The following is a 72,089-nucleotide window of genomic DNA, read 5'->3' as shown; positions in this document are numbered from 1 at the left end:
TATTATTTTCTTGAGCCATTTTTAATTGTTTAAAAAGCATTGTAACTTCTTCTAATTTTTCTTCAATATTCATAATTTTAATGGTGGTTTTACTTTTAGATCTGTTATGTTGATTATATTTTGAAGTTTTTCTTCTTTGGGATTCTCTTTTTCCTTATCCCTTTGAAATTTTATACATACTAATATTTCTTCCAGCATATCTACTATAGAATTTAATTGTGGGTTAAAGGTATGATAAATATGTGGAGAATCATTTCCATGGTAACATTTTTTAGAAATTCCATGTGAAAAATAAGTTTTTTCAGGTTTTTGAAGTCCTTCAATAAAACTTATAGTAAAATAAAGATTTTGAGAAAAATCATTTTGTATTGATTTTAAGAATTCGGTGTCATTACAATTAACATTAGTTAAAATTATTAATTTTTGATCTATTAATTTTGATAACTTAATTATTTCTTCTCTTAAATCTTCTAATTTATTTTTTTCCATTAGGTGACGCTTTTCTTTGTGAAGAGTTATGGTTTTGAGTAAAAAATGTAGTTTTAAGATGTATGGTTTAGATCATTAAATCTGTAAATCTATACAGATTTAGATCTATACCATATAATTTTCTAATTAAAAATGGGCAAGGGGATTCATCAATATTCACACGTCACACATTTCTAGTTTATAATATATAAATAAGTTGGAGTTCTATTTTTTTATGTTTAGGCATGTGTTTGTGAGCTGTGTAAACACTTCTTTTTTTTCTTTTAACCCAACAAGCACCGACAAAATAATTCAGACCTCATTATTAATTAGAAACATTCATATACTCTTTCTATTCGATAATGTTAAGAAAATAAAAAAATAATAATTAAAATTTATTTTATTTAATATTTATTAATTATTATTAATATTAATAAATATTAAATAAAATAAATTATAAATAATTATGGTTGATTTTTTTTATTATCAAATATTTTTGCTTTCGATTTTGTCGAGTTTTATTTTCGGTGGCTAATGTGAAGTGGTTGCCCAGTGTACCAAGTACATTAGCTTCCCCAATAGTTTATAGTATATGGTGTTATCTATATTCTTTTGAAGGAAAGTTTAGGGAAAGGTGAGACTTTTCGCATTATAAGGTCAATATAAAATAATTTTAATGATTTTATAATAAAACAGCCTATTTTAAAGTCTTCGGACAAAAAATCTCTAAATTATACAGTTGATGCAAGCAAATATCCGTCGAGCTTTATTAGGATCACATTATAATATTCCAGTGACCAAGTTGGATTTGGATTCTATTACGTTTAATAAAACAGTTTGAGAGAAAACAGAAAAGAAATAGTAAATAAAGCGTTTTTTTGTTGTAAAACAACAAAATAAATAAGGAAGATGTAATTATAAAATAATGTAATATAATTAAATAATTTTAATAATAATATTCATAATGATTACTATCACAATATAATAGAAACTTATATATTTACTACTTTTATATATTAGTAGCGTATTAAGAGGAAGGAGAAAAGTTTAATATAAAGAGAGTGAGAAGATTTTGTTGCTGTGTAAGTTAGAGGCTTAAGCCTCTATTTATATACGTATATGGGGTAGATTTTTCAACTTCATATTAAATGAAGTCATCCTTGAGAAACTATATATCATGGAAAATGGGCATCCACGTAATGTGATAAAGTATCCTTATCACAACATTTCTCCTTGGATGACCATTTAGGAATATTACCTCATTAAAACCTTACTAAAGGAAAATCATGTGGGAAAAACCTTAATGAAAGAAAAAGAGTACAATATCCTTTGTGATGGGTACTGCCTCGTTAAAAACCTTGTCAAGAAAAATCCAATGAGAAAAAAACTTGACTAAGGGAAAAAGAGTACAGTCTCCCCCTCTTGCCGACATCATTTCATGTCTCGAAATCGGCGCATCCCAATCTCATGTACCAATCTTTCAAAGGAGGATTTTGAGAGTGACTTTGTAAATAAATATGCCAGATTGTCACTTGAGCGGATCTATTGGACATCAATTGTCCCTTGATTTTGAAGATCATGAGTAAAGAAGAATTTGAGAGAAATATGCTTTGTTCTATCACCTTTGATGTATCCACCCTTAAGTTGAGCAATGCATGCTGTATTATCTTCAAATAGGACAGTTGGAGCAAGCTTATGATTAATCAGTCCACATGATGACAGAATATATTGAATCAGACTCCTCAGCCAAAAACACTCGCGACTAGCTTCATGAATTGCCAGTATTTCAGCATGATTCGAGGAGGTTGCTGCTATCGTCTGTTTCGTGGACCTCCATGATATAGCTGTACCACCATATGTGAATAAGTATCCTGTTTGAGATCTCCCTTTATGTGGATCAGACAAGTATCCGGCATCTGCATAGCCAACTAGTTGTGACTTGGATCCATAGGGATAAAACAATCTCATATCAACCTGTTCATACCCTGGGTCGAGCTGTCCGACCCGGGATGTTCTACAGGCAAAGCGACCGACCTCTTCAGGTCAGGATGACCCGACCTCTTCTCAAAGAGCTCAGCCAAGTCATAGGAAAGCCCAACAAAGGGCCTAAATAGAGGAACACGTCCCAAATCCAAGGGCAGCCCAAGCCCGTAGAGATAAAGGCGGTTCCCTTGAAGATAAGATGACCTCACTTGAAGATAAGATAAAGATAAGATAAGATAACTAACTTATCTTATCTAAGAAGGTCATTCTACGCCATTATAAATACACTGGAGCACCCAGGTATAACTCATACTCTGATTCTACTAAAAACCTGCTTAATACCCTTGCTAACTTAAGCATGGAGTCCCTTGCAGGTACCCCCACCCTCCGGGGACGAAGGATCAGCACCATCACCAAGTCGGACACAACAGCCCCGACTAGCACAGAAGATCTCATCTGAGAACAACCTACAGTTTTAGGTAACCCTCGGAACATTGGCACCATTGCCGGGGAACCTAGAAGTCATCCCAGCACCTTGGCGGACGACCATGACAACAACCACGACTCAGATCATGAGGATAGAACGCCGCATAAAAATGCGGACACTACACCAAATAATACTCCCCAAATCAACAATAAAAAGAACTCCCTAAACAAGGGAGCCCTGGATGCGTTTCAAGATCAGTTAAAACAACTTGAGGAAGAAGCTCTACGTCAACGAGAGGCTGAGAAGGACCTGCAAAGAGAAATAAGGCGACGCCGGGAATTGGAGAACAAACTCCTAAAACTTGAAGCCGATGTCAAGACTAAAGCCAGCCGATCTACTCCCGAAGATAGCACCCGCAAGGAGCAAGATCCATTCACTAAGGAGATCATGAAGACAAGAATCCAAAAGACTTTAAACTCCCAGACATGACCTTGTACGACGGCACTACGGATCCCAACCATCATCTCAGCAACTTCAGGAGCAGAATGTATCTCATCGACGCCTCGGATGCAGTTCGTTGCAAAGCCTTTCCAACTACTTTAACAAAAACAGCAATTAGATGGTTCGACAACCTCCCTCCTAGATCCATCTCGAGTTTCGACGACATGGCCAAGAAATTCCTGGCCAGATTCTCCATCCAAAAAGACAAAGCTAAACATGCGCCGAGCTTACTGGGAATCAGACAAGGAGAAAAGGAAACCCTGCGCAACTACATGGAGAGATTCAACAAGACATGCCTGGATATACAAAACCTGCCAATAGTAGCCGCTATCATGGGCCTCATTAATGGCCTGCGAGAAGGACTTTTTAGTCAATCTATATCAAAGAAGTACCCCACATCTCTGAACGAGGTGCAGGAACGAGCGGAAAAATACATCAACATGGAAGAAAACTCTCGATTAGGAGAGACCTCAAAGGCCGGGTTCACCTCTCAGGATAAAGACAAAGATTCCAGAAAGAAGGAAGATTGCCATGGAGAGAAAATAAAAAATACCATAATTACACCCCTCTTCGGGTGTCTCTTGTGGATGTCTACAGAGAGGTTTGCAACACGGAAAAAATACCACCAGCTCGACCACTCAAAGGCAAAAAAAGAAGGAGGAAACCGGGCAGAATATTGTGAATACCATCGGATCCGCGGGCACTCCACCAATGAGTGTTTTGACTTAAAAAATGTCATAGAAAAGCTCGTACGAGAAGGAAAGCTAGATCGATACCTGGCCACCCATGATTATGAACAAAGGAAAAGAAGAGTAGAAGATGTCAGACCAACCGCACGATCATCCCGGACGCCAGAAAGACATGTCCACATGATACACGGCAGATTCGCCGGGGGAGGAATCTCCAAATCATTCTGCAAAAGACATCTCAAAGACGTATATCACGTCGCAGAAAAGGAGGAAGCACCCGACATCCCGGCGATCACTTTTACCAAGGAAGACGCATCTGGTGTCGCGTCAGGGCATGACGATCCCATGGTCATCACTATTATACTGGCAAACGCAAATCTTCACCGCACGTTGATAGACCAGGGGAGCTCTACCGATATCTTATTCAAAACCGCTTTTGACAAACTCGGCTTGGAAGAAAAAGAACTCAGAGCATATCCGGACAGCCTGTTCGGGCTAGGAGATACCCCAGTTCAACCGATGGGATACATCTTGCTTCACACAACTTTTGGAAAAGGAAGTCAGTCAAGAACACTTAAAATAGATTACATCGTCGTTGATGTAAGCTCAGCCTACAATGCCCTAATAGGTCGGGCAACGTTAAATCAGCTCGGCGCAATAGTCTCGACTCCGCATCTATGCATGAAGTTCCCAACTGCAGGTGGAATAGCCACAGTAAAGGCAGATCAGAAGATGGCGCACCGCTGTTACAATGAAAGTCTAAACCTCAGAGGTAGAGGAGAAGAATTGCACATAATCGAGCTCGGTGGAGTTCGGAGGCGGGAGGAGCTCCGCCCACAACTTGAAGGAGAAAGAGAGAAAATCCAGATCGGGAACACCCCGGACCAAACAACCAACATTGGTACACTCCTAAAAGGGGACATAAATGAATCACTCATACAGTTCCTACGCGACAACGCCAACCTCTTTGCGTGGAAGGCCGCAGACATGCCAGGCATAGATCCCAAACTAATGTGCTATAAGCTAGCATTCTACCCAGGATCTCGGCCGGTACAACAAAGGCGCAGAAAGCTAGGACCAGAACGCTCTCAAGCGGTGGAAGAATAGGTACGAGCCCTACTGGAGGCAGGCTTCATAAGAGAAGGCAAATACTCGCTATGGCTTGCTAATGTCATTTTGGTAAAAAAGTCAAATAGGAAGAGGAGAATGTGCACCGACTATACTGATCTCAACAAAGCTTGCCCGAAAGATCCTTATCCGCTCCCAAACATCGACGCACTGGTAGATGCCTCCTCCGGATACAAATACCTCTCCTTTATGGATGCATACTCGGGATATAACCAAATCCCAATGTACCCACCCGACCAAGAAAAAACCTCTTTCTTAACCCCAAAGGCAAATTACTGCTACATTATTATGCCCTTTGGTCTCAAAAACGCGGGAGCCACTTACCAAAGATTAATGAACAAAGTTTTTTTGGATCACATCGGAAAGATCATGGAGGTCTACGTAGACGACATGCTAGTAAAGACGCAAAACGAAGAGATGTTATTATCCGACCTGACACAAGTATTCAACACCATAAGACGACACAGCATGCGACTCAATCTCACGAAATGTACCTTCGCAGTAGAAGCTGGTAAATTCTTGGGTTTTGATCACACAGAGAGGAATCGAGGCAAACCCGGACAAGTGCAGGGCCGTACTCGACATGAAAAGTCCGACTTGTATCAAAGAGGTACAATAACTCAACGGGCGGTTGGCAGCCTTGTCCAGATTTCTGGCTGGATCAGCAATATGATATCTCCCCTTCGACGCCACTCTAAGGAAGGGAAATGAGTTTGAATGGACAGCTGAATGCGAGCAAGCCTTCCAAGACTTCAAAAAATTTCTGGGATGGCCACCTATATTAAGTGGGCCACGGGAAGGAGAACCACTCATCTTGTACCTAGCAGTGGGAAATCGGACAATAGCCTCAGCACTGGTCTGAGAAGACAACAGTGAGCAATAGCCCATATACTTTATCAGCAAAGCATTACAAGGGTCCGAGCAGAACTACCAGAAAATAGAAAAGTTCGCTTACGCTCTCATAATAACATCTCGACGACTTCGCCTATATTTTCAGTCTCACACCATTAAAGTTCGGACCAACCAGCCCATAAAAGGAATCTTACAAAAAACAGACTTGGCAGGCAGAATCTTGGAATGGGCAGTCGAGTTGTCCGAATTCGACCTTCAATACGAAGCTCAGACGGCCATCAAATCTCAATATCTGGCCGACTTCATTGTGAAATTTACGAACACACCGGAAATCCCCGCAGAGTGGAATCTATATGTGGATGGCTCCTCAAATAAAACGGGAAGTGGTGCAGGCGTAATAATTGAAAGCGACCAGGGGACCCAAATCGAACTCTCCCTCAAATTCGGGTTCCCTGCCTCAAACAATCAAGCGGAATATGAGGCACTACTAGCTAGTTTGAAGCTGGCTAGGGAGGTTGGAGCTCAAAAACTTATCATCTTCAGCGACTCACAGGTAGTCACTTCACAAATAACAGGAAGCTACCAAGCCAAAGATCCCACTATGAAAAAGTACTTGGACAAAACCAGGGAACAGCTCGGACAACTCAGAGAGTATGAGATTCGACACATACCCCGAGAACAGAATGCCTGGGCCGATGCACTCTCAAAACTAGCCAGCACCAAACCAGGAGGCAACAATAGAAGCCTTATCCAAGAAATTCTACAGGATCCATCAATCTCAGAAGAAGAAAAGGTCCTAGCCATAACAGGTCACAATCAGGGATGGATGACCCCCATAATTAATCACCTCACAACAGAAGCCCTCCCTACAGATGAGAAAGAGGCAAAAAGGTTAAAACGGGAAGCACAATACTACACCATCATAAATAATACCCTATACAAAATAAGGATTTCAACACCATTGCTAAAATGCGTGCCGACTTCCAACACTAAGGATATCCTAGAAGAAGTACACAGTGGCATTTGTGGCAATCACCTCGGAGCGCAAGCACTCGCCAAAAAAGTACTTCGGGCAGGATTCTATTGGCCAACTCTACAAAAAGAAGCCACATAATTTGTAAGGACATGTTCGCCATGTCAAAAGCATGCCAACTTCCACACCGCTCCACCAGAGGAACTCATCAGCGTAACCTCACCTTGGCCATTCGCAAAATGGGGACTCGATCTCCTCGGACCTTTTCCTCAATGATCAGGACAAGTCAAATTCCTCATAGTAGGAATAGACTACTTCACAAAATGGATCGAGGCAGAACCCCTAGCCAATGTCACAACTCCAAGAAGTCAGAAATTCCTATATAGAAACATCATCACAAGATTCAGAGTTCCATACTCCATGACTACAGACAATGGTACCCAATTCACAGACGCAGGCTTCAGAAAACTAGCAGCCGACCTGAATATAAAACAACAATTCACCTCTGTTGAGCACCCCCAAGCCAATGGGCAAGCTGAAGCTGCTAACAAAGTTATATTAGCAGGGTTAAAATGGAGATTACAGGATGCAAAAGGAGCCTGGGCTGAGGAGCTCCCACAAGTCCTATAGGCGTACCGAACGACTCCACATTCCACGACAAAGGAGTCACCCTTATGATTAGCTTATGGAATAGAGGTAATGATCCCAGTAGAGGTCGAAGAAGGATCACCCAGAGTAATCTATTTTAGCGAAAAAGCCAATTCCCAACTTCAAAGGGAAGAGCTCGACTTACTTCCAGAAATCTGAGAAAAAGCTCGGATAAGGGAAGAGGCGTTGAAACGACGAATGACCTCCAGATACAACCGAAAAGTAATACAGGGGCCTTTGCTGAAGACGACCTTATCCTAATCCAAAACGACATAGGAACAACTCAATCTGGAGAAGGAAAGCTGGCAGCAAACTGGAAAGGACCCTTCCGAGTCATAAAAGTATTAGGAAAGGGCTACTACAAGCTTTCCGAACTCAACGGGCGAGAGCTTCCTAGATCATGGCACGCCTGCAACCTAAGAAGGTACTATAGCTGGGGATGATAAAAGATCTTGGACAAGGCGTACTCTTTTTCCTGAAAAAGGTTTTTTAACGAGGCGCCCCGTCATGACCTATAAATCACCCGACTTAGGAAATTAACTCCTCATGTATATTTGCATTCTCCTTTAATAAAATTTGTTCAGATTCTCTACAAACGCTCAAGTCATATTATTCTGAAAATATTCATCGCCCGATTGTAAAGCTACAGATCGACAGAAAGTGAAAACCAAATTTACTGCGAGATCACGATAAAAACGAGGGCTAAAAACCCAAATTCTACAAAATCGGCAAAGATGAAAACAGAATAATGCAAGAAGTTATAGAAAGTGATCCATAGAAAGGACCTAACGAGGTCCTAATAAAATAGATTGCTATAAAATAACTTAAAGACTGGCCGGCACAAAAAGTCGGACCAGCCACAACAACCCAAGTTATAAGTAAAGCCCTGGAAAGAGGTTTAGCCAACTCTATAAAAGAGGATTACCATAACTTCGAAGAGCCCGACATGACGAAGTCGGACTCCTACAAAAAGTTACAAAAGATAATCCCTGAAAGAGACCTGAACAAGGTCCAAGAAAGAGGATTATCAAGTAACTCGACAGGGCCCGACGTGACAAAGTCGGCCCGAAAAGATAAAGTTACAAAAGATAAATCCCTAAAAGAGACCTGAACAAGGTCCAAGAAAGAGGATTATCAAGTAACTCGACAAAGCCCGACATGACGAAGTCGGCCCAGAAAGATGTAAAGCTACAAAAGGTAATCCCCAAAAGAGACCTGAACAAGGTCCAAGAAAGAGGATTACCAAAGAAAACTCGACAGGGCCCAACCTGACGAAGTCGGCCCAGAAAGATAAGTTACAAAAATAATTCCTAAAAGAGACCTGAACAAAATCCAAGAAAGAGGATCATCAAGTAACTCGACGGGGCCCGACGTGACGAAATCGGCCCAGAAAGACGTAAAGCTACAAAAGGTAATCCCCAAAAGAGGCCTGAACAAGGTCCAAAAAGGAGGATTACAAACAAAACCAAGCCAAATAATCAAGCTGATCATGTCCCAGCCTATAAAGGTACTAAGATGAGTGCAAGCAGACATGATATAAAAACTACTAAGTTATGATAATAGCAAGCTCCAGAGGCCATCAAGATCAGCCCCGGAAGCTCGAAAACTACTTTGTTTTTCAAAATAAAGTTGCTAAACAAGCAACCAAAACAGTATCAACAGTCACCAAAACACCAGTTACAAGATAAAGAGTTCAAAAGCCCACAAGTCGGGCTATCTACATTAAAAAAGGAGAAAACTCAGACAACATCAGAAGACTTCTCAGCAGCATCAACTCGGGGTGAAGGAGGACGAGTCTGAAGAGGCACCACATCTACCATCCCATCATCTCGGTTCAAGACTTGGCAATCCGGTTCCCCTTCTGGACGATTGATCCCAGCAGTAGAAGTCGGAGAAGTCGGCACAGCAGAAGTCTTGGTAGCAGGCAGTGAAGGACGATCATCATCATCATCATCAGGATCGTCAGGGACAATCTTACTATCCTTAACAATATTGTCCAGGCTAATAAGGGAAAGGTTGAGATCTGGCGCAAGAACTCGAAATTGCTCTTTCAGATTCTCATAAGCCGCAGTAACACTACCTACAAGATGACCTTGAAGTTCGGTGTAATCAGCCTGAACAGATTCCAACCTACTCCTGAGCTCCATCATCTCTCTATAAGTAGTAACATAGCTATCCTTATGTTTTAGCGCCGTATCCTCGGCCAGTTGCGCGGCAGCCGCCAGACCAACATCCCGGGCCTTTTCCCCCTTCAGCTCCTTCTCCAGCTCAGCTACTTTCACCTCGAGCTCCTCCTTCAAACCCTTAATTCGGTCAAACTCTGATTTTGCCTCCTCCATAAAAGCCTTGGTAGCATGAATAGGAAGATCTTGAGCAGTTCGGTATAAAGCCGCTCCCATGTGTGCCAGTGTAATACCATTCCGAGTAATAAAATCCAAATGACGAAGAATGGATATATCATCGGTAGGCATGACACCATATGGAGCAATCTGTTGATCTACAAACCCAATAGCATCAAAGTCAGGAGCACCAAGATTAAATGGCTCGACAGTCCGAGGTCTTTTTGGAGGAGGAGCGGCAGAAGGATCAATCAAACAAACTCGAGGAGTGGGGATAACCTTCCTCGGCCCAAGAGAACTTGTAACCAAAGGCTTAGACAAAACCTGAGAAGTTCCCTCCCCGGCCGCCTTGGCCGAAGCATTCTGAGCCACAGTAGCCTTCCTTGCCCTCTTAAAGGCCTTCATGGACTCATTGTTCTTAATCATCTCTGCAAACAAGCATCACAAACAGGAAGCCAAGCTACAAGTCAGAAAAAGATCTCACAAGAGACAAACACAACAAGCAAACCAATAGAAAAAAAATTGACCACTACCCAGCTCAGCTCGGAGGAGAGAGGGGTTAGCTAAAAATTTCTTTGTGTCAAGATGAGGAGGCTCCCTCCAGTTTTCTTCCAGCACAGTCACAAAAGCTTGTTCAGCCTCATCTAACATCTCCCATGAGTATCTCGATACCACTACATTCTTTTGCCACTCTAAAGGAAAGGTGGGCTCATCATTCTCATCTAGAAAAAAGGGCAGAGCTCCTTCAACAGCTCGAACCCTAAAAAAGTAAATTTTGAAATCGCGAAAAGACTCATCAAATATGGAGAAAATTTTTTTCCCCTGTGAAGCTCGGAAAGAAACCCAAGCGGCTTTCTTCTTCACTACACCAGGCTTTGTCAAAACAAAGAGATAAAAGAAAAGAGATTGCGAAGCAAGGATGCCAAATTCACGACACAGCAGCTGAAATATTTTTATAAAACCCCAGGAATTGGGGTGAAGTTGGGATGGAGCTACATTACAGGACCATAACAGGTTGGTTTTAAAAGGGGTAAAAGGAAGAGTAATATTCATTTGACTAAAAAAGAAGTCATATGCATAGAAAAAGGGGCGCTCTCCAGCAATCCAGGTAGAAAAGCAAAACCTTTCATCAGAAGTCGGAGATACGAGCTCATAATTCTTCTCGACACTACTGTTGCTACAAATCCTATGAAACTGCCTAAGTTGCTGACAAAACTCGAAGTCAACTAACGAGACGCATAAGAGGACCATAAAATCCACCCAATCGGCCATGCCCTCAGGGACTTGGGAAGACGTCTCAACAATATTTTTGCGAGAAGACATGGTTAACTAGTCCTACAAGAAGAAAAGAAGATTGAATTACTCAAAAAATACCTCGGAACACTAATTGAATAACTCGGGCATAAACGGAGGCAACTCACAAAACTAAAGCATATAGGTGTCAAAGAAACCAGGTAAAGCAACAAAAGAAAACCCCAGGACCCAATCCAATAGGTTCCAGGGGAATCCTTTGGAGGCAGAAAAAAATTCAGGGAAGCCTACAAGCCTACATCTTTACACGTCCCAACAAAAAGAGTCATCAAAATAAGCGTTGATAGAAATTACAACCGCAGTCCACCCAATAGCAAGAACATGCCAAACAGAAAAATAGATAAAGGCGCAATCTTTTCTTCAAAAATCAAATGAATCAGGCAACAACATGCAAAAGCCTTAGGAAGCTTCAACTGCCAAGGGAACATCAGAGAAGAAAAAGCCAGAAATTGCAGCAATAAAAAATACACAAAAGTGAAAAGGTTCAAACTTTCCCAAATATACACTCAAACAAAAACCCTACTGTACCAGGAAGTAGAACAATGCAAGCAAAAAAGAGAAGATGAACCAACCTGAAAAAGGAGAAATGCGCGGAGCGCAAAGACGAAGAGATCAAGAGTTGCCGTCGAAAGCAAAAAGAGCACCCACGATCGCCAAACAATGTCACAAAGAAAAATGCAAAAGGGCAGATGACAGACGAAAACAACAAAAGTGAGAAAGAAAAGGGGAAGTTACAGAAAGGAGAAAAAACCGTCTCCATGTGTAAAGTTCAAAATAAAAGAAGCAAAAGAAACGGGGCATTGAAAACCAATTAATGGGGGCATTAAAAACCCTCGCGCATTCCCAAGGCCAGGGCACTAACGCAAAAGCGCGCGCTTTCAGAGGAAACGGAACAGAAACGTTCCGCATTAAAAAAAAAGGAGAACTCTACAAAAAAGAAATCGACAAAAAATGCTTGAGTTCGGCTTCACCAAAGAAGGATCGAAGTCCTAAAACTAAAGACTCGACCTCAAAAAGGAAGACCGAGCTCGAGCAGGGGCACTGTTCATACCCTGGGTCGAGCTGTCCGACCCGGGATGTTCTACAGGCAAAGCGACCGACCTCTTCAGGTCAGGATGACCCGACCTCTTCTCAAAGAGCTCGGCCAAGTCACAAGAAAGCCCAACAAAAGGGCCCAAATAGAGGAACACGTCCCAAATCCAAGGGCAGCCCAAGCCCGTAGAGATAAAGGCGGTTCCCTTGAAGATAAGATGACCTCACTTGAAGATAAGATAAAGATAAGATAAGATAACTAACTTATCTTATCTAAGATGGTCATTCTATGCCATTATAAATACACTGGAGCACCCAGGTATAACTCGTACTCTGATTCTACTAAAAAACTGCTTAATACCCTTGCTAACTTAAGCACGGAGTCCGTTACAGGTACCCCCATCCTCCGGGGACGAAGGATCAACACCATCACCAAGTCAGACACAACAGCCCCGACCAGCATAGAAGATCTCATTCGAGATCGACCTATAGTTTCAGGTAACTCTCGGAACACAACCGTTCCATGAAGATATCGAAAGATTTGCTTGATTTCACTCAAATGTCTTCTGGTTGGAGAGGAACTATACCTTGCTAGTAAATTCACATCAAATGATATATCAGGTCTTGTATTATTAGCAAGATACATTAGCGCTCCAATGGCACTAAGATATGGTACTTTAGGACCAAGGATATCTTCATTTTCTTCTTTAGGATGGAATTGATCCTTCTCCACATCCAAAGATCATACGATCATTGGGGTACTTAAGGGATGTGACTTATTGTTCCGAGGATTACCTGAAACTGAAGGTCGATCTCGGATGAGATCTTCTGTACTGGTCGGAGCTATTGTGTTCGACTTGTTGGACTTGGCGGTGCTGCTGATCCTTCGTCCCCGGTGGGTGGGGGGTACCTGCAAGGGACTCCGATGCTTAAGTTAGCAAGGGTATTAAGCAGGTATTGAGTAGAATCAGAGTATGAGTTATACCTGGGTGCTCCAGTGTATTTATAATGGTGAGATGTGACCTTCTTTGGATAAGATAAGTTAGTTATCTTATCTTATCTTATCTTTTGTCGAGGTCAGCTTTATCTTCTATGGAACTGCTCTTATCTCTATAGGCTTGGGCTGCCTTAAGATCGGGGTCGTATTCCGTGAGTTGGGCCCTTCTTTGGGCTTTCTTGTCGATTTGGCCGAGTTCTTTACGAAGAAGTCGGTCTGCTTGACCTAAAGAGGTCGGTCACTTTGCTACTGAACATCCCGGCTCGGACAGTTTGACCTAGGGTATGAATAGTGCCCCTGCTTGAGCTCGGTCTTCTTTTTTGAGGTCGAGTCCTTGACTTCGATCCTTCTATGGTGAAGCCGAACTCAAGCATTTTGTCGATTCCTTTGTAGAAGCTTTTTTTAAATGTGGAACGTTTTTCTCAAAAAGCGCGTGCTTTATATCAGCGGTTTTGGGAACGTGCGAGGGTTTAATACCTTCATTAATTGGTATTAATTGCCCCGTTTTTCCTTGTGGCCTTTTATTTTGAATTTGCGATCAAAAAATGGTTTCCCTTCTTCGCTCCTCTTCGTAACTTCTCCCTTCATTCTCTCGCTCTCTGTCTTTCGCCCACATTTTGCTTTTCTTGCGATGCGGCGTCGTTCAGTGATCGGTGATTCTGTCTCTCCATCTCCAACTTTTCTAAAGCTTCCTGCTTTTTTCCAGGTTGGTTCCATTTTCTTTTTGTTTTGCTTTGTCTTTAGTTCTCTGGTAAATTGTTGATATTTGTTTGAATGTGGAAAAAGTTTGAACCTTTCTTATGATCTTGTGTTTTCTTGTCGCTGTAGTGTGTTTTTTCTTCTTCGCGTATTCCTGGTGTTTCTTCTTTGCGGTTTCCCAGGGGTTTGCATATTCTATTGTTGCTTCTGGCTGTTACTTTTGGAAAAACTGTCTCTTGCTCTTTAATTTCACAAGGTCCTTGTTGTTGTACCTTTGTGGAAGATAATGATACCTATAGTTTTGCTTTTTGCTTGGAGTGCATTTTCTTGACTTCCTTTTGATACTTTTTAGGATTTTTGCTTGAGTCTGCAAAAGGTTGTGTTTTTGACAATTTTCTGCTTGGTGTTGTTGACAATGCTCTTTGCTGGTAGACTGTAGAAAGATAGTGGCTTTGATGATTTTTGTGTTTCTACTTTCCTTTTTTGAAATGCTTTGATTGTTTGAAGTTTTCTTTCCTTGTTTGAGAGATGCTGGGATGCAAGCTGTAGATTTTTCCTGAAAACCTTGCTTTGTTACTGCCTCCAAAGGATGCCCCAGGACTTTGGTTTGAGTCTTGGGGTTTTCCTTTTCTGTTTGTTCGCCTGTGTCGTATTAATCGAGTTGTTTTGTCCTTCGTCTGAGATGTTTTTAGTAATCCCATCGTCTTTTCTTATTGTAGGATTAGTTGGCCTCATGTCTTCTCGCAATAACATTGTAGAGATGTCTTCCAAAGTTCCCGAGGGGATGTCCGATTGGCTGGACACCCTTGTCTTGATGTGTGTCTCTGTTGTGGATGCTGAATTTTGCGTAGAGCTGAGGAAGCATCGTAGGATCTGTGGTAATAGTGCCCGGGAGAGGAATTATGAGCTTGTCGCTCCTGATTCTGAAGAAAGGGTTTGTTTTCCTATCTCTATCGAGGGAGAGCGTCCCTTTTTCTATGCCTATGAATATTTCTTCAGTCAGTTGGACATTACTTTTTCTTTTACTGCTTTCGAGACCGACCTGTTGTGGTCGTGTAACATTGCCCCATCCCAGTTTCACCCAAATTCCTGGGGTTTTGTCAAGATCTTTCAGCTACTTTGCCAAGAGTTAGGTGTAACACATTCTCAGACTCTTTTCCTTTATCTGTTTGTTTCTGCCAAGCCTGGTGGTTCTTCCAAAAAGAAAGCTTCCTGGGTTTCTTTCAGGTCTGCCCAGGGCCATAAAGTTTTCGCCATGTATGACGAGTCTTTTAAGGATTTTAAGAATTACTTCTTTAGAGTTCGTGCTGTCGAGGGGGCCCGCCCCTTTTTTTTTTGATGAAAATGATGAGCCTTCTTTCCCTCTAGAGTGGCAGAAGGATGTGAGAGTGTCTCAGTATACATGGGAGATGCTTGACGAGGTTGAGCGTGCTTTTGTTGTTGTTCTTGAGGATTTATGGGGGGAACCACCCCATCTTGATACAAAAAGGTTTTTGAATGACCCGTCCTTGGTTTAGACTATTTTGGGTACTTGTCTGACTTGTTTCTATACTTGTTTTCTTAGTCTTGCTTCCTCTTCTTGTGATTGTAACCCTTTACTATGGCTGATTTTGTATTTGCAGAGATGTCAAAAAATAATGACTCTATGAAGACCTTCAAAAAGGCAAAGAAGGCAACTGCTGCTCAAAACATCTCGGTCAAGGTGGCCGGAGAGGGATATTTTCAGATTCCAGTGAAACCTCCTGTGCTGAGTTCTCCCGGGCCGAGGAAAGCAATTCCTATTCCTTGGGTTCGTCTGGTCGATCCTCCACAGACTTCTGCCGCTGCTTCTGGTGCTCCTCCCTTAAAAAAGCAAAAAACATTCGAGCCCTTTAACCTGGATGCCCCAGATTTTGATGCTGTCGAGTTTGTTGACCAGCAAATTGCCCCCTATCGTGGGCTCTCCATGGATGATGTGTCTCTTCTTCAGCATCTGGATATTATCACCAAAAGTAGTGTGAAAATGGCACATATGGGTGCGGCTATTTTCCGAACTTTTCAGGGGATCCCGATTCATGTCACCAAATCCTTCATGGAGGAGGCCAAATCAGAATTTGATCGGATCAAGGGTCTGAAGGATGAGTTGGAGGTGAAGTTGGCGAAGGTAGAGAAGGAACTGGAGGGTGAGAAGGCCAGCTCTCTTGCCTTGGCTGCTTCTTTGAAGTTGGCTGAGAACATGGCACTGAAGCACAAGGATAGCTATGTCTCAGCTTATAGGGAGTTGATGCATCTCCGAGATGATTTGGAAACTGCTCGGGTTGATTATGCCGAGCTTCAGGGTCATCTTGTGGGCAGCGTGACTGCCGCCTCTGAGAACCTGATGGAGCAGTTCCAGATTGTTGCTCCTGATGCTGACTTGACTCTCGTTAGTCTTGATAACGTAGTAAAGGATGGCAAGATTGACCCAGATGATCCCGATGATGATGTTGGACCTCCCCTAGTGCCTTCTATCAAGGTGTCGACTTCCTCGGTTCCTCTAGTTATGTCTGATCCAGATTGTCAGATTCTGAACCGGGATGATGGAACTGTAGATGCTGTGCCTATTTAGACTCGCCCTCCTTCTCCCCGTTCTGATGCTGCCGGGAAGGCTCCCGATCTTTGCTGATCTTCTTTTTAAGTATTTGTGTAAATAGCCCGGTTTGTGGGCTTTTGAACAATTTTATTGTTTTGTTTAACTGCTGACGCTTTTTAGTTGCCTGCCTGGCAACTTTTACTTTGAAAAACAAAAGTAGCTTTCTGAGGTAGATTTTGGTGGCCTCTTGAAGCTTTATTATACTATGCTTTTATTGCGCTTTAACATGGTATCTCTTCTGGTTTCTGAGAGTGTTGGAATCTTGCTGCTTGACCTCTTTGGATTGCTTTTGTACTTATTGTTTGTAACTTGGATCCTTTGAGGCCGTGACTGTATGGGTCCGACTTGTTTCTCGGTTTCCTCGCTTTTGCTTGTATTTTTAGCGCCCCATAACCGATTTCTTTGTGTTGGTCCCCTTCTAAGTTATTTTTGTAATCCTCTTTCTTGGACTTTTTGTTAGGTCTCTTTCAGGGATTACTTTTATAACTTGTCTTTGTAGGAGACCGACTTCGTTAGGTCGATCTCTTCTAAGTTATTTTTTTAATCCTCTTTCTTGGACCTTTGTTAGGTCTCTTTCAGGGATTACTTTTATAACTTGTCTTGTAGGAGACCGACTTCGTTAGGTCGATCTCTTCTAAGTTATTTTTGTAATCCTCTTTCTTGGACCTATGTTAGGTCTCTTTCAGGGATTATTTTTATAACTTGTCTTGTAGGAGACCGACTTCGTTAGGTTGATCTCTTCTAAGTTATTTTTGTAATCCTCTTTCTTGGTCCTTTGTTAGGTCTTTTTCAGGGATTACTTTTATAACTTGTCTTGTAGGAGACTGACTTCGTTAGGTCGATCTCTTCTAAGTTATAGCAATTCCTCTTTAATAGGGTTGGCCAGACCTCTTTCCAGGGATTTACTGATAACTTGGGTTGACTTGGTCTGATTTTTTAGTGTCGGCCAGTCTTTTTGAGTTATTATATAGCAATCCATAAGACCTCATTAGGTTCTTTTTGGGATCACTTTCGATAACTTCTTGCATTATTTTGTGTTCATCTTTGCCGATTTGTAGATGGTGGTTTCTGTCCTGGTTTGATCGTCCTTTAGGTGAATCGCATTTTCACCTTTGTTGGACGATCATCCCTATCGAGATCGTACAGTGAATCTATTCTTCACTTTCTGTTGATCTGTTGCTTTATAATCGGACGATGAATGCTTCAGATTAATGCGTCTTGGGAATTTGTAAAATATCTGAAACGTATTTTATTCAAAGAAATTGCAAATATATACATGCGGGAGTTTTTTGTACCCTTAAATCGGATTAAATCTCAGTCTTGATGCCTCATTAAAAAACTTTTTCAGGAAAAAGAGTACATCTTGTGATGAGATCTTTTACCTTTCCTAGCTATAGTACCTTCTTAGGTTACAAGCGTGCCATGATCTAGGGAGTTCTCGTCCCTCGAGTTTGGACAGTCTGTAGTAGCCCTTCCCAAGTACTTCTTTGACTCGGTAGGGTCCTTTCTAGTTGGCTGCCAGCTTTCCTTCTCCGGGTTGAGTTGTTCCAATATCATTTCGGATTAAGATGAGATCATTCTCAGCGAAACCTCTTGGTACTACCTTTTGATTATACCTGGAAGCCATTCGCCGCTTTAGTGCTTCTTCTCTGATCCGAGCTCTTTCTTGGATTTCTGGAAGTAGGTCGAGCTCTTCTCTTTGAAGTTGAGAGTTGGTTTGTTCATTGTAGTGGACTACTCGGGGAGACCCTTCCTCGACTTCTATTGGAATCATTGCCTCCACTCCGTATGCTAATCGAAATGGTGATTCATTCGTAGTAGAATGGGGGGTTGTTCAATACGCCCATAGGACTTGTGGAAGTTCCTCGGCCCAAGCTCCCTTTGCTTCCTGCAGTCTCCGTTTCAGTCCGGCTAATATGACTTTGTTGGCCGCTTCGGCTTGTGCATTGGCTTGGGGATGTTCGACGGAGGTGAATTGGTGTTTTATATTCAAGTGCCACTAGTTTTCTGAAGCCTGCATTTGTGAATTGGGTGCCATTATCTGTGGTGATGGAGTATGGGACCCCGAACCTTGTAATGATGTTCCTATATAGGAATTTCCGGCTTCTTTGAGCAGTGGCGTTGGCTAGGGGTTCTGCCTCGATCCATTTTGTGAAATAGTCTACCCCTACTATGAGGAATTTGACTTATCCCGATCCCTGGGAAAAGGGTCCGAGAAGATCGAGTCCCCACTTTGCAAATGGCCAGGGTGAGGTCACGCTGATGAGCTTTTCCGGCGGGGCGATGTGAAAGTTGGCATGCTTCTGACATGGTGGACATGTCTTTACAAATTCGGTAGCTTCCTTTCGTAGAGTTGGCCAATAGAATCCCGCCCGGAGTACCTTTTTGGTGAGAGCTTGCGCTCCGAGATGATTGCCACAAATGCCGCTGTGTATTTCCTCCAAGACTTCCTGTGTATTGGAGGTCGGTACACATTTTAACAATGGTACTGAGATCCCTCTTTTGTATAGGGTGTTGTTTATGATAGTGTAGTACAGTGCCTCCCTTTTTAACCTCTTTGCCTCCTTTTCATCTGTAGGGAGCGCTTCTGTTTTGAGGTAGTTAATTATGGGGATCATCCATCCTTGATCCCGACCTATTATGGCTAGGACTTTTTCTTCTTCCGATATTGACGCGTTCTGTAGTATTTCCTGGATGAGGCTTCTATTGTTGCCCCCTGGTTTGGTGCTGGCTAGTTTTGAGAGTGCGCCAGCTCGGGCGTTTTGCTCGCGGGTATGTGGTAGATCCTATATTCCCCGAGTTGTCTGAGCTGTTCCTTGGTTTTATCCAAATATTTTTTCATGGTAGGGTCTTTGGCTTGGTAGCTCCCTGTTATTTGTGAGGTAACGACTTGTGAATCGCTGTAGATGTTGAATTTCTGAGCTCCAACCTCCCTAGCCAGCTTTAAACTAGCTAATAATGCTTCATATTCCGCCTGGTTGTTCAAGGCCAGGAATCCGAATTTGACGGAAAGCTCAAGTTGGGTTCCTTGTTTGCTTTCGATTATCATACCTGCACCGCTTCCGGTTTTATTCGAGGAATCGTCCACGTATATATTCCACTCTATGGGGATCTCCGGGATGTTTGTGAATTCTACAATGAAGTCGGCTAGGTATTGTGACTTAATGGCTGTCTGCGCCTCATATTGGAGGTCAAACTCAGACAATTCGATTGCCCATTATAGGATTCTTCCTGCTAGACCTGTTTTTTGCAATATCCCCTTTATGGGCTGGTTGGTCCAAACCTTAATGGTATGAGCTTGGAAGTATGGGCGAAGTCGTCAGGATGTTAGTATGAGAGCGTAGGCAAACTTCTCTATTTTCTAGTAGTTCAGCTCTGACCCTTGCAGTGCTTTACTAATGAAGTAGACGGGTTGTTGCCCACCATCGTCTTCTCTAATTAGTGCTGAGGCTATTGCTCGACTCCCTACTGCGAGGTATAATATGAGTGGTTCTCTTTCTCGTGGTCGAGATAGGATAGGTGGCCGTCCCAAGAATTCTTTGAAGTCTCGGAATGCTTGCTCGCATTCCGTTGTCCACTCGAAGTTTTTTCCCTTTCTTAAAGTAGCGTAGAAAGGGAGGGATCTTATCGCTGACCCTGCTAGGAATCTGGACAAGGCCGCCAATCTCCCATTGAGTTGTTGTACCTCTTTAACGCAGGTTGGGCTCTTCATGTTGAGTATGGCCTGGCATTTATCTGGATTTGCCTCGATTCCTCTTTGTGTGAGCATAAAGCCCAAGAACTTACCTGCTTCCACTGCAAAGGTGCATTTGGTCGGGTTAAGTCACATGCCATGCTTCCGTATGGTGTCAAACACTTGAACCAAGTCGGTCAGTAATGTCTCTTCATTCATCCACGTAGACCTCCATGATTTTTCTGATGTGGTCTGAGAAGACCTTATTCATTAGCCTTTGATAAGTAGCTCCCGCGTTCTTAAGGCCAAAAGGCATTACGATGTAGAAATAGTTTGCTTTGGGTGTTAGAAACGAGGTTTTTTCTTGATCCAGTGGATACATTGGGATCTGGTTATACCCCGAGTATGCGTCCCTAAACGAGAGATACTTATATCCCGATGAGGCGTCTACTAGAGCGTTGATGCTTGGGAGTGGATAAGGATTTTTTGGGCAGGCTTTGTTAAGGTCGGTGTAGTCGGTGCATATTCGCCACTTCCCATTTGACTTTTTCACCAAGACGACGTTTGCTAGCCATAGTGGGTACTTAACTTCTCTTATGAATCCTGCCTCTAGTAGTGCTTGCACCTATTCTGCCACAGCCTGAGACCGTTCTGGTCCGAGTTTTCTTCGTCTTTGTTGTACTGGCCGGGATCCCGGATAGACTGCCAACTTGTGGCTTATCAGTTCGGGATCTATGCCTGGCATGTCGGCGACTTTCCATGCGAAGAGATCAACATTGTCTCGTAGGAACTGTAGGAGTGATTTCTTTGCGTCTCCTTTCAGGATTGTGCCAATATTAGTTGTCTTATCCGAGGTGTCTCCGATCTGAACTTTCTCTACTTCACCTTCGGGCTGTGGACGAAGTTCTTCGCGCCTCTGAACTCCACCAAGTTCGATTGTGTGGAACTCTTCTCTTTCGCCTCTGAAGTTTAGACTTTCGTTATAACAGCGACGCGCCATCCTTTGATCTGCTTTTATTGTAGCTATCCCTTCCGCAGTTGGGAATTTCATACATAGATGTGGAGTTGAAACTATTGCACCGAGTTGGTTTAACGTTGTCCGACCTATTAAGGCATTGTAGGCTGAGCTTACGTTGACCACGATGTAGTCTATCTTGAGTGTTCTGGATTGGTTCCCCTTTCCGAAGGTTGTGTGTAGCGATACGTATCCCAGTGGTTGTACTGGGGTATCCCCAAGTCCGAACAGGCTGTTCGGGTATTCTCTTAGCTCTTTATCTTCTAAGCCGAGCTTGTTGAAGGCAGTTTTGAATAAGATGTCGGCGGAGCTTCCTTGGTCAATTAATGTACGGTGGAGGTTGGTCTTTGCCAGTATGATAGTGATGACCATGGGATCGTCGTGTCCTGAGATGATTCCGGATGCGTCTTCTTTGGTAAACATAATTGCTGGGATGGCTGGCGCCTCCTTCTTTCCTTTGACATGGTATGCTTCTTTAAGGTGTCGCTTGCGGGATGATTTGGAGATTCCTCCTCCCGCAAATCCGCCGTGTATCATATGGACGTGTCTTTCCGGTGTGCGATGTGATCGCTCAGACCGTCCTACATCTTCATCCCTTCTTCTTTTTCTTGGCTCTTCATCCCGGTTGGCCAAAAACCGATCTAGTTTTCCTTCTCTTACTAACTTTTCTATGATATTTTTCAAGTCGAAGCATTCGTTGGTGGAATGTCCTCAGACTCGATGATACTCACAATATTCGTTTCAATTTCCTCCTCCTCTTTTGCCTTTGAGTGGCCGAGCTGGGGGTATTTTTTCTGTATGGCATACTTCTTTGTAAACATCTACCAAGGATACCCTAAGAGGGGTGTAGTTATGATATTTTTTATTTTCTCCCCGGAGCGATCTTCCTTTTTCTTGGATTCTTTATCTTTGTCTCGATAGGTGGAACCGAACCTCGAGGCTTCCCCAAGTCGTGAATTCTCCTCCACATTGATGTACTTCTGCATCCGTTCTTGTACTTCGTCCAGGGATGTGATAAACCCCATTTTGAGGGTTTATCTTGTATTGATTTCAGGGATTTTATCAATGATTCCACACGCTTTTCATATGAAAATACAAGACTTTGTGTTCCTTTCCTAATTTTTGCCTCATGGATGAAAACATGCTTATTTTGCACTAAACTAGATACATTTCTAATCTTCTCTTGGTGCCATTCGATGCCGTGACTTGTGTGTTAAGTGGTTTCAGAATATAGGGCAGGGATGAACCGGAAGAGAGAAGGAGAATGGGTGCAAAGGAAGGGAGCATGAGAAATTGAGCCTTGGGAATTTCAGCAAGGGCGCGTGCGTGTACTTGGCACGCCCGCGTGGATTGCGCAGCTATAAGCCAAAGTCAGAAGCCAAGCTACGAGCCGGTACATGTAGCGGCTAAGCCATGATCCCCATGGGCGCGCACGCGTACGTTACGCTTCCGCTCGCATTGCAAGGTGCCCCAGTGGCGCGCACGCGTGCTTTGCGCGTGCGCGCCGATGCTCGAATATGATTTTTAAAGAGTCACGTGACCTGGGCGTGGAGACAGTTGGAGATCCCATCTTGGGGAAATGCCTTGGCGGGAAGAGCTTAAAAAGACCAGGGGTTGAAGGGTTAAGGGACTTTTAGCTCATTTTACATTTGTTCTAGATTTTTCTCCTTGTGGTAGTTACACTCTTGGGTAGGGAGAGAGACTCCAAGCTCTCATTAGGGTGCATCTTCTTCAATTTCTGAATTCTCAATCACTCTTTGGTGAGATCCATTGCAATTCTCAATTTACTTTGTTCATGTTATAGATCTTCTTCTCTAATCTCAATTAGTGCTTGTAATTGCTCAATTATCATAGATCCTAGATTCAACTTTGTAGTTTCGGATTCTATCAATTTCTTGAGAAGTTCATTTCTATTGTTGTTCATTGTTGATTGTTGTTAATTTCTTGTGTTGAAGCACTTTTAATTCTAAGTTCTTCTCATTCCTATTATGTCTTTCATTCTCACTCATCAATTGTTTGATAAAATGCCAACACTAGTTATGGAGTGAAAGTTTCTTACTTGGCATAGGGTTTGGACCATTAGAAAGAGTTGAATAGTTTATGTCAATTGTTGATTGGGAATTAGGAATTGCTAATTGACTTGGAGTGCACTAAAGCTAGATTTCTCTAGGGTAAAACTAGGACTTGTGACTCAAGTTAGTTAATCTTATTTGACTTTCCTCTATACCTAGGGGTCAACTAAATGAAGCAAAGCCTAAATTGTTATCATCATTGAGGAAGCTATAATGATAGAATTTCTAATGCCAACCCTAGGCCAAGTCTTCTAATATCGATAGTTTGTCATCTATTCTCGCTAAACTCTAAAAGAACCATAACAAAGCTTCCTAATCAATAATATGCATTCTCTAGCAATTCCAAGGGAGGACGACTCGGGAGACTAGTACTCTCGGTTATAGATTGTAGGATTGTTTGATGCGGAGTTTAAATGTCGATTAGACTATACTCACGATCATATTCATTATTGAATTCTAAATCGGCATGCTAAATTTCGTTTATCAGGATGCAGGATATTTCTTAGATATAGATTGGCTGAAAGGTCCTTCTCGTAGGCCATTTATGAGGCCCATAATGGCAGCTTCTGTTGGTAGACTTTGTATGTCCATGCATGTTTTGTTGAATCTTTCCATGTAGTTACAAAGACTTTCCCGATCTCCTTGCTTGATCCCTAGTAGGCTGGAGGCGTGTTTAGCCTTATCTTTTTGTATGGAAAATCTGGCCAGGTCGTCGAAGCTCGAGATGGACTTTGGAGGTAGGCTGTCGAACCATCTAATGGCTGTCTTGGTAAGAGTTGTTGGAAAGGCTTTGCAGCGAACTGCATTCGAGGCGTCAGTGAGGTACATTATACTTCTGAAATTGCTGAGGTGATGGTTAGGGTCTGAAGTGCCGTCGTACAAAATCATATCCAGAAGTTTGAAGTCCTTTGGGATTTTGGTCTTCATGATTTCCCTGGTGAATGGATCTTGATCCTTGCGAGAGCTATCCTCTGGAGTGGATTGAGTAGCTTTGGTTTTGAGATCGGCTTCGAGTTTTAGAAGCTTATCTTCTAATTCCCGGCGTTGCCTTATCTCCCGATGTAGATCCTCTTCTTTTTCGCGTTGATGTTGGCCTTCTTTCTCGAGTTGTTTTAATCGATCTTGAAGCGCCTCTATGGCTCCTGCGTTTGGAGAATTCTTTTTGTTGTTAAGTTGAGGAGTATCCTTTGGTGTGGTGTCCGCGTTTTTGTGCAGCGTTCTATCCTCTAGATCTGAGTCGTGGTCGTTATCATGGTCGTTCGCCATGGTGATGAGATGACTTCTAGGTTCCCCGGCAACGGCGCCAATGTTCCGAGGATTACCTGAAACTGAAGGTTGATCTCGGATGAGATCTTCTGTACTAGTCGGAGCTGTTGTGTCCGACTTGTTGGGCTTGGCGGTGCTGCTGATCCTTCGTCCCCGGAGGGTGGGGGGTACCTGCAAGGGACTCCGATGCTTAAGTTAGCAAGGGTATTAAGCAGGTATTGAGTAGAATCAGAGTATGAGTTATACCTGGGTGCTCCAGTGTATTTATAATGGTGAGATGTGACCTTCTTTGGATAAGATAAGTTAGTTATCTTATCTTATCTTATCTTTTGTCGAGGTCATCTTTATCTTCTATGGAACCGCCCTTATCTCTATAGGCTTGGGCTGCCTTAGGATCGGGGTCGTATTCCGTAAGTTGGGCCCTTCTTTGGGCTTTCTTGTCAATTTGGCCGAGTTCTTTACGAAGAAGTCGGTCTGCTTGACCTAAAGAGGTCGGTCGCTTTGCTACTGAACATCCCGGCTCAGACAGTTCGACCCAGGGTATGAACAGTGCCCCTGCTTGAGCTCGGTCTTCTTTTTTGAGGTCGAGTCCTTGACTTCGGTCCTTCTATGGTGAAGCCAAACTCAAGCATTTTGTCGATTCCTTTGTAGAAGCTTTTTTTAAATGTGGAACGTTTTTCTCAAAAAGCGCGTGCTTTATATCAGTGCTTTTGGGAACGTGCGAGGGTTTAATACCTTCATTAATTGGTATTAATTTCCCCGTTTTTCCTTGTGGCCTTTTATTTTGAATTTGCGATCAAAAAACGGTTTCCCTTCTTCGCTCCTCTTCGTAACTTCTCCCTTCATTCTCTCTCTCTCTGTCTTTCGCCCACATTTTGCTTTTCTTGTGTTGTGGTGTCGTTCAGTGATTGGTGATTCTGTCTCTCCATCTCCAACCATATAAAGATCTTTGCAATTTGACTGAGTATAATCCTTGCGAATATTCATTGGATGGTTTAGATATCTTTAGTCCTTCAGGGACTTTCATATAGATATCCCGATCTAATGAGTCGTATAAGTAGGTTGTTACCACATCCATTAAATGTATATGCAGTTTATGATATGTGGATAAACTGACCAAATAACGCAATGTTATCGCATCCACTACAGGGGAATACGTTTCTTCATAATCTATACCAGGCCTTTGTGAAAAACCTTGTGCCACAAGTCAGGCTTTATAGCGCACAACTTCATTTTTCTCATTTCGTTTTCTCACAAATACCAATCTGTATCCAACAGGTTTTACATCTTCAGGTGTACGGACTACAGGTCCAAAAACTTCACGTTTTGCAAATGAGTCTAATTCAGCCTTCATGGCTGCTTTCCATTTTGGCCAATCATTTCTTTGTCGACATTCTTCGATTGATCTTGGCTCAAGATCCTTACTTTCATACATGATATTTAATGCCACATTATATGCAAATATTTAATTGACATTGTCTTATTTCAGTCCCATTTCTCTCCTATAAAGACATAATTTATCGAGATCTCGTCATTTCACTATTTTCAGGTACCTAAACGTCTTCTGGCGTTAAAACTATATCGGAATTTTGGACAACTGCAGATGTCTCTACTATGTCTTTTTCAACAGGAATAATATTTACCTCTTTTCTCTTTCGAGGATTTTTGTCTTTGGAATCGACAGGCCTGCCACGCTTCTGGCGTGTATTTGCTTCGGTGGCAATTTGTCCAACTGGGACATCAATTCGTATTGGGGCATTTTTTGCTGGTATATAAGAATTGGTTATCCTCTTTGTATCAGAAAATGCATCAGCCAATTCATTTGCTATTCTTTGCAAATGTATAATCTTTTGAACTTCGAGTTCATATTGCCCTGATCGAGGATCTAAATGCATCAAGGATGATGCTTTCCAATTAAGTTCCTTTTTCAGGAAGCTTATTCTCTCCCCCTAATGTTGGAAATTTTGATTCATCAAAATGACAATCCGCCAGGATTTAAATACATCTCCAGTTTGTATCTCAAGATACCTCACAATAGAGGGAGAATCATATCCAACATATATCCCATATTTTCTTTGGGGTCCCATTTTAGTGCGATTAGGTGGTGCAATGGGAACATATATCACACACCCGAATATTCTTAAATGGAAAATATTTGGCTGCTGGCCAAAAGTTAATTGCATAGGAGAGAATTGATGGTAACTCGTTAGCCTCAAACGAATAAGTGCTGCAGCATGTAAAACAGCATGCCCCCAAACCGAGGTTGGGAGATTTGTTCTCATAAGTAAGGGTCTAGCAATTAATTAGAGGCATTTAATAAGTGATTCTGCTAACCCATTTTGTGTGTGAACATAAGCTATTGGATGTTCAACACTTATTCCATTAGCCATACAATAAGCATCAAAAGCTTGAGAAGTAAATTCACCAGCATTATCAAGAGCGAATTGCTTTGATTGGATTTTCTAGAAATTGTGCTTTTAATCGAGTAATTTGAGCTAGTAATCTCGCAAACGCCAGGTTGCGAGAAGATAATAAGCACACATGTGACTGATAAACCACTATTTTATGGTTTATATTGTGTTTTATTGAGTGGTTTTATCAAGTTTTTCACCCACTTATTCATATGATTTGAATGTATTTACAATTCCTTCCTAAAAATATCCTATGATTAATAACTTGCTTCCTAAGGACCTTTTAGTTGTATATTTTTATCTTCCTTCGTACCATTCAATGCTGTGATCTGTATGTTAAGTGTTTCAGGCTTCATAGGGCAAGAATGGCGTAAGGAATGAAGAGGAAGCATGCAAAACTGGAAGGAACACAAGGAATTGAGGAGATGACCAGCAAGAAGTCACGCGGTCGCATGGCTCACGCGACCGCGCGAAATAGAAGGAATTACCGTGACGCGCTCGCGTGCCTGACGCAACCACGCGGATTGGAAGCTGCACGAACGACGCAAAAGCGTGGACAACACGCACGCATGGTACGAGAAGTGCTGAGTGACGCGAACGCGTGGACGACGCGGACGCGTGACGTGCGCGATCTGCAGAATTACAGAAGTCGCTGGCACAGATTCCAGACCGCATCTCAACCTAGTTTTCGGTCCAGAAACACAGATTAAAGTCAAGGAACATGCAGAGACTCAAAGAGGAATTCAAATCAGATCATAATTCAATTTTAGGTTTTAGATGTAGTTTTTAGAGAGAGAGGTTCTCTCCTCTCTCTTAGGATTTAGGATTAGGATTCCTCTTAAAGGATTTAGGATTTCGACTCTTCATCAGGTTCAATATTCCTTTTACTTTGTATTTCTCTTTTACTTCTAGATGCTTTAATGCTTGTATTACTTATGTTGCCTATTTGGCTTATGAACTTTTCATGTTAGGATTTTCTTAATTAATATAATTTGAGGTATTTTAGACTTATGATTGTTTTCTCTAATTTATGTTATTGATGCTTGGGCTCTATCCAAATTATTTTCATTCAAGTAGATTTTATTCCCTTTTGGCTTTGGTTGATTAATTGGTAACTCTTGAGCTGTCAAACTCAGCAGTGGTTGAAATTGGCAGATTCTAATTGATCTAGATCGCTCTAAAGCTAGTCTTCCTACAGGGATTGACTAGGACTTGAGGATCAAACTAATTAGTCCACTTGACTTTCCTTTGCTTTAGTAAAGGTTAACTAAGTGGGATTAAAACCTAATTCTCATTACACCTGATAAGGATAACTAGGATAGGATTTCCAATTTCTCATATCTTGCCAAGGGTTTATTTTATAGTCATTTAATTATTTTTTCTTTTCAATTAAATTACTTGTTCAACCCTTTTAAAAACCCCAAAATATACTTTTGCATAACCAATAATAAGAACACCTCCCTGCAATTCCTTGAGAAGACGACCCGAGGTTTAAATACTTCGGTTATCAGTTTTAAGGAGTTTGTTACTTGTGACAGCCAAAACGTTTGTAAGAAAGGACTTTTGTTGGTTTAGAAACTATACTTGCAACGGGAATTTATTCTGAATTCTATACCACACAAAAGTTCTCTCTTCAAAATGGCGCCGTTGCTGGGAAATTGCAAACGTGTGCCTTATTATTGGTTATTGTAAATATTTTTTCAAAAAAAAATTTAGATTTTTATTTTAAAAATTTTTTTTATCTTATCTTATCTTATTTTTCAAAGTTCAAATTTTTTTTCAAAAATTATATCTTTTTAAAATATTTTCTTTTTGTTAGTTTTTGTTTTTATTTTCTTCTACTACTATGAACTCTCACCCCTTTGGCTATGAGTTTGGTTCTACTTTTGTTGCAAGGAATGGAAGCTATAACAGGACTATGCATCAAAGTCTAAGCAATCAAAGATGGATGGAACCAAGAAGATCTGATCAACCCTTTAGGCGACAACACCTTCCTAGATATCACAGATAAAGACCATTCTACAATGCATACCCAACTGATAGATTTGGTGGACCACCTTGTAGTTACCAACAAGCCCCATCATATGCCAATAAACCACCACACTCAGAAGCCCCTTTTCGCCATTCACCTCCATATGACCCTAACATATATCCACCATACCAACCACCCTATGAACCGTATGAACCATATATAGAACCACCCCAATTCCACCCCAATTACTCCCAAGAACCACCACCTCAATATACACCATCTCCATATCCATCAATCCAAGAGCACTATGATCCTACTTATGATAGCCGAGCGCAACAAGACTCAACGGATCGTCTCAAGGAAATAGTGGATCAATTTCACGCAACCGTTCATCAATTGAATCAAGCGATAAATCAATTAGCTTCCCGATGTTCGGACACTCAAGGAACCCCCATGGCTTCATGTGGACAATCTAATGAAGAACGTAGCATGAAGGAGACATTAGAAACTCCGGTGGACAGTAAAGAGCATGAATTTGTACTGGAACAAGTGGAGGAAGCCAGAACTATTGAAGAAGAAAAAGTGGTTGAAGACTTAGGAGATGCTGAACCTCCATTGGAAAGTCCATTCATAAAGCCTCCTTCTAAGATGCTTGAAATTAATGTTGAGGAGGGTGTACAACCTCCAAGGCATGTCATGGTTGAAGACTTGGAAGAGGTTGATCAAGAGATGGAGACTAAAGAAGAAGAAGCACAAACTCCCATGCCCTTGGTGAGCAATGAAGAAGAGATTGAATTAGAAGAAAGCTACCAAGAGGAAGAGGTTGATATAGAAGAAACTTGCAAAGAGGTGGTAGTTGTCAAAGAAGAACACAAAGGAGTGGAGCTTGCAAGTTCATTAGAAACCCCTCCCCCTAAGTTGCCATCATCCTTCACAATATTCAAGTGGGTAAAATTCATATCCTTTAGCTTTCTAATTCCACTTGAATATGGGCTACTGGAGATGGATGGTCAACTTAGAGCTCTTTGTGGCATTAAGAGTAAGAGGAAGATGGTCAGTGGTAAGAATTATCCTGCAAGGTTCATTATGGTTGGAAGCTTTGAGTTTAAACGCAAAGGTTGGTGTAGAGCTTAACTGAATGGGTCTAGGAAGTTGTTTGGCCGCTTTAGTGGGAATTCAGATTGCATGCCACTCGGTTGGAACACTAATGATCAACAAGAAGACGGGTGCAAAAGCAAGGTTTGGGACCCCAGAATTCAATCTAGAAATCAATACTCTTAGGGCCTTGTCAATTGCTTTAGCTTGCTCGAAGGCCTTCTGCGTCTAGTTTGGGATCCCAGAGGCTGTGGGAATTCCAAACACTGGTGGAGATTCTTGGATGAATACAAGCACAAGCCACCATAACAAGGAGCTCACCAAAATGTCCAACTTAAGGACTTTAACTAAAAGTGCTAGGTGGGAGACAACCCACCATGGTATGATCATTCCCTTTTCAGTTTAAATTTTAGTCTGTTTTTGAGTTTTTAATTGAACCTGGAATTTTGCATAACATTCATTGCATTCTGCATACTGCATCAAAAAAATAAAAATAAAAAAATAAAAAATTCGCACGCGACGCGACAGCCTCGCTGACACGTCCGCGTCATAGGTGCGTTGGGAAGAACACAAGATTGAGCAGGGAGTTACGCAAAAGCATGGCTGGAGGCGTGCCTTTGGTGTATGGCAGAGAGTTATGATGGAGTGGGGCTGGAATGGTGCTAGCAGCACAAGCCCCACCACGCGAACGCGCCTCCCACGCGTCCGCGTCCTTTTGGAAGTGTAGCCATTCACGCGATCGCATCATCCAAGCGATCGCGTCACCCAAAATTTTGGAAAAATAAATTTCAAACAGAAAGTTGCGCGAACGCGAGGCCGCACTCGTGCCATTCCCACAATTCAAGTCACGCGTCCGCGTCATATGCGGTGCACAGAATATCCTAATCAGCCAAAATATCTTATCTTTTCTTCCCCAAATCCTAATTTCTTTCTTCTTCTTTCTTCTTTCTTTCTCTTCTTCTCCCCCTCTACTCTTCTATCCCTTTAATTTAATGCATTTGTTTGTTCTTTCCTTTCGGTTTCTTTTTCAATTCTTTTTCATGCATTTTTATGTTGGTGTTGGAGTTTTATTTGAATAGTACCTTATTTTATTTGAGCATGTGGCTACTCTGAGGAGAGATTTGACAATTGACATTTACTTATGGGTCTCATATACATTTGGATTACATTATTTTCATCCCTATTTTAACTTGCACAATGGTGGACGAAATTGTGATCACTATTCTTTAAGTTGTACTTTTATGGAATTTGAAATTGGCACGAGTGAACACAACTCCGTTCAACTAACCAGCAAGTGTACTGGGTCGTCCAAGTAATAAACCTTACGTGAGTAAGGGTCGATCCCACAGAGATTGTTGGTATGAAGCAAGCTATGGTCACCTTGTAAATCTCAGTTAGGCAGATTAAATTGGTTTATGGGTTTTTGAAAATAGAAATAAGAAAATAGAAATAATAAAAGGGATAGAATACTTATGCAGATTCATTGGTGGGAATTTCAGATAAGCGAATGGAGATACTGTATGGCTCAAGAACGCCTGCTTTCCCACTGCTTCAACTCAATCCTTCTTACTCCTTTCCATGGCAAGCTGTGTATAGGGGTTCACCGTTCGACGATGGCTACTTTGAATCCTCTCGGGAAAATGATCCTCTGCGGCTGTCACTCGCATGGCTAATCGTCTGGAGGCATCACCTGGCCGAAGGCTACATCCCATCCTCGCAGTGAAAACTACGCTCACACGCTCTGTCACAGCACGGCTAATCACTGGTTGGTTCCCGCTCCTACTGGAATAGAATCCCTTGATTCTTTTGCGTCTGTCACTAACGCCCAGCACTTGCAAGTTTGAAGTACGTCACAGTCATTCATTATCGGAATCCTACTCGGAATACCACATACAAGGTTAGACTTTCCGGATTCCCAGGATCCTACTCGGAATACCACAGACAAGGTGAGACTTTCCGGATCCTCATAAATGCCGCCATCTATCTAGCTTATACCACAAAGATTCTGTTGGGGAATCTAAGAGATACACATTCAAGCTCTGTTGCATGTAGAACGGAAGTGGTTGTCAATCACGTGCGTTCATAAGTGAGAATGATAATGAGGGTTACTTAATCATCACATTCATCATGTTCTTGGGTATGAATGAATATCTTGGAATAAGAATAAGAGAGATTTGAATAAAAGAGAATAGAATTGCATTAATACTTGAGGTACAGCAGAGCTCCACACCCTTAATCTATGGTGTGTAGAAACTCCACCGTTGAAAATACATAAGCAAAAGGTTCAGGCATGGCCGAATGGCCAGCCCCCCATGTGGTCACAAGACCGAATGAATCAAAGCTCTAAATTGTCAAAAGATCTTCTAATACAATAGTTAAATGTTCTATTTATAATAAACTAGCTCCTAGGGTTTACATGAGTAAGTAATTGATGCATAAATCCACTTCCGGGGCCCACTTGGTGTATGTTTGGGCTGAGCTTGATTAATCCACGAGTTGAGGCTCCTCTTGGAGTTGAACTCCGAGTTATGACGTGTTTTGGGCGTTCAACTCCGGATCATGACTTTTTTCTGGCGTTTAACTCCAGACAGCAGCATGTACTTGGCGTTCAACGCCAAGTTACGTCGTCAATCTCCGAATAAAGTATGGACTATTATATATTGCTGGAAAGCTCTGGATGTCTACTTTCAGACGCCGTTGAGAGCGCGCCAATTGGAGTTCTGTAGCTCCAGAAAATCCATTTCGAGTGCAGGGAGGTCAGATTCCAACAGCATCAGCAGTCCTTTTGTCAGCCTTTTTCAAAGTTTTGCTCAAGTCCCTCAATTTCAGCCAGAATTTACCTGAAATCACAGAAAAACACACAAACTCATAGTAAAGTCTAGAAATGTGAATTTAACATAAAAACTAATGAAAACATCCCTAAAAGTAGCTCAAACTTACTAAAAACTACCTAAAAACAATGCCAAAAAGCGTATAAATTATCCGCTCATCACAACACCAAACTTAAATTGTTGCTTGTCCCCAAGCAACTGAAAATCAATTAGGATAAAAAGAAGAGAATATACTATAAATTCAACAATATCAATGAATATTAATTATAATTAGATGAGCGGGACTTGTAGCTTTTTGCTTCTGAACAGTTTTGGCATCTCACTTTTTCCTTTGTAGTTCAGAGTGATTGGCGTCTCTGGGAACTTAGAATTTTGGATAGTGTTATTGACTTTCCTAGTTAAGCATGTTGATTCTTGAACACAGCTACTTATGAGTCTTGGCCGTGGCCCTAAGCACTTTGTTTTCCAGTATTACCACCGGATACATAAATGCCACAGACACATAACTGGGTGAACCTTTTCAGATTGTGGCTCAGCTTTGCTAGAGTCCCCAGTTAGTGGTGTCCAGAGCTCTTAAGCACACTCTTTTGCTTTGGATCACGACTTTAACCACTCAGTCTCAAGCTTTTCACTTGGACCTTCATGACACAAGCACATGGTTAGGGACAGCTTTGATTTAGCCGCCTAGGCCTGGATTTTAATTTCCTTGGGCCCTCCTATCCATTGATGCTCAAAGCCTTGGATCCTTTTTACCCTTGCCTTTTGGTTTTAAGGGTTATTGGCTTTTTCTGCTTGCTTTTTCTTTTTCTCTTTTTTTTCGCCATTTTTTTGAGCTTCTTCTTGTTCACTGCTTTTTCTTGCTTCAAGAATCAATTTCATGATTTTTCAGATCCTCAATAACATTTCTCTTTGTTCATCATTCTTTCAAGAGCCAACAATTTTAACACTCATAAACAACAATATCAAAAGACATATGCACTGTTCAATCATTCATTCAGAAAACAAAAAGTATTGTCACCACATTAATATAATTAAATTAAATTCAATGATAAATTCGAAATTTATGTACTTCTTGTTCTTTTGAATTAAAACATTTTTTTATTTAAGATAGGTGAAGGATTTATGGATTTTATTCATAGCTTTAAGGCATGGTTACATACTAATGATCATGAAGTAGAGACATGGTGGACGAAATTGTGTTTCCTATTTTCTTGTAATTGGATTTTAGAAATTGGCACGAGTGGACACAACTCCGTTCAACTAACCAGCAAGTGTACTGGGTCGTCCAAGTAATAAACCTTACGTGAGTAAGGGTCGAATCCACAGAGATTGTTGGTATGAAGCAAGCTATGGTCACCTTGCAAATCTCAGTTAGGCAGATTAAAAATGGTTTATGAGTTTTCGAATAATTAATAATAAAAAGAAGAAATAATAAAAGGGATAGAACACTTATGCAGATTCATTGGTGGGAATTTCAGATAAGCGGATGGAGATGCTGTAGAGCTCTCGGACGCCTGCTCTCCTACTCCTTCTACTCAATCCTTCTTACTCCTTTCCATGGCAAGCTTTGTATAGGGGTTCACCATCAACTGTGGCTACTTTCATTCCTCACGGGGAAATATCCTGTGCGGCTGTCACTCGCACAGCTAACCAGTCTGGAGGCATCACCCATGGCTGATGGCTACATCCCATCCTCGCAGTGAAAACTATGCTAACGCACTCTGTCACAGTACGGCTAATCACCGGTTGGTTCCCGCTCCTACTGGAATAGAATCCCTCTTTTGCGTCTGTCACTAACGCCCAGCAGGTTAAAGTTTGAAGCACGTCACGGTCATTCATTACCAGAATCCTACTCGGAACACCACAGACAAGGTTGGACTTTCCGGATTCCCAGGATCCTACTCGGAATACCACAGACAAGGTGAGACTTTCCGGATCCTCATAAATGCCGCCATCTATCTAGCTTATACCACGAAGATTCTGTTGGGGAATCTAAGAGATACACATTCAAGCTCGGTTGCATGTAGAACGAAAGTGGTTGTCAATCACGCGCGTTCATAAGTGAGAATGATAATGAGGGTAATTTGACTCATAGCATTCATCATGTTCTTGGGTACGAATGAATATCTTGGAATAAGAATAAAAGAGATTTGAATAAAAGAAGATAGAATTTCATTAATACTTGAGGTACAGCAGAGCTCCACACCCTTAATCTATGGTGTGCAGAAACTCCACCGTTGAAAATACATAAGCAAAGAGTTCAGGCATGGCCGAATGGCCAGCCCTCTCTAACGTGATCACAGGATTCAAAATACAATCCAGGATGCCTAATACAATAGATAAATGTCCTATATATATTAGACTAGCTACTAGGGTTTACATGAGTAAGTAATTGATGCATAAATCCACTTCCGGGGCCCCTTTGGTGTGTGCTTGGGCTGAGCTTGATCATTCCACGAGCTAAGGCATTTCTTGGAGTTGAACTTTGAGTTATGACGTGTTTTGGGCGTTTAACTCCGGATCATGACGTTTTTCTGGCGTTTAACTCCAGACAGCAGCGTGTACTTGGCGTTCAACGCCAAGTTACGTCGTCATTCTTCGAATAAAGTATAGACTATTATATATTGCTGGAAAGCCCTAGATGTCTACTTTCCAACGCCGTTGAGAGCGCGCCAATTGGATTTCTGTAGCTCCAGAAAATCCATTTCGAGTGCAGGGAGGTCAGATTCCAACAGCATCAGCAGTCCTTTTGTCAGCCTTCTTCAGAGTTTTGCTCAAATCCCTCAATTTCAGTCAGAATTTACCTGAAATCACAGAAAAACACACAAACTCATAGTAAAGTCCAGAAATGTGAATTTAACATAAAAACTAATGAAAACATCCCTAAAAGTAGCTCAAACTTACTAAAAACTATATGAAAACAATGCCAAAAAGCGTATAAATTATCCGCTCATCACAACACCAAACTTAAATTGTTGCTTGTCCCCAAGCAACTGAAAATCAAATAGGATAAAAAGAAGAGAATATACTATAAAGTCCAAAATATCAATGAATATTAATTTAATTAGATGAGCGGGACTTGTAGCTTTTTGCTTCTGAACAGTTTTGGCATCTCACTTTTTCCTTTGAAGTTTAGAGTGATCGGCTTCTCTAGGAACTTAGAATTTCAGATAGTGTTATTGACTTTCCTAGTTAGGCATGTTGATTCTTGAACACAGCTACTTTATGAGTCTTGGCTGTGGCCCTAAGCACTTTGTCTTCCAGTATTACCACCGGATACACAAATGCCACAGACACATAACTGGGTGAACCTTTTCAGATTGTAACTCAGCTTTGCTAAAGTCCCCAGTTAGTGGTGTCCAGAGCTCTTAAGCACACTCTTTTGCTTTGGATCACGACTTTAACCATTCAGTCTCAAGCTTTTCACTTGGACCTTCATGACACAAGCACATGGTTAGGGACAGCTTGATTTAGCCGCTTAGGCCTGGATTTAATTTCCTTGGGCCCTCCTATCCATTGATGCTCAAAGCCTTGGATCCTTGCTTTAAAATTTTCGCCACCTTTTTTTTTTTCACAAGCTTTTGCTTTTTTTCACTGCTTTTTCTTGCTTCAAGAATCAATTTCATGATGTTTTTCAGATCATCAATAACATTTCTCTTTGTTCATCATTCTTTCAAGAGCCAACAATTTTAACACTCATAAACAACAATATCAAAAGACATATGCACTGTTCATTCATTCATTCAGAAAACAAAAATTATTGCCACCACATCAATATAATTAAATTAAATTCACTAATAATTTCGAAAATTATGTACTTCTTGTTCTTTTGAATTAAAACATTTTTCATTTAAGAGAGGTGAAGGACTAATGGAATTATTCATAATCTTTAAGGCATGGTTACATACTAATGATCATGAAGTAAAGACACAAAACATAGATAAACACAATATTAAAAACGAAAACAGAAAGAAATAAGAACAAGGAATGAGTCCACCTGAGTGAGGGTGGTGCCTTCTTGAAGGTCCAATGGTGCTCTTTGAGCTCCTCTATGTCTCTTCCTTGCTTCTGTTGAATGATTTATAGTAATTTTGGTGCTCCTATCCATAGTTGCTCCCAATAGTTGTGTGGAGGATCATTTATTCCCTGAGGTATCTCAGGGATCTCTTGATTTGCAGCCACATGTTCTAACCAACTGAGCTATTCCAGCTTACATGAGTCTTTCCATCTTCCAAGACTCAGAGGTGGAAGCTTTTGTCTTCCCTTTGAGGTTTCTCTGGCCTTAGGTGCCATTAATGGTAATGGAAAAGCAAAAAAGCTATGCTTTTACCACACCAAACTTAAAATATTGCTCGCCCTCGAGCAAGAAAAGAAAGAAGAGAAGATGGAGGTGAGTGAGGGGAGATGGAGTCGGCTATATGGGTGGGGTTGGGTGGGAAAGAGGAGGTTGATGTGAATGGTGAATGGGGTGATTGATGAAGAAAATTGGGAATTGTGACATGGGGAATTCAAATCACAAAAATAGGATTAGGAGGGAAGGTGGGAATATGGTAGGTGGGGATCCTGTGAGGTCCACAGATCCTGAGGTGTCAAGGAATTCCATCCCTGCACCAAATAGGCATGTAAAATGCCTTGGCACACCATTCTGGCGTTTAAACGCCCATTGGTGCATGTTCTGGGCGTTCAACGCCCATGTGATGCATGTTTCTGGCGTTGAACGCCAGTTTCATGCTTGTTTCTGGCGTTCAGCGCCAGTTTGTCCTCTCTGTGCACCTTCCTGGCGTTTAACGCCAGGTTGTTGCTTGTTTCTGGCGTTCAGCGCCAGAATGGTGCACGTTCTGGCGTTAAACGCCGGCCAGATGCACCTTCTGGGCGTTGAACGCCAGCCCGTGCGTCCTCCAGGGTGAAAAATTTTTTTCTTCTGTTTTTGACTCTGTTTTTAATTTTTTTTTATTTTTTCGTGACTCCTCATGATCATGTACCTAATTAAACACAAAAATAACAAAGAAACAAAATAAAATAAAATTAAAAATTGGGTTGCCTCCCAACAAGCGCTTCTTTAATGTCAATAGCTTGACAGTGGCTCTCATGGAGCCACAGAGTGATCAAGTCAATGTTGTCTCCACACCAAACTTAGAGTTTGGATATGGAGTTTGAACACCAAACTTAGAGTTTGGTTGTGGCCTCACAACACCAAACTTAGAGTTTGACTGTGTGGGCTCTTCTTGACTTTGAACTGAGAGAAGCTCTTCATGCTTGCTCTCTTTTGTCACAGAGGGATTTCCATGTGCTTGAAACACAAGGTATTCCCCATTCAATTGAAGGACTAACTCTCCTCTGTTGACATCTATCACAGCTCCTGCTGTGGCTAGGAAAGGTCTTCCTAGGATGATGCATTCATCATCTTCCTTCCTAGTGTCTAGGATAATGAAATCAGTAGGGATGTAAAGGCCTTCAACCTTTACTAGCACGTCCTCTACCATTCCATAAGCTTGTCTTATGGATTTGTCTGCCAATTGTAATGAGAACAAGGCAGGTTGTACCTCAATGATCCCTAGCTTCTCCATTACAGAGAGTGGCATCAGATTTATCCCTGACCCAAGATCACATAGAGCTTTTTCAAAGCTCATGGTGCCAATGGTGCAAGGTATTAAGAACTTGCCAGGATCTTGTCTCTTTTGAGGTAGAGTTTCCTGAATCCAAGTATCTAGTTCACTAATGAGCAAGGGAGGTTCACTTTCCCAAGTCTCATCACCAAATAGCTTGGCATTCAGCTTCATGATAGCTCCTAGATATTGAGCAACTTGCTCACCAGTCACATCTTCATCCTCTTCAGAGGATGAATAATAGTCAGAGCTCATGAATGGTAGAAGGAGATTTAATGGAATCTCTATGGTCTCTGTATGAGCCTCAGATTCCTCAGGATCCTTAATAGGAAACTCCTTCTTGCTTGAAGGACGTCCTAGGAGGTCTTCCTCACTAGGATTTTCGTCCTTCTCCTCCCTAGTGCATTCGGCCATGTTGACTAAGTCAATGGCTTTGCACTCTCCTTTTGGATTTTCTTCTGTATTGCTTGGGAGAGTACTGGGAGGAGTTTCAATAACTTTCTTACTCAGCTGGCCTACTTGTGCCTCCAATTTTCTAATGGAGGATCTGGTTTCATTCATGAAACTGAAAGTGGCCTTTGACAGATCAGAGACTATATTAGCTAAATTAGAATTATTTTGTTCAGCATTCTCTGTCTGTTGCTGAGAAGATGATGGATATGGCTTACTATTATTCAGCCTATTGCGTCCACCATTGTTAAAACCTTGTTGAGGTTTTTGTTGATCCTTCCAGGAGAAATTTGGATGATTTCTCCATGATGGGTTATAGGTGTTTCCATAAGGTTCACCCAAATAATTAACCTCTGCCATGGCAGGGTTCTCAGGATCATAAGCTTCTTCAGAAGCTGCCTCTCTAGTAATGTTGGATGCATGTTGCAATCCATTCAGATTTTGAGAGATTATGTTGACCTGTTGAGTCAACATTTTGTTCTGAGCCAATATGGCATTCAGAGCATCAATTTCAAGAACTCCTTTCTTCTGAGGTATCCCATTATTCATAGAATTCCTCTCAGAGGTATACATGAACTGGTTGTTAGCAACCATGTCAATGAGTTCTTGAGCCTCTTCAGGCGTTTTCTTCAGGTGAATAGATCCACCTGCAGAATGATCCAGTGACATTTTCGAAAATTCAGAGAGACCATAATAGAATATATCTAACATGGTCCATTCTGAAAACATGTCAGATGGACATCTTTTGGTCAGCTGCTTGTATCTTTCCCAAGCTTCATAGAGGGATTCACCATCTTTTTGCTTGAAGGTTTGAACATCCACTCTCAGCTTGCTCAGCTTTTGAGGAGGAAAGAACTTATCTAAGAAGGCAGTAACCAGCTTATCCCAAGAGTTCAGGCTGTCCTTAGGTTGTGAATCCAACCATATTCTAGCTCTGTCTCTTACAGCAAAAGGGAAAAGCATGAGTCTGTAGACTTCAGGATCAACTCCATTCGTCTTTACAGTCTCACAGATCTGCAAGAATTCAGTTAAAAACTGATAAGGATCTTCAGATGGAAGTCCATAAAACTTGCAGTTTTGTTGCATTAAAGCAACTAGTTGAGGCTTAAGCTCAAAGTTATTAGCTCCAATGGCAGGAATGGAGATGCTTCTTCCATCAAACTTGGACGTTGGCTTTGTGAAGTCACCAAGCATTCTCCTTGCATTATTATTATTATTATTATTTTCGGCTGCCATCTCCTTCTCCTGTTCGAAAATTTCTGAAAGGTTATTTCTGGATTGTTGTAATTTAGCTTCTCTTAATTTTCTCTTCAGAGTCCTTTCAGGTTCTGGATCAGCTTCAACAAGAGTGCCTTTATCCTTGTTCCTGCTCATAAGAAAGAGAAGAAAACAAGAAAAGAAAAAGGAATCCTCTATGTCACAGTATAGAGATTCCCTTATGTTAGTAGAAGAAGAAAGAGGTAGAAGAATGAAGAAGGAAATTCGGATTTGTGGATGAAGAGAGGTGAAGAGAAGTGTTAGTAATTAAATAATTAAATAGAATAAGAGAAGAGAAAGAAATTTTCGAAAATAATTTTGAAAAAGAGGTTAGTAATTTCGAAAATTAAAAACAAAATATAATTAAGGTTAAAGTTTAAAATAAAAAGAATTTTTGAAAAAAAGAGAGGGAGAATTTTCGAAAATTAGATAGGGAAAAGTAGTTAGGTGGTTTTGAAAAAGATAAGAAACAAACAAAAAGTTAGTTAGTTGATTGAAAAAGAGTTGAAATCAAATTTTGAAAAAGATAAGAAGATAAGAGGTTAGATAAGATATTTTGAAGTCAAATTTTGAAAAAGATAAAATTTTTGAAAAAGATAAGATAAAAAGATAAAAAGATTTTTAAGAAAAAGATCTTTTGAAAAAGATTTAATTTTAAAATTGACTTAACTAACAAGAAACTACAAGATAAGATTCTAGAACTTAAAGATTGAACCTTTCTTAACAAGAAAGTAACAAACTTCAAATTTTTGAACCAATCACATTAATTGTTAGCTTAATTTTCGAAAATTTGATAAAAAGATAAGAAAAAGATTTTGAAAATATTTTGAAAAATAATTTTTGAAATTTTCGAAAATTATATAAAAAATGAAAAAGATATGATTTTTGAAAAAGATTTTGAGAAGATAAGATTTTTAAAATTGAAATTTTGATTTGACTTGTAAGAAACAACTAATTTTGAAAATTTTTGACCAAGTCAATCCCAAAATTTCGAAATTTTGGAGGGGAATAAGGAAAAGATATTTTTGAAATCAAATTTTGAATGAAAAACACAAAAATGACCCAAAACATGAAAATTTTGGATCAAGACACAAGATGCATGCAAGAATGCTATGAATGTCAAGATGAACACCAAGAACACTTTTGAAGATCATGATGAACATCAAGAACATATTTTTGAAAAATTTTTGATGCAAAGAAAACATGCAAGACACCAAACTTAAAAATCTTTAATGCATGGAAAATATGAATGCAAAGATGCACATGAAAAACAAAAAAAAGACACAAAACAAGAAATCATCAAGATCAAACAAGAAGACTTGTCAAGAACAACTTGAAGATCATGAAGAACACTATGAATGCATGAATTTTCGAAAAAAAATGCAAGAAAAATTTTAAAAGCATGCAATTGACACCAAACTTAAAAATTAACACAAGAATCAAACAAGAAACACAATATTTTTGATTTTTATGATTTTCTAATTTTTTTGTATTTTTATAAATTTTTTTCGAAAATATAGTTTGGAAAAAACGAAAAATAAAAGAAAAATTTTGAAAAAGATTTTTGAAAAGAAAATTACCTAATCTGAGCAACAAGATGAACCGTCAGTTGTCCATACTCGAACAATCCCCGGCAACGGCGCCAAAAACTTGGTGGACGAAATTGTGTTTCCTATTTTCTTGTAATTGGATTTTAGAAATTGGCACGAGTGGACACAACTCCGTTCAACTAACCAGCAAGTGTACTGGGTCGTCCAAGTAATAAACCTTACGTGAGTAAGGGTCGAATCCACAGAGATTGTTGGTATGAAGCAAGCTATGGTCACCTTGCAAATCTCAGTTAGGCAGATTAAAAATGGTTTATGAGTTTTCGAATAATTAATAATAAAAAGAAGAAATAATAAAAGGGATAGAACACTTATGCAGATTCATTGGTGGGAATTTCAGATAAGCGGATGGAGATGCTGTAGAGCTCTCGGACGCCTGCTCTCCTACTCCTTCTACTCAATCCTTCTTACTCCTTTCCATGGCAAGCTTTGTATAGGGGTTCACCATCAACTGTGGCTACTTTCATTCCTCACGGGGAAATATCCTGTGCGGCTGTCACTCGCACAGCTAACCAGTCTGGAGGCATCACCCATGGCTGATGGCTACATCCCATCCTCGCAGTGAAAACTATGCTAACGCACTCTGTCACAGTACGGCTAATCACCGGTTGGTTCCCGCTCCTACTGGAATAGAATCCCTCTTTTGCGTCTGTCACTAACGCCCAGCAGGTTAAAGTTTGAAGCACGTCACGGTCATTCATTACCAGAATCCTACTCGGAACACCACAGACAAGGTTGGACTTTCCGGATTCCCAGGATCCTACTCGGAATACCACAGACAAGGTGAGACTTTCCGGATCCTCATAAATGCCGCCATCTATCTAGCTTATACCACGAAGATTCTGTTGGGGAATCTAAGAGATACACATTCAAGCTCAGTTGCATGTAGAACGAAAGTGGTTGTCAATCACGCGCGTTCATAAGTGAGAATGATAATGAGGGTAATTTGACTCATAGCATTCATCATGTTCTTGGGTACGAATGAATATCTTGGAATAAGAATAAAAGAGATTTGAATAAAAGAAGATAGAATTTCATTAATACTTGAGGTACAGCAGAGCTCCACACCCTTAATCTATGGTATGCAGAAACTCCACCGTTGAAAATACATAAGCAAAGAGTTCAGGCATGGCCGAATGGCCAGCCCTCTCTAACGTGATCACAGGATTCAAAATATAATCCAGGATGCCTAATACAATAGATAAATGTCCTATATATATTAGACTAGCTACTAGGGTTTACATGAGTAAGTAATTGATGCATAAATCCACTTCCGGGGCCCACTTGGTGTGTGCTTGGGCTGAGCTTGATCATTCCACGAGCTAAGGCATTTCTTGGAGTTGAACTTTGAGTTATGACGTGTTTTGGGCGTTTAACTCCGGATCATGACGTTTTTCTGGCGTTTAACTCCAGACAGCAGCGTGTACTTGGCGTTCAACGCCAAGTTACGTCGTCATTCTTCGAATAAAGTATGAACTATTATATATTGCTGGAAAGCCCTGGATGTCTACTTTCCAACGCCGTTGAGAGCGCGCCAATTGGAGTTCTGTAGCTCCAGAAAATCCATTTCGAGTGCAGGGAGGTCAGATTCCAACAGCATCAGCAGTCCTTTTGTCAGCCTTCTTCAGAGTTTTGCTCAAATCCCTCAATTTCAGTCAGAATTTACCTGAAATCACAGAAAAACACACAAACTCATAGTAAAGTCCAGAAATGTGAATTTAACATAAAAACTAATGAAAACATCCCTAAAAGTAGCTCAAACTTACTAAAAACTATATGAAAACAATGCCAAAAAGCGTATAAATTATCCGCTCATCAAGACACAAAACATAGATAAAACACAATACTAAAAACCGAAAACAGAAAGAAAATAAAGAACAAGGAATGAATCCACCTTTTAGTGGCGTCTTCTTCTTGAAGGACCAACAATGTCCTTAAGCTCTTCTATGTCCCTTCCTTGTCTTTGTTGCTCCTCCCTCATTGCTTTTTGATCTTCTCTTATTTCTTGGAGAATGATGGAGTGCTCATGATGTTCCACCCTTAATTGTTCCACATTGTGGCTCAGATCTTCTAAGGAGGTGTTGAGTTACTCCCAATAGTTATTGGGAGGAAAGTGCATTCCTTGAGGCATCTCAGGAATTTGTTGATGATGAGCTTCCTCATGCACTTCTTGAGAACCGTGCATGGTTTCTCTTGCTTGCTCCATCCTCTTCTTGGTGATGGGCTTATCCTCTTCAATGGAGGTGTCTCCTTCTATGATAACTCCAGCTGAGTAACACAGATGGCAAATAAGGTGAGGAAAAGCTAGCCTTGCCATGGGTGAGGACTTATCAGCTATTTTGTAGAGTTCATTGGAGATGACCTCATGAACTTTTACTTCCTCTCCAATCATGATGCTATGGATCATGATGACCCGATCCACAGTAACTTCAGATCGGTTGCTAGTAGGAATGATAGAGCGTTGAATGAACTCCAACCATCCTCTAGCCACAGGCTTGAGATCCAGTCTTCTTAGTTGAACTGGCTTGCCTTTGGAATCTATTCTCCACTGAGCTCCTTCCACACATATGTCCATAAGGACTTGGTCCAACCTTTGATTAAAGTTGACCCTTCTAGTGTAGGGGCGTTCATCTCCTTGCATCATGGGCAAGTGAAACGCCAACCTCACATTTTTCGGACTAAAATCTAAGTATTTCCCCCGAACCATTGTGAGATAGTTCTTTGGATTCGGGTTCATACTTTGATCATGGTTCCTAGTGATCCATGCATTGGCATAGAACTCTTGAACCATTAAAATTCTGACTTGTTGCATGGGGTTGGTTAGGACTTCCCAACCTCTTCTTTGGATTTCATGTCGGATTTTCGGATACTCATTCTTTTTGAGCTTGAAAGGGACCTCGGGGATCACCTTCTTCTTTGCCACAACATCATAGAAGTGGTCTTGATGGCTCTTGGAGATGAATCTTTCCATCTCCCATGACTCGGAGGTGGAAGCTTTTGTCTTCCCTTTCCCTTTCTTAGAGGATGCTCCGGCCTTAGGTGCCATTGATGGTAATGGAAAAACAAAAAGCTTATGCTTTTACCACACCAAACTTAAAATATTGCTCGCCCTCGAGCAAGAAAGAAAAGAAGAGAAGAAGAAGAAGAAGAGAATATGGGAGAGAGGGGAAGAAGTAGGTTCGGCTATGTGGGAGAAGAAGGGATTGTGTTGTGTGAAAATGAAGTAGAATGGAAGGGTATTTATAGGGAGAGGGAGGGTGGGTCTTCGGCCATTTTGGGTGGGAATGGGTGGGAAATTGAATTTGAATTTATGAAGGTAGGTGGGGTTTATGGGGAAGAGTGGGTTGATGTGAATGGTGAATGGGGTAATTGGGAAGAGGAATTGAGGTGATTGGTGATGGGTGTTGGGAAGTGTAACTGGGGAGTAGGAAAATGAGATTTAGGATTAGGAGAGTGTGATTAGGATTAAAAGGTAAGGTGGGAATATGGTAGGTGGGGATCCTGTGGGGTCCACAGATCCTGAGGTGATCCTGTGGGGTCCACAGGATCCTGAGGTGTAAAGAAATACCATTCCTTCATCAAATAGGCATGTAAAATGCCTTTGTGCATCATTCTGGTGTTTAAACGTCCATTAGTGCACGTTCTGGGCGTTCAACGCCCATGTAAAGCATGTTTCTGGCGTTGAACGCCAGTTTCATGCTTGTTACTGGCGTTCAGCGCCAGTTTGTCTCCTCTAGGCACATTTCTGGCGTTCAGCGCCAGGATGTTGCTTGTTTCTGGCGTTCAGCGCCAGAATGGTGCTCTGTTCTGGCGTTGAACGCCAGCCAGATGCATCTTACTGGCATTGAACGCCAGCCTGTGCGTCCTCTAGGATGAAAATTTTTTTCTTCTGTTTTTGACTCCGTTTTTAATTTTTTTGATTTTTTTCGTGACTCCTCATGATCATGTACCTAATAAAACACAAAATAACCATAAAATAAAAATTAGATAAATAAAATTGGGTTGCCTCCCAACAAGCGCTTCTTTAATGTCAATAGCTTGACAGTGGCTCTCATGGAGCCACAAGGTGATCAAGTCAATGTTAGTATAGTCCCAACACCAAACTTAGAGTTTGGACATGGGGTCTTAACACCAAACTTAGAGTTTGGTTGTGGCCTCACAACACCAAACTTAGAGTTTGACTGTGTGGGCTCTTCTTGACTTTGAACTGAGAGAAGCTCTTCATGCTTACTCTCTTCTGTCACAGAGGGATGGCCATGTGCCTTAAACACAAGGTAGTTCCCATTCAATTGAAAGACTAACTCACCTCTGTTGACATCTATCACAGCTTCTGCTGTGGCTAGGAAAGGTCTTCCAAGGATGATGCAATCATCCTCTTCCTTCCTAGTGTCTAAGATTATGAAATCAGCAGGAATGTAAAGGCCTTCAACCTTTACTAGCATGTCCTCTACTATTCCATAAGCTTGTCTCAATGACTTATCTGCCAATTGCAATGAGAACAAGGCAGGTTGTACCTCTATGATCCCCAGCTTCTCCATTACAGAGAGTGGCATAAGATTTATCCCTGACCCTAGATCACATAGAGCTCTTTCAAAGCTCATGGTGCCTATGGTACAAGGTATTAGGAACTTGCCAGGATCTTGTTTCTTTTGAGGTAGAGTTTTCTGAATCCAAGTATCTAGTTCACTAATGAGCAAGGGAGGTTCACTTTCCCAAGTCTCATTACCAAACAACTTGGCATTCAGCTTCATGATAGCTCCTAAGTATTGAGCAATTTGCTCTCCAGTCACATCTTCATCCTCTTCAGAGGAAGAATAGTCTTCAGAGCTCATGAATGGCAGAAGGAGATTTAATGGAATCTCTATGGTCTCTATATGAGCCTCAGATTCCTCTGGATCCTTATTAGGAAACTCCTTCTTGCTTGAAGGACGTCCCAGGAGGTCTTCCTCACTAGGATTTTCGTCCTCCTCCTCCCTAGTGCATTCGGCCACTTTGACTAAATCAATGGCCTTGCACTCTCCTTTTGGATTCTCTTCTGTATTGCTTGGGAGAATACTGGGAGGAGTTTCAATAACTTTCTTACTCAGCTGGCCCACTTGTGCCTCCAAATTTCTAATGGAGGATCTTGTTTCATTCATGAAACTGAAAGTGACCTTTGACAGATCAGAGACAATATTGGCTAAATTAGAAGTGTTTTGTTCTGAATTCTCTGTCTGTTGCTGAGAAGATGATGGATATGGCTTACTATTGCTCAGCCTATTGTGTCCACCATTGTTAAAGCCTTGTTGAGGCTTTTGTTGATCCTTCCAGGAGAAATTTGGATGATTTCTCCATGATGGGTTATAGGTGTTTCCATAAGGTTCATCCATGTAATTAACCTCTGCCATGGCAGGGTTCTCAGGATCATAAGCTTCTTCAGAAGCTACCTCTCTAGTATTGTTTGATGCATGTTGCAGTCCATTCAGATTTTGAGAGATCATGTTGACCTGTTGAGTCAACATTTTGTTCTGAGCCAATATGGCATTCAGAGCATCAATTTCAAGAACTCCTTTCTTCTGAGGTATCCCATTATTCACGAAATTCCTCTCAGAGGTATACATGAATTGGTTGTTTGCAACCATGTCAATTAGTTCTTGAGCCTCTTCAGGCGTTTTCTTCAGGTGAATAGATCCACCTGCAGAATGGTCCAGTGACATTTTTGAAAATTCAGAGAGACCATAATAGAATATATCTAATAGGGTCCATTCTGAGAACATGTCAGATGGACATCTTTTGGTCAGCTGCTTGTATCTTTCCCAAGCTTCATAGAGGGATTCACCATCTTTTTGTTTGAAGGTTTGAACATCCACTCTCAGCTTGCTCAGCTTTTGAGGAGGAAAGAATTTATCTAAGAAGGCAGTGACCAGCTTATCCCAGGAGTCCAGGCTATCCTTATGTTGTGAATCCAACCATATTCTAGCTCTGTCTCTTACAGCAAAAGGGAAAAGCATGAGTCTGTAGACTTCAGGATCAACTCCATTTGTCTTTACAGTCTCACAGATTTGTAAGAACTCAGTTAAAAACTGATAAGGATCTTCAGATGGAAGTCCATAAAACTTGCAGTTTTGTTGCATTAAAGCAACTAGTTAAGGCTTAAGCTCAAAATTATTGGCTCCAATGGCAGGAATGGAGATGCTTCTTCCATCAAACTTGGACGTTGGCTTTGTGAAGTCACCAAGCATTCTCCTTGCATTATTATTATTATTTTCGGCTGCCATCTCCTTCTCTTGTTCGAAAATTTCTGAAAGGTTATTTCTGGATTGTTGTATTTTAGCTTCTCTTAATTTTCTCTTCAGAGTCCTTTCAGGTTCTGGATCAATTTCAACAAGAGTGCCTTTTTCCCTGTTCCTGCTCATATGAAAGAGAAGAAAACAAGAAAAGAAAGAGGAATCCTCTATGTCACAGTATAGAAATTCCTTTATGTTAGTAGAAGAAGAAAGGGGTAGAAGAATCCAAATACAAGGGATATAAGAAGTTCGGATTCTTAGATGAAGAGAGGTGAAGAGAAGTGTTAGTAATTAATTAATTAAATAGAATAAGAGAAGAGAAGAGAAATTTCGAAAATAAATTTGAAAAAGGGTTTAGTAATTTTCGAAATTCAAAGACAAAATATAATTTAAAATTAAAATTTAAAACAAAAAGAATTTTTGAAAAAGAGAGGGAGAATTTTCGAAAATTAGAGAGGGATAGGTAGTTAGTTGGTTTTGAAAAAGATAAGAAATAAACAAAAAGTTAGTTAGTTGATTGAAAAAGATTTGAAATCAAATTTTGAAAAATATAAAATTTTGAGAAAGATAAGATAAAAAGATATTTTGAAAAAGATTTAATTTTTAAAATGACTTAACTAACAAGAAACTACAAGATAAGATTCTAGAATTTAAAGATTGAACCTTTCTTAACAAGAAAGTAACAAACTTCAAATTTTTGAACCAATCACCTTATTTGTTAGCATATTTTCGAAAATTAGATGTAAAGATAGGAAAAAGATTTTGAAAATATTTTGAAAAAGATTTTTTGAAATTTTCGAAAAATATAAAAAAAATGAAAAAGATATGATTTTTGAAAAGATAAGATTTTTAAAATTGAAAATTTGACTTGACTTATAAGAAACAACTAATTTTTAAAATTTTTTTGACCAAGTCAACCCAAAATTTCGAAAATTTGGAGAAAATTAAGGAAAAGATATTTTTTTGAATTTTTTTTAATTTTTAATGATGAGAGAAAAAAACATAAAAATGACCCAGAACATGAAAATTTTGGATCAAAACACAAGATGCATGCAAGAACACTATGAATGTCAAGATGAACACCAAGAACACTTTGAAGATCATGATGAACATCAAGAACATAATTTTGAAAAATTTTTTATGCAAAGAAAACATGCAAGACACCAAACATAGAAATCTTTAATGCATGGACTCTAACAAACGAAAAATGCATATGAAAAATAACAAACAACACAAAACAAGAAATCATCAAGATCAAACAAGAAGACTTGTCAAGAACAACTTGAAGATCATGAAGAACACTATGAATGCATGGAATTTCGAAAAATGCAAGAAAAATTTTTAAAGCATGCAATTGACACCAAACTTAAAAATTGACTCAAGACTCAAACAGGAATACAAAATATTTTTGATTTTTATGATTTTATTAATTTTTTTTGGATTTTTATTAATTTTTTTCGAAAATAAAGTTTAGAAAAACGAAAAAGAAAAGAAAATTTTTGAAAAAGATTTTTGAAAAAAAAAATTACCTAATCTGAGCAACAAGATGAACCGTCAATTGTCCATACTCGAACAATCCCCGGCAACGGCGCCAAAAACTTGGTGGACGAAATTGTGATCACTATTCTTTAAGTTGTACTTTTATGGAATTTGAAATTGGCACGAGTGAACACAACTCCGTTCAACTAACCAGCAAGTGTACTGGGTCGTCCAAGTAATAAACCTTACGTGAATAAGGGTCGATCCCACAGAGATTGTTGGTATGAAGCAAGCTATGGTCACCTTGTAAATCTCAGTTAGGCAGATTAAATTGGTTTATGGGTTTTTGAAAATAGAAATAAGAAAATAGAAATAATAAAAGGGATAGAATACTTATGCAGATTCATTGGTGGGAATTTCAGATAAGCGAATGGAGATACTGTATGGCTCAAGAACGCCTGCTTTCCCACTGCTTTAACTCAATCCTTCTTACTCCTTTCCATGGCAAGCTGTGTATAGGGGTTCACCGTTCGACGATGGCTACTTTGAATCCTCTCGGGAAAATGATCCTCTGCGGCTGTCACTCGCATGGCTAATCGTCTGGAGGCATCACCTGGCCGAAGGCTACATCCCATCCTCGCAGTGAAAACTACGCTCACGCGCTCTGTCACAGCATGGCTAATCACTGGTTGGTTCCTGCTCCTACTGGAATAGAATCCCTTGATTCTTTTGCGTCTGTCACTAACGCCCAGCACTTGCAAGTTTGAAGTACGTCACAGTCATTCATTACCGGAATCCTACTCGGAATACCACAGACAAGGTTAGACTTTCCGAATTCCCAGGATCCTACTCGGAATACCACAGACAAGGTGAGACTTTCCGGATCCTCATAAATTCCGCCATCTATCTAGCTTATACCACAAGGATTCTGTTGGGGAATCTAAGAGATACACATTCAAGCTCTGTTGCATGTAGAACGGAAGTGGTTGTCAATCACGTGCGTTCATAAGTGAGAATGATAATGAGGGTTACTTAATCATCACATTCATCATGTTCTTGGGTACGAATGAATATCTTGGAATAAGAATAAGAGAGAATAGAATTGCATTAATACTTGAGGTACAGCAGAGCTCCACACCCTTAATCTATGGTGTGCAGAAACTCCACCGTTGAAAATACATAAGCAAAAGGTTCAGGCATGGCCGAATGGCCAGCCCCCCATGTGGTCACAAGACCGAATGAATCAAAGCTCTAAATTGTCAAAAGATCTTCTAATACAATAGTTAAATGTTCTATTTATAATAAACTAGCTCCTAGGGTTTACATGAGTAAGTAATTGATACATAAATCCACTTCCGGGGCCCACTTGGTGTATGTTTGGGCTGAGCTTGATTAATCCACGAGCTGAGGCTCCTCTTGGAGTTGAACTCTGAGTTATGACGTGTTTTGGGCGTTCAACTCCGGATCATGACGTTTTTCTGGCGTTTAACTCCAGACAGCAGCATGTACTTGGCGTTCAACGCCAAGTTACGTCGTCAATCTCCGAATAAAGTATGAACTATTATATATTGCTGGAAAGCTCTGGATGTCTACTTTCCAACGCCGTTGAGAGCGCACCAATTGGAGTTCTGTAGCTCCATAAAATCCATTTCGAGTGCAGGGAGGTCAGATTCCAACAGCATCAGCAGTCCTTTTGTCAGCCTTTTTCAGAGTTTTGCTCAAGTCCCTCAATTTCAGCCAGAATTTACCTGAAATCACAGAAAAACACACAAACTCATAGTAAAGTCCAGAAATGTGAATTTAACATAAAAACTAATGAAAACATCCCTAAAAGTAGCTCAAACTTACTAAAAACTACCTAAAAACAATGCCAAAAAGCGTATAAATTATCCGCTCATCACACAACCAATGTATTTGGGATTATCATTCACAATTGTCATCATTACACATGCTCTTTAATTTGGCACATTAATTACTTGATGCTTGATCTATGCTTCTCGTGCCTATTATTTGCATGTTTTTACCCTCTTGCATCTAATTATTTTGAATTGCCCTTTTTGATCTTTATTGTTGTCTTCCCTATATGTTGTAGCTACCATGTAGTTGGACTATCATCTTTCCTTTGGCATTCCTTATCACTTGGAATTTTCTCCCTTCCGGTCTGAGTTTTCTATATTTCACACTCTTCCTTTTTCCTCTTCCTTAGGCATGGGTACCAAGAAAGGAAAAAAGAAGGCCACTGATAAGACACCGGCACGGAGAGGAACCAAGAGACCCCCAGCTCAGGCGCCTCTATCTACAAGTGTCATTTGTAGCAACCCGTCTACTTGTACATCTCAGCATGCACCGAGGACAGTGCAATCTTTAAGTGTGGGGAGGTCGATACCGATCTCCATGGGTTAGTTATTTTCTGACTCAACACCAATGTTTAAATTTCTCTGTAGTTAGTTCTTGCATTTGTATGTTTGATTGCATTATAGTTTGATTTTGTGCATATTTTACCACTTGGTTGAAGTAATATTTTCTTTTTCAAGAAACCTTTTATAGTATTTCACTAATTTGAATAAAACTTTTTGAAAAGATTGTATGAAGAAATATTATTTTGGAACATGGTTTAGAGCTAAGAACACACAAAACCAGTGAGATTTTGAGCCTATTTGATTGGTTGCATTCTATCAACCAATATTTTATTTTGGTGTGTGTTTTTCTCTCTAAAATTGTGATCTTTGTCTTGCTTAATTCTATATTTCCATTATTTGATGTATGCATGCACTTATATGATTGAGGCCTTGTTTCACTGAGCTTACATACCCATATGGCCTTACCTTTTATTACCCTTTGTAAACCTATGTTGAGCCTATTTTACCCCTTATTCTTTACTTTAGCTCATCACTAACTCTAAGCGGAAAACAATAATGTCCTTAATTTGAATCCTTGATTAGCTTAGACTAGTGAGAATGCTCATGAATTAAGTGTGGGGAAAAGTGGGTTTGGAAACGTTTGGTTTGGGAATTGAGTATGTCAGACTTTGTGTGAAAATATGAAAAATGTTAAGAACATGTTTATGCATTCAAAACCTTAATCATATGCATTGAAAAAAAATATATTAAGAAAAGAAAAAAAGAAAGAGCAGAAAAATAAAAAGGGGACAAAATGCCCCAAAGTAAATGGTGAAATTAATGCATATGAGCTGTACTCAAAACTTGGAATGCATAAATATGTAGTAAACGCAGTTAATGGGTAGTTATTGATTTTATATTACATGGATTGTCCTAAGTTAGGTGGAAAGTTTATGTTAATTAAGGATTCAGATTTTAGTCCACTTGGCCAAATACAATCCTACCTTGACCCTAACCCCATTACAACCCTTAAAAGACCTCTTGATTTGTGTATTGGTGCATTAAATTTTTGTTGATTGTTAGATGAAGAGCAAGCTATAGAAAGCAAGATTAGTAGAGAATTGAGAGAATTGACCCTAGACACTTGAGAGTTAGGATGATATACACTACCAGTAAGGGTTCAGTGCTTAATTCTATGTTCCCTGCTTTCATGAGCTATCCTCTTCTTGTAAGTTATTTGTATTGTATTTTGTGGTTTGAATTAGTGAAATCCAGTTCATATTTGTTCTTGAAGGATTATTTACTTTTTCACCAAGTAGATAGAATCATTTTAGCATGTAGTTGCATTCACATTCATAGGTTGCATTACATGAGTCTTGCCTTTCCCTACTCATTTATTTAGTCTCCTTGAGTTTAGCATGAGGACATGCTAATGTTTATGTGTGGAGAGGTTGATAAACCACTATTTTATGGTTTATATTGTAGAGACTCAAAGAGGAATTCAATCAGATCATAATTCAATTTTAAGTTTTAGATGTAGTTTTTAGAGAGAGAGGTTCTCTCCTCTCTCTTAGGATTTAGGATTAGGATTTCTCTTAAAGGATTTAGGATTTTGACTCTTCATCAGGTTCAATATTCTTTTTACTTTGTATTTCTCTTTTACTTCTAGATGCTTTAATGCTTGTATTACTTATGTTGCCTATTTGGCTTATGAACTTTTCATGTTAGGATTTTCTTAATTAATATAATTTGAGGTATTTTAGACTTATGATTGTTTTCTCTAATTTATGTTGTTGATGCTTGGGCTTTATCCAAATTATTTTCATTCAAGTAGATTTTATTCCCTTTTGGCTTTGGTTGATTAATTGGTAACTCTTGAGCTGTCAAACTCAGCAGTGGTTGAAATTGGCAGATTCTAATTGATCTAGATCGCTCTAAAGCTAGTCTTCCCACAGGGATTGACTAGGACTTAAGGATCAAACTAATTAGTCCACTTGACTTTTCTTTGCTTTAGTAAAGGTTAACTAAGTGGGATTAAAACCCAATTCTCATCACACCTGATAAGGATAACTAGGATAGGACTTCCAATTTCTCATATCTTGCCAAGAGTTTATTTTATAGTCATTTAATTATTTTTTCTTTTCAATTAAATTACTTGTTCAACCCTTTTAAAAATCCCAAAATATACCTTTGCATAACCAATAATAAGAACACCTCCCTGCAATTCCTTGAGAAGACGACCCGAGGTTTAAATACTTCGGTTATCAATTTTAAGGGGTTTGTTACTTGTGACAACCAAAACATTTGTAAGAAATGACTTTTGTTGGTTTAGAAACTATACTTGCAACGGGAATTTATTCTGAATTCTAGACCACACAAAAGTTCTCTCTTCAGTGACCATCTCGAATATGCGTCTATTAGGACTATAAAATATCTAAAAGATCCACATGGTGGATGAATAGGTCCACATATATCACCTTGAATCCTTTCCAGGAATTCAGGGGACTCAAATTCAATCTTTACTGGTGATGGCCTTAAAATTAACTTTTCCTGAGAACATGCAGCACAACAAAATTCACTAGTTTTATGAATCTTCTAGTTCTTTAGTGAATGTCCATGAGAATTTTCAATAATTCTCCTCATCATGGTTGTTCTCGGATGACCCAATCGGTCGTGCCAAGTTATGAATTCATTTGGGCTAGTAAACTCCTGGTTTACAGTGGCATGTGATTCAATTGCCCTAATCTTGGTATAATATAACCCAGATGAAAGTGAGGGCAACTTTTATAATATAACCTTTTTATTTAAATCATGAGTTGTGATACATAAATACTCATGATTTCCCTCATTCATTGTTTCAATATGATATCCATTTCGGCGAATATCTTTGAAACTCAACAAGTTTCTTCGAAACTTGGTAGACAATAGTGTATTATTTATTATGAATTTTGTTCCTCTAGTAAACAAAATTATAGCCCTTCCGGAGCCTTCTATCACATTGCCTGAGCCAATAATAGTATTAACACATTCTTCTTTTGGCACTAGATGGGTAAAATATATATCACTTTTGATAATAGTGTGCGAACTTGCACTATCCGCAAGGCATACATCTTCATTACATATCCTTGCCATTTTCTACAAAGATAAATAATAATAAAATGAGTAGCAATACATTTACAATCAAATCGAATTCTTGATTGGAATTTTTTTTTCTAAGAAACACTGCACATAATGTCATACACTAAAATTTCATTTTCAAACTTGACACATTTAATAATTTCAAAATTCATAAACATTAATATATCATTATTTATATACATCATTTTTGAAACTTAAATACATAGAAAATAAAACTTAACAATAAATGCTTACATTATTTATTTACATGGATACTTAACAATCTCATATATTAAACTATTCCATCATTGATCAAATGATCAATATTCCCTTCAGGATCCTCAAAGAAATCAGATATATCATAATGAGTGGTGGAATTTTCAACATCATTTGAAACGAAATTCGACTCTTTTCCCTTGTCATCCTTTTTCAAAGATGCCTGGTAAAGATCGACTAGGTGCCTTGGGGTACGACAGGTACGTGACCAATGGCCCTTTCCACCACAACGGAAACACTTATACTCTGTTGATTTATTCTGCCCGATATTTCTTTCTTTATCCCACTTCTGGTGAGATCTTCTCTTTTGAATATAATTCCTTTTTCTTCCATAATTTTTCTTGTTATTAAAACCTTGCCATTACCTCTTCTGGGGTAATTTGCCGCATTTACTTCAGGAAATGGGGCGGCGCCAGCTGGGCGTGCTTCATGATTTTTCAATAGCAACTCATTGTTACGTTCAGCAACAAGAAGGCAAGAAATTAATTCAGAATATTTTTAAACCCTTTTTCTCGATATTGCTGCTGCATGAGCACATTCGAGGTATGGAAGGTTGAGAAAGTTTTCTCCAACATATCATGATCAGTTATCTTTTTCCCACATAATTTCATTCGTGAGGTGATTCTAAACATTACAGAATTATATTCATTTATAGATTTAAAATCTTGTAGACGCAAGTGCGTCCATTCATATCGAGCTTGAGGAAGTATCACCGTTTTCTGATGATTATACCTTTCTTCAAGGTCTTTCCAAAGATCTGCAGGATCTTTTAATGTGAGATATTCATTTTTCAATCCTTTGTCAAGATGACGACAAAGAAAAATCATGGTTTTGGCTTTATCTTTCTGGGATGCATTATTTCCAGCCTTAATAGTATCTCCAAAATCCATTGAATCAAGATGAATTTCAGCATCTAGTATCCATGATAAATAATTATTTCCAGATATATCAAGAGCATTGAATTCAAGATGAGAGAATTTCGACATAATAAAAATTTATTACCTGAATCTTCCTAAAAATTTGATCAGAGTCTCGTGCTGATAACGTGTTGTAAAACAACTAAATAAATAAAGAAGATGTAATTATAAAATAATGTAATATAATTAAATAGCTTTAATAATAATATTCACAATGATTACTATCACAATATAATATAAACTTATATATTTACTACTTTTATATATTAGTAGCGTATTAAGAGGAAGGAGAAAAGTTTAATATAAAGAGAGTGAGAAGATTTTGTTGCTGTGTAATTGTTAGAGGCTTAAGCCTCTATTTATATACGTACATGGGGTAGATTTTTTAACTTTATATTAAATGAAGTTATCCTTGAAAAATTATATATCATAGAAAATAGGCATCCACGTAATGTGATAAAGTATTCTTACTACAACACTTTTAAGATTTATTGAGAGAGGATTTTCTTAACGAATATTAGCAGGAAGCAAGTTGTGTTCAATAATCCTTTCGTAAAATTTTATGTAGTAGTCAAAATATGTCACGATTAAAATTGCGATCATAGAATATGAGTCATGGGTAATCTAAACTATTCGAGAGAAAAACCCGGCAACATATTTTTGAGTACGTTGTTTTTTTTTTTTTTGTCAAGTATACCACAACGGTGATCTTAGCACAAAAAATTATAATGATAAATCTATGAACACGTTAGACTAGGTAATAGTTAAAAATCGTGAAAATGATTATGACCATTATTTTTTTTAGTTATAGTCACAAACTCAATATTAAAATATGGTAATGAACAAATCCAAAAAAAATATATTATAGTGGGAGTATTGATTTTTTGAAGACTATACTATTAGGTTTGGTAGAATATTTTAAAAAGATGTTTGTATTTTTTAAAAGTATAAATATTTTATTTTGTGTTTGTTAAATTAAAAAACTAATGTGGTTATATTTACAATTTTTAAAAAAGTTTTAAGAATACTTTTAAAAGCAGATAAAAGAGAGTTCTTTAAGGTTAGATTGTGATTATCAAAATAAAAAAATCTAATAACTTTATACATTAATTAATATCTAATTTTAATTTTTATATTAAAGTTTATTATAATATTTTTAAAATTTAAAAGTTATTTTCGCTACAAGAAAGTCGTCGGATATCGTCGATTTACGGGCAAATTTTTTTAACCTGTTTACCATCGGATTTAGTGGTGCAATAAATCCGACGGTATAATAAACCTCGCCGGTAATTATTTGCCGGAAACTATTTACTGGTGGATTTTTTCATCAGCCGCTAATTACCGACGAATATAAATTTTTAATTGGCAAAATTCTGGAGTTTGTTACCGTTGACTTTTTTCCACGATAAATTTAACGATAATAATTATTTATTCACAATCACAATCACAACATATCCATTTAACTTTTTCAATACCTCAATTGAGGTTTATAACTTACCAAAAGGATGCATCTCATCCAATCATGGCCTCTGACCCAAATTTTCATATCAATAACCATAATAGGCAATCAAACCACAATTTGCATCCAAATTCAATCATCAACCAACACAGTTACTCTAAACCAACATCATCACAAAATCTATCATTTAACATTATCCTAAGGGCATTTAATCTAAATTTTCACAAAACTTTATATAGTGTTCACCTGAAATCAAAATCCGTACCTTAGTTAACTGCGGTGTCCAACTTTTGGATCACTCCTCCGATCACGCACCCAAGCATCAATCAACGCAACCAAACCTCCACCAAGTGTTTCAAAATCAACCCAAGCGTCCAACTCGCACAAAGTCAATCAAGCAATCCAAGCTACTCCACATAATCTAATTACATCAATTATTCAAAAATTTACACTAGGATTTTCACTCAAAATTAGAAATAATGGAGGGATTGAATTTTTCTACCTTGTACCACTTAATCTTGGGTCAAAATTCTACTAGAGATTGTACTTGAACTTCTCTTAGAAGCATCAAAATCATAATGTTTCAACCCAATATACAAATTTGATAGAAAATAGAGAAATGGACTAAGGTTCTCACGAATACTCACCACAAAATAGTATAAAATCGAAGAGGAGGACAAGGTGGTCGCGTGGCCACAAATGGTTCTTCGATTGGAGATATGGTATGTGAGATATATGGAATTAAAGTATTAATGTGAATAGTGATAGGACATTTCTTCTCTCCTCTCCTCTCCTCTCCTCTCTTCCCTAGCTCATGGCTCTCTCCATCTCTATGAAAAATGAGAGTGATTTGGGTGTTATGGGGTTAAGAGTCATGGGCTTGGGCTTTTAGTGAGGCCTGTTGTAATTTTAGCCCATTAATCCCACCTAAGACCAAAATTTTTAAGATTAGTGTTCGAATTTTTATTCTAAATATTTTATTATTATTTTTACAATTTTAGTTTTTCTCACACACAGTATCAGATAGATTTAAACCAGTACAATAAACCTCAACACTAATATACGTTTTTTCTTAATTAATTATATTTCGTGCTCAAATTAATTTTTTAAATTAAATTTTTACTAATAAATTCTCAAATTATAAATTTTAAATTTTTCAATCCTTTTTGTTCACTTTTGATTTATTAATTAATTATTTATTATTTATCTAAGTTTTTACAGACTCCGATCCTTTTGGATTTCATCTCAAGATGAAAATATGAAGATGGAAAAGCAAGACAAAAATCTAGAGACACAAACATAAAAGAAATTATCTCCATATCTTGTTTAGCAAAAATTAAGATACAAAGATAAAAAAAATTTAAAAAAAAAGTTATTTTTGCCCTTATCTTCTTTTTACCAACAACACCAAACTATCATAACAATACCTTCTTCGACCACCATTCTTCATTCAAAATCATAAACTCAAACCAAAATTTTAAACCAATAACAATAACATTTACGTTATCAATATAAATCAATAAAAAATGGAAAGATAAACCAAAAAAATTAAGAAAAGAGAGAGGACGGCAAGGGGAGGGAAAGAGAGGGCTACAAGGGGAAGGAGAGTGCCAAGAGTGCCAAAGCAAAGGTGACAACAGTAGTGGAGTGACCATGGCAAAGGTGGTAGTGACAATGGTGCAAAGGAAGATGTCCAAAGAGATTAAGAGAGTTAGAGAGAGAAAGATCGAGAATGCGTATTGCGGAGGGATGGCAATAAGTATCCATAGGGGCAGGGATCTTCCCACGTCTCTGTTTAGTAAATTGTCCCCCGTCCTAGTTCTATCTCTGTGTGTATCCGTAGATATTAAACTTAAAATAAAAACACATTTATGAAAAAATTTCATATAATATAATTCAACTAAAATGTATCAAAGTAAACCTAATTCAAACACGTTCAACAAAATAATATAAACATTAGATTAACAACATACAAATTAAAATAAAATGAAATAATTTTTTTAACATAACAGCATTAGTTTCATGTTGAGACTTAACCATTGCTTGCAGCAACAGCGCTGTCATTGCACCTTGTTTTTCACCTTCACTTATGAATAGTGAAGGTTTTTGGGCATTGATATTCTCATGGCTAGACATAATAAAAACCGAAATAAAACAAAACAGTTCATACATAAAAAAATAGCAAACTCAATCATCATTAATAAAATTATAAGATTTATTAACAACAACATAATAGCAATTTTCAAAAGTGAAATTTCAACATTAACCCTACATACCAACAACACTCCAAAAGTGAAATTTTCACATTAACAATAACACAATAATAATACAAGGTGAAGTAACAGTTTTACGAGAAGAGGAAGATAAATTTGGAAGGTCTTTACTTGTGAGAACAGGTTCAACGATGCGAGGGAGACAAGAGATTTTCGGTGATGGCCACGGGAAAGGCTCAATGATAGCGACAGGAGACCTTTCACAACAAAAGGAAAGGATGACAATGGTGCAGTTGGAGTCCGCGGCGGTGAAACTTGCACGGGAGACATTCAAACTTCAGAAATGAAGAGGATGGCGAAGGAGAAAAGATGGCGACGGCATGGTTGGAGTCTTGGAGAGAGAGAGAGGAGGGAAGATGGATAGATGCCGAGAGATAGAGATAGTGTTGTGCCGTCTAAGACAGAGATGGTTTAAAATTATGATTTAAGTTTTACATCTTTATATATAAAGAATATTCAAGAAATTTCACTCTAACGAAAATTTAGTGGGTCCCTATAGAACTGGGTCCTTATCCCCATGGAGAATTTGTGAGTTTTCATTTTTCTCCTCGTCGCGGGTAATCCTGCAAGTTTAGATTTTTTTACCATTCCTAAGAATAAGAGGGTTGGAGGAAAAAATGTAAAAATATAATGTAAAAAAAAATAGAGATGACAACAAAGGCCAAATGATGATGACGAGGGCTGAAAGTGAACCAAATCTATGTGATAGAGGAAAAATGTAACTCTCTTTTTTTTTTTGTTATTTGAGATTTAGATTTTGGTGATGGAGCGAAGAAGAAAGTAACATGTGTGGTAGTGGTTGTGGCCTTAATATTGGTAGTGACAGCTATAGTAATAACAATAGTATAAAATTTTGGAATGTTAATAAATAAAAGTAGTTTGTAGATCTATTAAAAAAATATAAATAATATAATTAAATTATAAAAAATTTATCGATAATAATTAAAAAAAAAAGAATTAAATCCTCTCTCTCACCATCCCAAAAGAGAGAGAAAAAAATTATATATTCCAAATACAATGCAAGTGGTAACTCCAATTTGAAAATGGCCGAAGCATCTTGTTTCTTTATATATATATATGAGAATATAATTTATGAGAATGAAATTTTTATATGAAAATATGAGAATATATTTATAATTATTAGAATAATTTAAATTATTAAGATTAAATATATCTAATAAAAAATATATAAGTAATGTATTTATTATAATCATTAAACTCATGTAGGAATGCATTTATAATTATTAATTTTAATTTTTATTAAAATACATCTAATAAATAAATTAAAATAATTAAATTTTTTATCTAATTAAAATTAAAATTATTTTTTATAATTGAATGTATTGTCGTAAAATAAATAAATAAGGAAGAGGTAATAAAATAAAAATAACGAAATGTAACTAGAAGACACTAGTATTAGTATTCACAAATATTATTATCCTACTATAATAAAGATAATTCATATATTGTATTTCAACGTAAGTATACGAAGAGAGAAAAGAAAGAAGTGTTTTATTGATATTGTTGTGTATCATGTCAGAGGTTTAAACCTCTATTTATATACATACATAAGGTTACTTTTTCAAACTCTATTAAATGTATTTTTTCTTGAGAATACTTAACCGCCCATCATAAATGAGCATCCACCTAATTATTCTTATCACAACACTCTCCCTTGGATGTTCATTTAGGAATATGCCTCATTAAAACCTTACTAAAGAAAAACACAATGAAAAAAGATCTTAGTAAAAAAAATAGTACAATATCTTTTTAATGGGGACTGTCTCATTAAAAACCTTGTGAAACAAATCTAATGGAAAAAAATCTGACCAAGAAAAAAAGAGTACAGTCTCCCCCTCTTGTCGACATCATTTAATATCTCGAAATCGGCGCATCCCAATTTGATGTACCAATTTTTCAAAGGAGGATTTTGGAAGTGACTTTGTAAATAAGTCTGCCAAATTATCGGTTGAGCGGATCTGTTAGACATCAATTGTTTCTTGATTTTGAAGATCATGAGTGAAGAAGAATTTGAGAGAAATATGCTTTGTTCTATCACCTTTGATGTATCCACTTTTAAGTTGAGTAATGAATGCTGTATTATCTTCAAACAGGACAGTTGGAGCTATTTTATGATCAACCAGTCTACATGATGACAGAATATATTGGATCAAACTCCTGAGCCAAAAACACTCGCGACTTGTTTCATGTATGGCTAGTATTTCAGCATGATTAGAGGATGTTGCTGCAATTGTCTGTTCCGTGGACCTCCATGATATAGCTGTACCACCATATGTGAACAGCTATTCTATTTGAGATCTCCTTTTGTGTGGGTCAGACAAGTATCCTGCATCTGCATAGCCAACTAATTGTGACTTGGATCCATATAGATAAAACAATCCAATATCAACCGTTCCATGAAGATATCGAAAGATTTGTTTGATTCCATTCCAATATCTTCTAGTTGGAGATGAACTATACCTTGCTAATAAATTCACATCAAATGATATATCATGTCGTGTATTATTAGCAAGATACATTAGCGTTCTAATGGCACTAAGATATGGTACTTCAAAACTAAGGATATCTTCATTTTCTTCTTTACAACGGAATTGATCATTTTCCACATCCAAAGACCTTACGATCATTGGGGTACTTAATAGATGTGACTTATCCATATAAAATTTTTTCAGGATCTTTTCTGTGTATGTTGTTTAATGAATAAATATCTCATTTTTTATATGCTCGATCTATAAGTCAAGACAAAACTTAGTCTTTCCAAGATCTTTCATCTTAAACTCTTCTTTTAGAGCTTTTATAATTGTTGGAATCTTTTCAGGGGTTCCAATGATATTTAAATCATCAACATACACAGCAATTATAATGAATTCAGATGTAGATTTCTTTATGAAAACACATGGGCAAATATCACATTCTTAAATCCGTTTTTGGCCAGATACTCAGTATGTAACACCCTACCATACAGAGTCTTATGCTTAAGTCATAATTCAGAGATGGCAAGGTATTACGACCTCTAAAATAAAAATTTAGTACGTATAGTAGTATGAATAATTGATTATAACTAGGAGCCTTTGTAGAAAAAGGGGTAAACAAAAATCGCAACTCAAAAGCGCAACATTCCGATCGATAACGTAATGAATAAGGGTAACCAACGCGAGATTATATATATACAAAGGAGTGTCAAAAACAGGAATATCAAGACTCAAAATCTGGCTGCGAAGATAACCGGTTCGAGCATAGCAATATATACATATGATAAAATAAGGAAAACCCCAAAGGAAACACAAAGTGACACAAATACAGAAACCTATTCTCCAAAATCTCCCATAAGAGGAGTCATCACAGTTTGTATTATTTAATGGAGATAAAAGTATCTAAGCAAAACATATAAACCAAAACATAGTCCCGAGAACAAAGGATCTTCGCAAATCTAGAAGTCTCCAGCATGCCTCAATGGGAAACCTCACGTCCTGCATCTAAAAACCACAAAATCCGCATGGGTGAGAACCAGAGGTCCCCAGCATGGTAACAGCTTCCACATATATAATACATAATAATAGAGGAAAGCCGAAGGCAATCCTAGAACTTCCTCCAGATAATTCAGAAGCTTATAAACAAGCTAAACCATAAAGGGCATATGACTAAAGATTCTTCAGTCTAACTAGTACTTTTCTTTCCAATTCCTTCAAACCTCCCAACCACCAGCAGGAGTATAATGTAGCAAACACAGTTATATCAATCAAGAAATATACAAGTAGGAACAATTAAGGCATTTAGACAATTAGCAAATAATATGCAGTCAAGTAGGCAATCTCAAACAATTCATATAGTATGCATATGATGAATGCCTATCCCTAGTGGCTGATGATATCATCTGTCGGTTATAGAGCCAACCCGACAAGTCCTGGCAGTTAACCATTGGACTGTCCCTCTGTCGTGTCTCCCCAACTTGAGTCATGCTCATTATAACTTGATCATAATCATGATCCATATCCATCACCCTCACTGGTGAATATTTATCCATCACCATCACTGGTGAATATTTATCCATCACCTTCACTAGTGAATATTTTTGGGGGTGAGCTCGTTCGGGAATTTCACAGTGCCCGGCCACCCTGACGACATAGGGTCAAAAGAGCTTCAAGTCTCGGCCTGGAGCACGTGGTGGCTAGCCACTGCTTTCTCCCAGGGAAACTCTCATCTCCGATAATGGAAGTGCAACATTCACAATTCATTCAACAGCATATATATGCGTTTATACATAGCCATAATCATGGCCCCGCCGTAACACAGCAATAATCCAGCCATCCGGCTCACGGTTAAATCCATAACCAGTCGTTTCATCAACAATTACAGCCTTTCAGCCCATGGCATAACAAGCACTTCCACCACCACCCTCCGCATCTCACATAATCATGCTTAATCCTCATTGATCATCTATTTTTCCCTTGCTTCACTCGCAAGTTGCCATATTCACTAGCCCTTCTTCTCATAGCTAGACATATCATAATGATTTAAGACATAAGTGGTGAGATCGGAGGCTTAGAAGTATGAAATTTGGCTTTTAAAACTCAAAAATCAACTTTGGGATGAAAACAAGGCCACGCGTACGCGCACTCGACGCGCACGCGTGGATGGCCTTGAAAACTCATCGACGCATAAGCGTCATGCACGCTAACGCGTGGATTGAAAACTAGCCAAACGACGCGCACGCGTCAACCACGCGAACGCGTGGGTACTCTCGTGCCCTAGGCACAAAACTGGCACAGTTCTGGCATAACTCTCTGGAAAATGGCTGGGCATTGGGTGCAGCACATCGGCGCGCCCGCGCACATCACGCGCACGCGTGGATGGCGCTTTCGAGAAGAACGGCGCGTACGCACCAAGTGCACCTACACGCGTGGGGTCATTCTGCTAAAAATTTTTCTAAGTTACAAGCTACAGAATTCACAGTTTCAACCCCCAATCTTCCAACGGACATAACTTCCTCATTTTAAATCGTTTTTCACCCGTTCTTTGAACGGCAGGGACATCCCGGATCCAATTTCATTTCTACACAGATTTGACACAAAATAGAGATCCGTAGTTCAAGTTATGTCCCATCAAAGTATGCCCAAAAACCATATTTTTCATACAAAACCACAACATGCCATTTTTCAAAACAAGCCATATTCAACTCTTTTCAAAATCAATCAAAACATGCCATTTTCATCCCTTTTCTTTGAAATTAATCAAAATATATCAATTTCAACATCAAGCCTCCTCAACTCACACATTGACACTTTACCACAATTTATCAAAATCACTATCTCATCATTTTAACCCACTCCACCCAAGTGGCTCAAACTCAAACATATTGACATATCATATACTCTTCCTCATGCCAATTTCGACAACACCAATTCCAATAAATCATTATTGTACACAATCAACATCATACTCACCATCAACATGGTTCAACCCACAATTCAGCCATAACCAATCATCAAGCATATATCACAACATGCATATTTCTCATACATCATACCACCAAGGCATCAATAATCATCATCACATATATGACCACATCATATATCTCAATCATTCAACAACATCAACCATTCAATGCCTATCTTAGGGCCTCTAGCCTAAGTATTTCCTACCACATTACATATTAGATACGGGAAATTGAAACCATACCTTAGCCGATTTTCCAAGCTCAACCGGAGCACTTCCAAATCACTTATCCACAAGCTCTCAAGGCCTCAACACCTCCAAGTACAGATTTTTCACCACCAAATCCCCTTTTTCAAGCTTTTCAAAATCACCAATCAAGCTCCAATATTCACATATACACAACCTAAGCCACAATCATCATACCCATACACAACATCTCAATACCCAAACATCATAGAACAACAAATTACACTAGGATTGAGAATCTTACCACACCCAAGGTCCAAAGAGACAAGATTAACCTTCTCCTTCAAGAGAGTTGGGTCCTATAACATCAAAGAGCCCAAAATCTTAACATTTTTGCTCATAAAACTCGAAAACAAGGCTGGAATTTCGAAGAGAAAAACGTGGCTTACCTCAAGATTAATTGTATGGGTTTTGTAGAGCTCTCCGCGGTGAACGCGTGGCCACAAACGGAGCGGCAATCAGAGCTCTAGATCAAAAGTTATGGTGGTTTGAAGATCAAGTGAGAGAAAGAACTTGAGAGAGTGTTCTTCCCTCCATGACCTCCATTTTCAGCATGTGAGTGTGTTTAGTGAGGAGAGAGAATGCTGAAAACTAGGGTTTTGGTTTAGTTATATTGGGCCAAGGGCCCACTTTGGGTCCGGTTGGCCCGGTTTGGCCCGTTCGGTCCAATCTTGGTCCGAATTCTATAAAATTGGTACCGAAATTCTCGTCTCAATCTCCTCTATCATATTTAGCCATAAAAACCACATTTTGGGCTTTCTAGAATAAATTCTCATTTATAGGTTAATTAGCCATTAATTAACCGGGTTTTACACAGTATGACGATTATACCACATTCGTCCAAATTGTTTTAGACCATATAAAGATCTTTGCAATTTGACTGAGTATAATCCCTGAAAATATTCATTAGATGGTTTGGATATCTTTAATCCTTCAGGAACTTTCAAATAGATATCACGATCTAATGATCTGTATGAGTAGGATGTTACCACATCTATTAAATGCATATGTAGTTTATGATATACGGATAAACTGACTAAACAACGTAACATTATTGCATCCACTACAGGAAAATATGTTTCTTCATAATCTATGCTGGGCCTTTGTAAAAAAATCTTGTGCCACAAGTCGAGCTCTGTAGCGTACTTCATTTTTCTCATTTTGTTTTCTCGCAAATACCTATCTGTATCCAACAGGTTTTACATCTTTTGGTGTATGGACTACAGGTCCAAAGACTTCACATTTTGCAAGTGAGTCTAAATCAGCCTTCATCGCTTCTTCTCATTTTGGCCAATCATTCCTTTGTCGATATTCTTCGACTGTTCTTGGCTCAAGGTCCTTACTTTCATGCTTGATATTTAATGCCACATTATATGCAAATATTTCATTGACAATTGTCTTATTTTGGTCCCATTTTTCTCCTGTAAAGACATAATTTATTGAGATCTCATCATTTTCTAAAATCTCAGGTACCTGAACATCTTCTGACGTCAAAACTATATCAGAATTTTGGACAACTGCAGGTGTCTTTATCATGTCTTTATCTTTTTTAATAGGAATAGTATTTACCTCTTTTCTTTTTTGAGAATTTTTGTCTTTGGAATCGATAGGTCTACCACGCTTCTGGTGTGAATTTGTTTCAGTGACCACTTGTCCAACTGAGACATCAATTCAAATTGGGGCATTTTCAGCTGGTATATAAGATTTGGTTATCCTCTTTGTATCAGAAAATGTATCAGGCAATTCATTTACTATTCTTTGCAAATGTATAATCTTTTGAAATTCTAGTTCACGTTACCTTGATCAAGGATCCAAATGCATCAATGATGATGCATTTCAATTAAATTCCTTTTCAAGAAGCTTATTCTCTTCCCCCTAATGTTAGAAATTTTGATTCATCAAAAATGACAATCTGCTAATCGAGCTTTAAACACATCTCCTGTTTGTATCTCAAGATACTTCACTATAGCGGGAGAATCATATCCAACATATATCCCCAATTTTCTTTGGGGTCCCATTTTGGTGCGAGAAGGTGGTGCAATGGGAACATATATCGCACACGCGAATATTTGTAAATGGAAGATATTTGGCTGCTGGCAAAAAGTTAATTGCATAAGAGAGAACTAATGGTAACTTGTTGGCCTCAAACGAATAAGTACTGCAAAATGTAAAATAGCATGCTCCTAAGATGAGGTTGGGAGATTTGTTCTCATAAGTAAGGGTCTAGCCATTAGTTGAAGGCATTTAATAAGTGATTCTGCTAACCTATTTTATGTGTGAACATAAGCTACTGGATGTTCAATGCTTATTCCGTTAGCCATACAATAAGCATCAAAGGTTTGAAAAGTAAATTCATCAGCATTATCAAAATGAATTACTTTGATTAGATTTTCTGAAAGCTGTGTTTTTAATCGAATAATTTGAGCAAGCAATCTCGTAAACGCCAGGTTGCGAAAACATAATAAGCACACATGTGATCATCTCAAAGATGCGTCTATTAAGACCTAAAATATGTAAAAGATCCACATGGTGGATGAATAGGTCCACATATATCTCCTTGAATCCTTTCTAAAAAATCAAGGGACTCAAATCCAATCTTTACTAGTAATGGTCTTAAAATTATCTTTCCTTGAGAACATGTAGCACAACAAAATTCACTAGACTTAAGAATCTTCTGATTCTTTACTGAATGTCCATAGAAATTTTTAATAATTCTCTGCATCATGGTTGTTCCTGGATAACCTAATCAATCATGCCAAATTATAAATTCATTTGGGCTAGTAAATTTCATGTTTACAATGGCATGTGATTCAATTTCACTAATTTTAGTGTAATATAACCCAGATAAAAGTGAGGGTAACTTTTCTAATATAACCTTTTTATTTGAATCATGAGTTGTGATATATATGTATTCATGATTTTTCTCATTCATTGTTTCAATAGATATCTATTTCGGCGAATAACTTTGAAACTCAATAAGTTCCGTAGAGACTTAGTAGACAATAGTGCATTATTTATTATGAATTTTGTTCCTCCAAAAAATAAAATTATAGCTCTTCCGAAACCTTCTATCACATTGCTTGAGCCAATAATAGTATTAACATACTCTTTTTTTGGTACAAGATGAGTAAAATATATATTACTTTTGAGAATGGTATGCGAACTTGCACTATCCACAAGGCAAACATCTTCATTATATGTCATTGTCATTTTCTTCAAAGACAAATAATAATAATAATAATAATAATAAAATGAGTAGCAGTACATGCACAGTAAAATTGTATTTTTTATTGGAATTATTTTTCTAAAAAATATTGTACATAAAAATAGTGTCATATGCTAAAAATTTTATTATTACTACTATTATTATTATTTTAAAACTTAACATATTTAATGATTTCAAAATTCTTAAATATAAATATTAATATTTTATTAAACATTATTTATATATATCATACTTGAAATTTAAATACATTAGAAATAAAACTTAACAAGAAACTTTTTACATTATTTATTTACATGAGTACTTTAGCAAACCCACATATTAAACTTTTCATTATTGATCAAATGACCAATATTTCCTTTAAGATTCTCAAAGAAATTAGATACATCATAATCAGTGGTGTAATTTTCAGTAACATTCTTTGAAATAAAACTTGTCTCCTTTCCTTTGTCATCCTTTTTCAAGGATACTTGATAAAGATGAACTAGGTGCCTCGGAGTACAACAGGTACACGACCAACGGCCCTTTCCACTACAATAGAAATATTTATCTTCTGTTGATTTATTTTACCCACTGTTTCTTTCTTTATCCTACTTCTGATGAGATCCTTTCTTGCGAACATAATTTTTCTTCTTTCCATAATTTTTCTTGTCACCAAAACCTTGCCATTTACCTCTTCTGGGGTTATGATTTGCCGCATTTGTTTCAGAAAATGGAGCAGCGCCAGCTAGGCGTGCTTTATGATTTCTTAAAAGTAATTCATTGTTACGCTCAGTAACAAGAATGTAAGAAATTAGCTAAAAATATTTTTTAAATTCTTTTTCTTGAAACTGCTACTGCAGGAGCACATTTGAGGCATGGAAAGTCGAGAAAGTTTTCTCTAACATATCATTATCAGTTATCTTTTCCCCACATAATTTTATTCGTGAGGTAATTCGGAACATTGCTGAATTGTATTCATTTATGGATTTAAAATCCTGTAGATGTAAGTGTGTCCACTCATATCGGGCTTAAGGAAGTATCATTGTCTTTTGACGATTATACCTTTCTTCAAGATTTTTTCACAGATCTACAAAATCTTTCAATGTGAGATATTCATTTTTCAATCCTTCATCAAGATGACAACAAAGGAAGATCATGGCTTTGACTTTATCCTTTTGGAATACATTATTTTTAGCCTTAATAGTATCTCCAATATCCATTGAATTAAGATAGATTTCGGCATCTAGTTTTCATTATAAATAGTTATTTCCAGAATATCAAGAGTATTAAATTCAAGATGAGAGAGATTCGACATAATAAAAATTTATTACCTTAGTCTTCTTAATTAAATTTTGATCAGAATCTCGTACTGATAACGTGTTGTAAATTAAAATAAATAAATAAAAAAGAGGTAATAAAATAAAAATAACGAAATATAAATAGAAGACAATGATATTAGTATTCACAAATATTATTATCCTACTATAATAAAGATAATTCATATATTGTATTTCAGCATAAGTATACGAAGAGTAAAAAAAAAAAATGTTTTATTAATATTGTCATGTGTTTTATCAAAAATTTAAACATCTATTTATATACATACATAAAATTATTTTTTAAATTCTATTAAATATATTCTTTTTTGATAATATTAAATTGTCGATCATAAATGGACATCCACCTACCATTCTACTAATGCATTATTTGGTTTAGCTAATATCAGATTATTTATTCATTCCTCACATGAAATTTTCGTAGTTGTATACTTGTATATATGGATCCAATGCCACTTTGGTACTTCATTATTGACCGCAAGTCAAAGTACAAATTCACCTAAATAGTGATACCATGCATCATAATATATTTTTATGGAACAATGCCAGCTTTGGTACATATATATAATTAATGCCGGTTTCTCCATGTATTAACATATGCAATAATAATTACAGAATATAAGACGGAATAATCCACTAAGGTCATAATCTCAATTTCATTTTCAATGATATATGTTTGTTATTTCATATACAATTTTTTTAAATAAATGACCAACATTGAGAGAAGGCGGTAGTAACTCATCATAATTACTTGCATGAAGTCTTTGTCTTATGCGCAACAAATTGATTGAATAATTGGGAATCATTTTATATAGATAATAATTCCAATATCATTAGGTTGAAGACCATATTCATTTTAGTTCATAATTACACTTACGAGGGGGACATATATACCCACTTTGATTGCAATTCAAGTTATGCGTTAGTAACACTTTTTCTTCCGTGACGAAAAATGATTCCAATGCAAGGTCATTAATTTAATTAATAAAACAAATAGTAAATTAGAATTTTTTATAAATGAAATAAAAAAAATACAAACTTACAAATTAAGATCTCCTGAACTAAATTTAGTTATTACACCCATATCCTATTTTTCTATGTATAAATTAAATCATGCTTCGAATCCACGAATTAGAAAAAGGTAACCATAAATTTAGTATATAAAATTCGTGTAAATCGTAGATAGATAACAATCACAATTTATGAATATTCTTATTATTTGATAATTTATAAATTGTGAATTAGAACCATAATTTATTCTCACTACTTGACAGTTCATAAAACATATTTTTTATCCATAATTTAACACAATAACCATAGATTGTAGTTTTAATTTGTTTCACGATTTATTCACAAAATTTATGTACCAAATTCATTATTAACAACCACGATTTATACTTTTATTCAAATTCATAGATTTGAATTACGGTTTTTATGTAAAAATACAGAATAAAAATGTAACTACATTTATTGTAAGAGATCTTTGTAATTTTGTATTTTTTTTATTTTATTTATGAAAAAATAGTAGTAAATTATGAATGTAAATTACTTATAGCTGTTTGTGGGTATTAATTGTAAATTGACTTATAATAGCAATAAGCAATCGGTCGTTTCAATGAACTCACTGGGTCCATATCATTGATTAATGTACATATCATTGTTAAAAGAGTAAATGATTAAATTAGCTCTTAAAATATTATTTATTTTTTAAATTAGTTTTTAAGAAAAATTAATTAAATTTATTATTTAAAAATTTTAAATTAGTCATGTTAGTTTTTTTGTTATTTTTTTGTCAATAATGTTAA

The sequence above is a fragment of the Arachis hypogaea genome, chromosome 6 (assembly GCF_003086295.3).
Source record: "Arachis hypogaea cultivar Tifrunner chromosome 6, arahy.Tifrunner.gnm2.J5K5, whole genome shotgun sequence".
In the NCBI taxonomy this organism is placed as follows: Eukaryota; Viridiplantae; Streptophyta; class Magnoliopsida; order Fabales; family Fabaceae; genus Arachis; species Arachis hypogaea.
Note: the sequence above shows the minus strand (reverse complement) of the source record.